Here is a 72089-nt window from a genome sequence, read left to right as displayed (position 1 = left end):
CAGGTAAGGAGTTGGTTCCACCCCTGGTATTCAAATGCTAGTGGGGGATCAAACACATACAAGTGCTGATAGCAACCCTTCTAAAAAGGCTTCTCAACCCACATCTGTAGGTAATAAACCTGCAGCAACTAAGGTTGAGGAATACAAAGCCAAAATACCTTATCCTCAGAAACTCCACCAAGTGGAACAGGATAAGCAATTTGCCCACTATGCAGACTATCTCAGGACTCTTGAAATAAAGATTCTGTTTGCAGTGGCACTTGAGCAAATACCCTCTTATGCTAAGTTCATGAAAGAGATCTTAAGTCATTAGAAGGATTGGAGAGAAACTGAAAAAGTTTACCTCACTGAGGAATGCAGTGCAGTCATTCTGAAAAGCTTACCAGAAAAGCTTAAAGATCCCGGATGCTTTATGATACCATGCACATTAGAGGGTACTTGTACCAAGCAAGCTCTATGTGATCTTGGGACAAGTATCAACCTAATACCTGCGTCCACTATCAAAAAGCTTGGTTTGACTGAAGAAGTCAAATCAACCCGGATATGTCTCCAACTTGCTGATGGCTCCATTAAATACCCATCAGGCATGATTGAAGACATGATTGTCAAGGTTGGGCCATTTGCCTTTCCCACTGACTTTGTGGTGCTGGAAATGGAAGAGCACAAGAGTGCAACTTTCATTCTAGGAAGACCTTTCCTAGCAACTGGACGAACCCTCATTGACGTCCAAAAAGGGGAAGTAACCCTGAGAGTCAATGAGGACAAGTTTATGTTGAATGTTGTCAAAGCTATGCAGTATCCAGACACCCCAAACGACTGCATGAGCATTGATATTATTGACTCTCTCGTAAAAGAGGTCAATATGACTGAGAGTCTCAAATCAGAGCTAGAGGATATCTTTAAAGATGCTCAGCCTGATCTGGAGGAACCAGAGAGAATAATAGAACCTCTGAAAATCCCTCAGGAAGAGGAGAAACCTCCCAAACCTGAGCTCAAACCATTACCACCATCCCTGAAATATACATTTCTGGGAGAAGGTGATACCTTTCCTGTAATCATAAGCTCTACCTTAGAGCCACAGGAAGAGGAAGCACTAATTCAAGTGCTAAGGACACACAAGACAGCTCTTGGGTGGTCAATCAGTGATCTTAAGGGCATTAGCCCAGCCAAATGCATGCACAAGATCCTATTGGAGGGTGACGCTAAGCCAGTGGTTCAACCACAGAGGCGGCTGAATCCAGCCATGAAGGAGGTGGTGTAGAAGGAGGTCACTAAATTACTAGAGGCTGGGATTATTTATCCTATTTTTGATAGCCCCTGGGTAAGCCCTGTCCAAGTCGTCCCTAAGAAGGGTGGCATGACAATGGTTCATAATGAAAAAAATGAACTGGTCCCTACAAGAACAGTTACAGGGTGGCATATGTGTATTGATTACAGAAGGCTCAATACAGCTACCAGAAAGGATCATTTTCCTTTATCATTCATAGACCAAATGCTAGAAAGACTAGCAGGTCATGAATACTACTGCTTCCTGGATGGATATTCAGGTTATAATCAAATTGCAGTAGATCCCCAGGATCAAGAGAAAATAGCATTCACATATCCATCTGGAGTATTTGCATACAGAAGGATGCCATTTGGTCTGTGCAATGCACCTGCAACCTTTCAAAGGTGCATGCTCTCTATTTTCTCTGAATAGGTGGAAAATTTTTTGGTAGTCTTCATGGATGACTTTTCAGTATTTGGAGACTCATTTAGCTCCTGTCTTGACCATCTAGCACTTGTTTTAAAGAGGTGCCAAGAGACTAACCTAGTTTTAAACTGGGAGAAATGTCACTTTATGGTGACCGAAGGAATTGTCCTTGGGCACAAAATTTCGAACAAAGGAATAGAGGTGGATCAAGCTAAGGTAGAGGTAATTGAAAAATTACCACCACTTGCCAATGTTAAGGCAATCAGAAGCTTTCTGGGGCATGCAGGATTCTATAGGAGGTTTATAAAAGATTTTTCAAAAATCGCCAAACCTCTGAGTAATCTGCTAGCTGCTGACATGCCATTTATCTTTGATAAGGAGTGTCTGCAGGCGTTTGAGACTCTGAAAGCTAAGCTGGTCACAGCACTAGTCATCTCTGCACCAGACTGGACATTACCATTTGAACTAATGTGTGATGCCAGTGACCATTCCATTGGTGCAGTGTTGGGACAAAAGCATGACAAGCTTCTGCACGTCATTTACTATGCCAGTCGTATTTTAAATGATGCACAGAAGAACTATACAACCACAGAAAAAGAGTTACTTGCAGTGGTTTACACCATTGACAAGTTCAAATCTTATTTAGTAGGATCAAAAGTAATTGTGTATACTAACCATGCTGCTCTTAAATATCTACTCACAAAGCAGGATTCAAAACCCAGACTCATCAGATGGGTATTGCTTCTGCAAGAGTTTGATATAGAAATAAGAGACAGAAAAGGGACAGAGAACCAAGTAGCAGATCACCTATCCCGAATAGAACCAGTAGAAGGGGCGTCCCTCCCTCTTACTGAGATCTCTGAAAACTTTCTAGATGAGCAACTCTTTGCCATCCAGAAAGTACCATGGTTTGCAGATATTGCAAACTATAAGGCTGTGAGAGTCATACCCAAAGAGTATAGTAGGCAGCAATCAAAGAAATTGATCACAGATGTAAAGTACTATCTTTGGGATGAACCATATCTCTTCAAGAGATGTGCAGACGGCATAATCCATAGATGTGTGCCTAAAGAAGAAGCACAGAAGATCCTATGGCATTGTCATGGATCGCAATATGGAGGACATTTTGGAAGTGAGCGAACAGCCACAAGAGTCCTCCAAAGTGGCTTCTACTGGCCTACTCTCTATAAAGACTCCCGAGTGTTTGTACTTAATTGTGACAGTTGCCAAAGATCCGACAATCTGCCTCACAGTTATGCCATGCCTCAACAAGGGATCTTGGAGATTGAGTTGTTTGATGTATGGGATATTGACTTCATGGGACCTTTCCCACCATCATACTCAAACACTTACATTCTGGTGGCAGTGGATTATGTATCCAAGTATGTGGAAGCTATTGCAACACCCACTAATGATACTAAGACAGTGTTGAAATTCTTCCAGAAACACATCTTCAGCAGATTTGGTGTCCCGAGAGTACTAATTAGTGACGGGGGCACTCATTTTTGCAATAAACAGCTTTACTCGGCTATGGTCCGATATGGAGTTAGCCACAGGGTGGCAACTCCATATCATCCACAGACAAATGGGCAAGCTAAAGTCTCTAATAGAGAACTTAAAAGAATCTTGGAACGGACTGTGATTAACCGGAGAAAGGATTGGGCAAGAAGCTTGGATGATACTCTGTGGGCATACAGAACAGCATTCAAGACTCCTATAGGGACCTCTCCATACCAGCTGGTGTATGGAAAAGCCTGTCACTTGCCAGTGGAACTGGAACATAAGGCCTACTGGACAACCAGATTCCTAAACCTTGATACCAAGTTAGCTGTAGAAAAATGATTGCTCCAGTTAAATGAGCTAGAGGAATTCAGACTCAATGCTTTCGAAAATGCAAAAATTTAAAAAGAGAAAGCAAAAAGATGGCGTGATAAGAAGTTGTCCTCTAGAGTCTTTGAGCCAGGGCAGAAAGTTCTGCTGTTTAATTCTAGGCACAGATTATTTCGCGAGAAATTAAAATCCCGGTGGAGAGGTCCATATGTGATTACAAGTGTGTCACCATATGGATACGTAGAGCTTCAGGATAATGACTCTGACAAAAAGTTCACTGTTAATGGACAAAGAGTCAAACATTATCTTGAAAGCAATTTTGAGCAAGAATGCTCAAAACTGAGGCTTGATTAAAGCTCAGTAATAGTCCAGCTAAAGACAATAAAGAAGCACTTATTGGGAGGCAACCCAATTTTTATTTATCTATATTTCTATTGTTCTCTTATGTTTTTATTAGGTTTATGATCATGTGGAGTCATAAAACAATTGCAAAAATTAAAAACAGAATCAAAAACAGCAGAAGAAAAAGCACACCCTAGAGGAAGAGCTGTCTGGCATTTAAACGCCAGAAACGTGCATCTGTCTGGCGTTTAACACCAGAAACAAGCACTAAGCTGGCGTTTAACGTCAGAAACAAGCATCAGGCTGGCGTTAAATGCCAGAAACAAGATATATTTGGGCGTTTAACGCCAAAAACAAGCAGCAGTCTGGCGTTAAACGCCAGGATTGCACTAAAAGAGCGTTCTACACGCCTAAATGGGGCAGGGATGAGAATCCTTGACACCTCAGGATCTGTGGACGCCATAGAATCCCCACCTACGTCACCATTCAAATTCAAACCATTCCCTTCCCAAACCCACCCATTCACACACCTCCATCTCTTCCACTTCTCCTTCTACTCCCTTCTTTCTTTTTTTGCTTGAGGGCGAGCAATATTCTAAGTTTAGTGTGGTAAAAGCATAGCTTTTTTTATTTTTCCATAACCATTGATGGCACCTAAGGCCAGAGAAACCTCAAGAAAGAGGAAAGGGAAGGCAATTGCTTCCACTTCTGAGTCATGGGAGATGGAGAGATTCATCTCAAAGGTCCATAGCTCAGTAGTAGAGTATTTGACTGCACATCAAGAGAGCCCACTCATGGACCTCAACAAGAGCATGAGAAATTCCCTCATCAAGAAATTCTTGAGATACCTCAGGGGATACATTTTCCTCCATACGATTATTGGGAGCAACTAAGGATAGGAGCACCAAAATCACTAAGGATCAAGCAACAGAGGCAAGAAAGGGACATAGAGGAGCTCAAGAGAACCTTTGGTTCTTCAAGAGGAAGACGCTACCCTCACTAAGGTGGACTCATTCCTTAATCTCCTTGCTCTTATTTTTCTGTTTTTCGATTTTATGCTATATGTTTGTCTATGTTGAGTCTTTACTACATGATCATTAGTATTTAGTAACTATGTCTTAAGGCTATGAATAATTCCGTGAATCCTTCACCTTTCTTAAATGAAAAATGTTTTTAATACAAAAGAACAAGAAGTACATGAGTTTCGAATTCATCCTTGAAATTAGTTTAATTATATTGATGTGGTGGCAATACTTTTTATTTTCTGAATGAATGCTTGAACAGTGCATATTTTTTATCTTGTTGTTTATGAATGTTAAAATGTTTGGCTCTTGAAAGAATGAGGAACAAAGAGAAATGTTATTGATAATCTGAAAAATCATGAAATTGATTCTTGAAGCAAGAAAAAGCAGTGAAAAAAATGGCAAAAAAAAGAGAGAGAAAAAGCAAACAAAAAAAGCCAATAGCCCTTAAAACCAAAAGGCAAGGGTGAAAAGGATCCAAGGCTTTGAGCATTAATGGATAGGAGGGTCCAAGGAAATAAATCCAGGCCTAAGCGACTAAATCAAGCTGTCCCTAACCATGTGCTTGTGGCATGCAGGTCCAAGTGAAAAGCTTGAGACTGAGTGGTTAAAGTTGTGATCCAAAGCAAAAGAGTGTGCTTAAGAACTCTGGACACCTCTAATTGGGGACTTTAGCAAAGCTGAGTCACAATCTGAAAAGTTTCACCCAGTTATGTGTCTGTGGCATTTATGTATCCGGTGGTAATACTGGAAAACAAAGTGCTTAGGGCCACGGCCAAGACTCATAAATTAGTTGTGTTCAAGAATCAACATACTAAACTAGGAAAATCAATAACACTATCTGAATTCTGAGTTCCTATAGATGCCAATCATTCTAAACTTCAAAGGATAAAGTGAGATGCCAAAACTATTCAGAAGCAAAAAGCTACTAGTCCCGCTCATCTAATTAGAACTAAGCTTCATTGATATTTTGGAATTTATAGTATATTCTCTTCTTTTTATCCTATTTGATTTTCAGTTGCTTGGGGACAAGCAACAATTTAAGTTTGGTGTTGTGATGAGCGGATAATTTATACGCTTTTGACATTATTTCTAGATAGTTTTTAGTAGGTTCTAGCTACTTTTTAGTATGTTTTTATTAGTTTTTAGGCAAAATTCATATTTCTGGACTTTACTATGAGTTTGTGTGTTTTTCTGTGATTTTAGGTATTTTCTGGCTGAAATTAGGGAGCTGAGCGAAAATCTAATTCAGGTTGAAAAAGGACTGCGGATGCTGTTGGATTCTGACCTCCCTGCACTCGGAATGGATTTTTTGGAGTTTCAGAAGTCCAATTGGTGCGCTCTCAATTGGGTTGGAAAGTAGACAGCCAGGGCTTTCCAGCAATATATAATAATACATACTTTGCTTGAAGATAAACGACGTAAATGGTTAACGCCAGTTTCATGTTGCATTCTGGCGTTAAACGCCAGAAACAGGTTGCAAATTGGAGTTAAACGCCCAAAACAGGTTACAACCTGATGTTTAACTCCAGAAACAGCCCAGGCACGCGAAAAGGTCAAGTCTCAGCCCCAGCACACACCAAGTGGGCCCCAGAAGTGGATTTCTGCACTATCTATCTTAGTTAATCATTTTCTGTAAACCTAGGTTACTAGTTTAGTATTTAAACAACTTTTAGAGATTTATTCTATATCTCATGACATTTTAGATCTGAACTTTGTACTCTTTGACGGCATGAGTCTCTAAACTTCATTGTTGGGGGTGAGGAGCTCTGCAGTGTCTCAATGAATTAATGCAATTATTTCTGTTTTCTATTCAAACACGCTTGTTTCTCTTTAAGATGTTCATTCGTACTTAACCATGATGAAGGTGATGATCCATGACACTCATCACCGTTCTCAATCTATGAATGCGTGCCTGACAACTACCTCTGTTCTACATTTGATTGAATGAATATCTCTTGGATTTCTTAATCAGAATCTTCGTGGTATAAGTTAGAATTCATTGGCAGCATTCTTGAGAATCCAGAAAGTCTAAACCTTGTCTGTGGTATTCCGAGTAGGATTCAGGGATTGGATGACTGTGACGAGCTTCAACTCACGAGTGTTGGGCGTAGTGACAGACACAAAAAGATCAATGGATCCTATTCCGACATGATCGAGAACCGACAGATGATTAGCCGTGCGGTGACAGCGCATTTGGACCATTTTCACTGAGAGGACGGATGGTAGCCATAAAAAGAACCTTGCGTGCGTGAAGAAGATGACAGTAGGAAAGCAGAGATTCAAAAGATAAAGCATCTCCAAAACTCCAACATATTCTCCATTACTGCATAACAATTACTAATTTTTATGCTCTTTTACTTTTTACAACTGAAATTAAAGAACCCTATCGGTATCCTGACTAAGAATAATAAGATAACCATAGCTTGCTTCAAGCCAACAATCTCTGTGGGATCGACCCTTACTCATGTAAGGTATTACTTGGACGACCCAATGCACTTGCTGGTTAGTTGTGCGGAATTACATAGTGTGAGTGTAATTTTCGTGCACCAGAAATATAATCTACAGCTAACAGTATATAAAGGTAACCATTGGAGTTTGGAAATAGACCCATAAAGTCAATGCCCCAAACATAAAAAATTTCACAGAAAAGAATAATCGGTTGAGGTATCTCATCCCTCTTGGATATATTACCAAACCTTTGGCATGGGGAACAAGATTTACAAAAGGTAACAGCATCTTTAAAAAGAGTTGGCCACCTGAATCCACAGTCTAAAATTTTTTTAGCGGTTCGTTGAGAGCCAAAATGTCCTCCACTCTCAGAAGAGTGGCAAGCCTCTAAAATGGACTGGAAATCTGATTGGGGTACACACCTTCTAATTACCTGGTCAGCACCACACCTCCATAAATATGGATCACCATATATAATATGTGGACTCACTTTTCATGTTGTCTCTTTGATGCTTAGTAAAATTGGGAGGGAAAGTATGGCTAACTAGATAATTAGCTACGGGTGCATACCAAGGAGCTACTTCAGATAATACATGCAAGTTATCAAAATGGAAAAGCATCATTGATAGGGGTGGAGTCATCCTTAATGTGCTCAAGGTGACTCAAGTGGTCTGCCACTAAATTTTGGTTACCACTCCTATCCTTAATTTCTAAGTCAAATTCTTGCAGCAATAGTATCCAACGTATCAACCTTGGTTTGGACTCTTTTTTAGCTAATAAATATTTTAGAGCTGCATGGTCTGAGTACACTACTACCTTAGTACCAAGTAAATAGGCTCGGAATTTATCCAGAACAAAAACAATAGCAAGAAGCTCCTTTTCAGTAGTTATGTTATTAGACTGAGCAGCGTCTAAGGTCTTAGATGCATAAGCTATTACGAAAGGATCCTTACCTTCGTGCTGAGCCAGTGCCGCTTCTACTTCATGGTTGAAGATATCACACATAATCTCAAAATGCTGGCTCCAGTTTGGTCCTCTTACAATTGGAGCTTGAGTCAGGGTGATATTCAGCTTATCAAATGCTTGCATGCAATCCTCACTGAACTCAAACTCAATATCTATCTGCAGTAGACTGGATAAAGGTAATGCTACCTTACTGAAGTCCTTAATGAATCTCCTGGAGAAACCTGCATGGCCAAGGAACAAATGGACTTCCCTCACAGAGGATGGGTAAGGCAAACTAGAAATGACATTTACCTTTGCTGGGTCTACAGAAATACCAGTATGAGAGACAACATGTCCTAGAACAATCTCTTGTTTTACCATAAAATGATACTTTTCAAAATGCAATACAAGGTTTGAACTAACATACCTGTCTAATACTTTGTCTAAATTATCCAAGCAAAGGCTAAAGGAATCACCATATATTCTAAAATCATCCATAAAAGCCTCCATACAGCTCTCAATGAGATCAGAGAAAAGACTTATCATGCACCTTTGGAAAGTGGCTGGTGCATTGCACAAGCCAAAGGGCAATCTCTTATAAGCATAAGTCCTAAATGGACATGTAAAAGTAGTCTTTTCCTAATCTTCAAGAGCTATATGAATTTGAAAATAGCCTGTATAACCATCTAAAAAGCAATAATGGGATTTACCTGACAGGTGATCAAGCATTTGATCAATGAATGGTAGGGGATAATGATCCTTACGAGTGGCTTGGTTGAGACGCCTGTAATCAATACAAACTCTCCATGAATTCTGTACTCTAGTTGTCAGGAGCTCTCCATGCTCATTCTTTACTGTTGTGACTCTAGACTTTTTGGGCACCACTTGTATTGGACTGACCCATTCACTATCTGAGATGGGGTAAATAATATCTGCTTCAAGTAGCCTGGTCACTTCTTTCTTGACAACTTCTAAGATGGTGGGATTTAATCTTCTTTGGGGTTGACGGACAGGCTTTGATCCTTCTTCTAAGAATATTCTGTGCTCACAAACTTGAGGGCTGATGCCTACTATATCCGCCAAACTCCACCCAATTGCTTTCTTGTGTTGTCGCAGCACACTGAGCAGCTGCTCCTCCTATTGGGAAGTGAGTTCCCTTGCAATGATAACTGGAAACTTATGATTATCCTCAAGATACGCATACTTGAGGTGTGGAGGGAGGGGCTTCAATTCCGATCTCTGCTCATGGGTAGGCTCTGGATCATCTGGGGTTATTGATAATGGAAAAGTGTCCTTATTATGTTCAGAAGGTGTCCCCACACTTGGAATTTGCTCCAAGTGCTTCTCTTCTACTTCTTCTTGGTGAACTTCAACTACAGTTTCATCAATGATGTCGTATTGGACGATCGAATGATCTTCTAGAGGGTGCTTCATAGCTTCATTCAAACTAAAACTCACTACTCTGCTATCTATCTCAAAGGAATAAGTTCCTGAGAATGCATCCAGCTTGAACTTTGAAGTCTTCAGGAATGGTCTTCCAAGCAGGATTGATGACGGTCTTCCTAAGTCATTAGGGGGCATTTCCAGGATGTAGAAGTCGATGGGAAATGTGAGCCCATTAATGCTCACTAATACATCTTCAGCAGTTCTAACTACTGTAATAATGTTTTTATCTGCTAACACAAAACGAGCTGCCGACCTTTTTAAGGGAGGGAACCTTAAAGCGCATATATAAATAATGGCATTATACTAACACACGCTCCTAAATCACACATGTAGTCAGAAAACAATACACCTCTAATGGTACAGTTGACCATGCATGGACCTGGATCACTACATTTTTCAGGTATACCTCCCATTAAGGCAGATATAGAACTACCCAAAGAAATAGTTTCTAATTCATTAATTTTATCTTTGTGTATGCATAAATCTTTCAAAAACTATGCATATTTAGGTACTTGTTGAATAACATCAAAAAGGGGAACAGTTACCTCAACTTTTTTGAAAATTTCTACCATTTTGGGATCCAGTTCCATCTGCTTTCTGGATTTCTGTGCAAGGTGTGGAAATGGGATAGGAATGGCACCATTTGCAGCTTCTGCTTCCTTTGGTGCTTCATCCCTGGGGTGAGGTATTTCTTCTTCAACCAAGTCTTGCACTTCATCTTCTTCTTCAACTTCCTCCACTTCAACCATGTCTTCCATTGGGGCATGTTCTAGTGAGCTTGGCTCTTCTGGATTCCTCTCTTACAGTGTGGTTCCAGACCTCAAAGTGATGGCATTGATACCTCTCTTGGGGTTGGGTAAAGGTTGAAAGGGAATTCTACTGGAGTTTGAAGGCTGGTTGTTGGAGTTATTCAGTGATCCAATCTATGAGATAAGAACTTGCAAGGTAGAGTTCAGACTGTTCAAGGTAGAAGTGAGGTTATTCTCCATGGTCTTCTGCCTTTGATCAATAGAGTGTAGCAACTCGTCATTGGAAGAGGAAGAGGGGTAATTAATCTGAAGGGTCTGCTGTTGGTTGTTCTGTGGTGCTTGGGACTGCCTTTGGTGAGGTGCTCTATAAGGCTGGTTCTGATTTTGCTGTCTGTTGTTATTATTCCACCTCTGATTTTCATTATTTTCTCTGCCTCCTCTACTATAGTTGTCCCTCCATCCCTGGTTGGAATTATCTTTCCAACCTTGGTTGGAGTTGTCCTGCCAACCTTGGTTAAAGTTTCCACCTTGGTTATAGTTGCTGCCTTGTTGATAGTATCCTTGATTCGGACAGTCATAGAAATTGTGAGTAGCTGCCAAGGTGTTGTCCTCATGTTGGAGCTGTAGACATTCATCAGTGTTATGACTATAATCAGCTCATATTCCACATACTCTCTGAGGAACCAGTTATTGACTACCTTGGGGTGAAGGAATTTGAAACTGTTGTTGGCCCAGATGTATCTGCTTCAATAGGTTGGTCATCTCACATATTGATTGTGTGAGAGCAGTATTCTTGCTGCTAGAGGAAACTTCTGCCACAGCTTTGGGGTGGTTGTTCCTGTTGCGCTTGTGAGTCCGAGCAGACTCAACCAGGTCGGCAATCAGTTGCCATGCTTCATTTGTGGTCTTGTACTTTTTTAGAGAACCATTTCTCACTCCATCTAATGTAGTCTTATCCTGAGGCTTCATGCCTTGTGTGAAGTAGCCGATCAACACCAACTTGTCAATCATGTGGTGGGGGCATACATCTAGGATATTAGTGAAGCGCTCCCAGTACTTGTAGAGAGTCTCGGATTCGCCTTGGATGATCATTGAGATCTCTTTCCTTAGTCTATCCATAACTTTAGCCGGAAAGTATTTTTCTAGGAATTCTCTCCTGAGTGTATCCCAGTTAGTAACAACTACTTCAGGTTGAGTGTAGTACCATTCCCTTGCCTTTTCCTCAAGAGAAAATGGAAAAGCGGCTAGCAAAATAGAAGTCTCAGACGCACCATTACGCCTAACAGTAGAACAGGCTGTCTGAAAATCTATGAGGTGTTTGAGAGGCGCTTGAGCAGGTAAGCCGTGAAACTTTGGCAGTAGATTAATTAGTGCAGTCTTCAGTTCAATATCAGCACCCAGATTTAGATTACGCGCTTGGAAAGGTGGTAAAGTAAAATTTGGAGCTCCTGCCTCCTGAAGAGTAATCCTCCTGGGAGCTGCCATGTCCTATGCGTTCAAATCAATAGAATTAGTAGAAAGGGAGCATGTTTCTTCCTTAAATGACGTTTCAGATTCGTCCTCAGAAAGGACTAACCGACGCCGAGCCCGCCTTATACGTGAGATAGTTCTTTCAATTTTAGGATCAAATACGGGTAGGCTCGAATCAAGTAGCGAACGCGTCATTCAATGAAAGAAGCATACAGCTCATGGTAATAAAGTAAAATAAAATAAAGTGCAAAATAAAATAAAAATCCAACTAATAAATTAGCACACTGTTGCAACTCCCCGGCAACGGCGCCAAAAATTGACGTGGCAGAAAATCACCGTTCAAGAGTTTATAGAGAAGACGGCGTTGCAAGTATAGCTCTTAACCAATGAAGATTCCACGTATCAATTTAAAAGAGTTGTCACAAAATTTTAGAAATAAAATACTGAGAGTATGGGTCCCAGGTCGTCTCCCAACGGATTGCAGAGAGAATGCTAATTTATTAATCAGGGGTTTTCAAGAGAGTTGAGTTGAATAATGAGCAATTAAATAGTTGTAAAATAAAACCTAAGAATGATTATTAATATTCTAAATAAAAGGCCTTGACTAGGGAAATGATTAATTGGAAGTTCTATCCTTGTTGGGATCTCTTAGGTGTAGTATTAAAAAGGTTGTTGTTTTCACTTGGTCAATATTTACTAAATAAAGGAAAGTCAAGTGATTGAGCTAACTCTTATTCACAAATCCTAGTCCTCTCCCTTGGGAAGGTTTAGCGTTAGTAAATACAAAACTAGCCAACAACATCCAGTTTAATCTTCTCTTAAGCCTTCCAACTCAAGTGTCTCCTCTTAATCAACCCCCATGTCAAGTAGGGAATCTACTCCATTGACATGAATATAATACGCAGAAAAATATAAGAAGAAGACATGATAAAATAAATAAAATAGAGACTGAAAAATTAATTAAAAATAAAAGTAATCCTCTATATCAACAATCCATGAAAATAATCCAACTACCACTTTAAACAAGAATTAAGAATATGGAATAAATAAAAGAGAAAGAAAGGAAACAAACTAGAATAGTATCTTCAACGGAGGTGATGACTCTTCAATATCCAAAGCAAAAAGCAATAAACTACGAATGTAAAGAGGACCTAGAGGAAGAGTAGTTCCTCTCTAGATTCAGATCTAAAATCCTAAAACTATCCTAATGAGAATGTGTTGATGTGTGTTGAGTCTCTCCATGTTCCCTGGCTTTATTCTGTATTTTTGGGCCGAAAACTGGGTCAAAACTCGGCCCAAAATCGCCCCCAGCATTTTCAGTTATTTCTGCATATCGCGCATGTCACGCGTACGCATCGATCACGCGTGCACGTCATTCGGCGATTTTCCTTGTCGCGCGTGCGCGTCATTTGTGCAGACTCCAATCCGCGCGTACGCATTAGGCACGCGCACGCGTCGCTGTGATTTTCTCCATTCCGCGCACTCGCGTGAGCCATGTGCACATGTCGATGCTCGCTGGTCATCTCCTTAGTTTCTTATGTTCTTTCCATTTTTACAAGCTTCCTCTACATTCTCTAAGTCATTCCTGCCCTGTGAAGCCTGAAACAATTAACACACGGATCACGGCATCGAATGGTATAAAGGAGAATTGAAATACACAAATTAAAGATCTCTAGGAAGCAAGTTTTCAACCATAGAACAAACTTAGGAAGGGATTGTAATATCATGCAGTTCATATGAATAAGTGGGTAAAGACTTGATGAAACCACCCAATTAAACACAAGATAAACCATAAAATAGTGGTTTATAAATGGCTATCCAACACTAAACTTAGAATTCATGTCTGGGGGCTCTGTAATGCTCTGCACAGAAAGAGAAGATTGGAACACTAGGTGTTGCACATTTATCTCTCTTTTATTTGAGGGAGAATTGGGATAAGGCATCTTGAACAAGATGTAGTCCTCCCCTAGTTATAAAGTCAGTTCTTCCTTAGCCACATCAATGATAGCATTGGCAGTGGCTAGAAAAGGTCTTCCAAAGATGACAGAGTCATCCTCATCCTCTCCAATGTCCAACACAATGAAGTTTGTAAGGATGTAGTGGTTTTCAACATTCACCAAGACATCCTCTACTAAGCCATATGGCTTCTTCATTGTCTTTTCAGCTATTTCTAATGAGATGTGTGCAGCTTGCACCTCAAGGATTCCCAGCTTCTCCATTACAGAGAGTGGCATGAGGTTGATGCTTGACCCTAGGTCACATAGAGCCTTCTCAAAGGTAATGGTGCCTTTGGTACAAGGGATCAGGAAGCGTCCAGGATATGAAAGCTTCTTTGGTGAGTAGTGGAGGTTCTTCCTCCAAGGACTTTGTACCAAATAACTTGGCATTCAGCTTCATAAGAGCCCCTAGGTAGCGAGCAACTTGCTCTTCCCTAGTGTCTTCATCCTCATCAGAGGATGAGTAGTCGTCAGAACTCATGCACTGCAGAAGTGCATTCAAAAGAACCTATATCATTTTTACATGAGCATTGGTTTCCTTTGGTTCTGGGATAGAGGGTTCTTGAGTGGGTTTTGAGCACTCATAGAGTATGCTTTCATTGGCGTTTAACGCCAGCTATGGGAGCTCTTTGGGCGTTAAATGCCCTTGCTGTCCACCTTTACTGGCATTAAACGCCAGACCCTCTATGCTCTTAGGCGTTGAACGCCCAACAGGGATGTCCTTGCTGGTGTTCAACGCTAGCTTCCCTGGGTGTGTGGGCGTTGAACGCCCAGTGAGGGGTTTCTCACTGGCATTCAGCGCCAGAAAGCCTGCATATTTGGGCATTGAATGCCCAGCCAGTGCCCCCTAACTGGCGATCAACGCCAGCTTTGCTGTCAGGATGGGCGTTGAATGCCCAGTGAGGGGTTCCTCACTAGCGTTTAGCACCAGGCTTGCTGCCATTGTGGGTGTTGCACGCCCAGTGAAGACTTCTTCACTGGCATTCAACGCCTTCCCATTTTCCTCTGATTTGGCCTCCACCTCCATGGTTATAGCCTTGCACTCTTCTCTTAGATTCACTTTAATGTTACTGGGAAGAGTGTCAAGAGGAGTCTCAGGGATCCTTTTGCTCAGTTGACCAACCTGTACTTCCAACTTTCTAATAGAAGACCTTGTTTCATTTATGAAACTATGAGTGGTCTTAGAGAGGTTGGAAACCAGAGTGACTAAGTCAGAAAGGTTCTGCTTAGAGGTTTCTATATTCCCTTGAGAAAATGGAAATGGTGGTTTGTTGTTAAACCTATTCTGGTTCCTACTACCTTGATTGTCATTGAAACCTTGTTGAGGTTTCTATTGATCCTTCCATAAGAGGTTAGGATGATTCCTCCATGAAGGGTTGTAGGTGTTTCCATAGGGTTTTCCAATGTGATTCACCTCTTCCATGGTAGGTTGATCAGGATCATAAGCTTCTATTTCAGAAGAAGCTTCCTGACTACTACCAGCGGTAGTTTGCATTTCAGTTAGATGCTGGGAGATCATATTGACCTGTTGGGTCAAGATCTTATTCTGAGCTAATATGGCATTCAGAGTATCAACTTCAAGAACTCTTTTCTTTTGAGGGATTCCATGATTTACAAGATTTCTCTCAGAGGTGTACATGAATTAGTTGTTTGCAGCCATTTCAATGAATTATCTTGCTTCTGCAGGTGTTTTCTTCAAGTGGAGTGATCCACCTACAGAGCTGTCCAATAAAATTTTGGACATCTCAGACAGACCAGCATAGAACACGCCTATGATAGACCATTCTGAAAGCATGTCAGGAGGATATCTCCTAATCAGTTACTTGTATCTTTCCCAAACTTCACAGAGGGATTCACTTTCTCTTTGTCTGAAGGTTTAAACTTCCACTCTAATTTTGCTCATCTTTTGAGGGGAAAAGAACTTAGCCAAAAAAGCATTAACCAGCTTTTCCCAAAAGTCAAAACTCTCTCTAGGTTGGGAATCCAACCAGAGCTTAGCTCTGTCTCTTACAACAAAGGGAAAGAGCATAAGCTTGTAGACTTTAGGATCTACTCCATTAGTCTTTACAGTATCACAGATCTGTAAGAATTCAGCTAAAAAATGATGTGGATCTTCCATTGGAAGTCCATGGAATTTACAGTTCTGCTGCAGAAGAGAGACTAACTGAGGCTTAAGCTCAAAATTGTTAGCTCCAATGGCATGTACAGAGATACTTTTGCCATAAAAGTCAGGTGTAGGCATGGTGAAGTCACCAAGAACCTTTCTGGCATCACCTTCAGGTTCGGCCATGTCTCCTATTTCTTGTTCAAAACTTTCTGAAAGGTCTCTTCCAGAGTGTTGTGCTTTAGCTTGTTGTAAATGTCTCCTTAGAGTTTTCTCGGATTCAGGATCAGGAGTCAAAAGGGGTTCTTTATCCCTGTTCCTAGTCATAAATAAAAAAAGAAGAAAGAAAAAAAAAGAAGAAAGCTTTTTGTGCTACTTGGATAAAAGAGCTTCCGTTGAGATGTGAAGAAAGAAGAAGAAGATAGAAAAGTGAAGATGAAGGATGGGAGACAAGAAGAGTTCGAATAATATAAATAGAAAAGAGAAGAAAGAGATAAATAAGAATTAAAATATTTTTGTTTATATTTTATTTAATAATTAAATTCGAAAATTAAGTTAATAATTTAAAAAGAATTAAAAATTAGTTAGTGTATTTTCGAAAAAGAGAAGAGAGAAATAGGAGGGAGTTTTCGAAAATTAAGAGAGATAAGAGTTAGTTAGGAAGTTTTGAAAAAGAGGAGAGAGAAAATGAATAATTAATTAAGAAAAGATTTGAATTTAAAATAAGATAAGAGATAAGATAAGAAAAGAATTGAAATTAAAAGAATTTGAAATTAGAAAAGATAAGATTGAAATTAAAAAGATTTGAAAAAGATTTTAAAAAGATAAGATTTGAAATTTGATTTTGAAAAATATTTAATTTTAAAGTTTGAAATTTGAATTCTTAAATTTTAATTTTGAAAAAGATAGGATAAGATTTTGAATTTTGAAAAAGATATGATAAGATTTTGAAAAAGATAAGATTTTTGAAAAAGATAAGATTTTTAATTTTGAAAAGATTTGATTTTTGAAAACTTGAGGACTAAGATAAGATAAGATAAAAATTTTGAAATTGAAATTTGAATTTTTATTTTAAAATTTTCGAAAATGAAGGTTAAATAAAAATAGAAAAGATTATTTTTTTATTTTTGATTTTAATGATGAAAGAGAAAAACAAGTAAAAGACACGAAACATAAAATTTTTAGATCTAGTGCACCTTATTTTTGAAAATTTTGGAGGAAAACATAAAGGGGCACCAGATTTAAAAATTTTAAGATTAAGACACAAAAAAAAAACACAATAACACTTTGAAAACTAATAAGAACACAAAGAACAAAACTCAAAGACTCAAAGAACACAAGAACATTAAAAAGAAAACCAAACTTAAAATTTTTAGAAAACCAAACATAAATTTTCGAAAATTAAAAGAAAAATAACAAGAAAACACTAAACTTAAAGATTTGATACAAAATTTGAGCAAAGAAAAACTATTTTTGAAAGGAAGATTCCGAAAAATCGAAAATTGCAATAAGAACAAAAACAAAGACTCAAACACCAAACTTAAAAAATTGAAACAAGACTCAAACAAAAAGACACTAATTTTGAAAGATTTTTAGAAAAAGGACTCAAGATTTTCAAAAATTACCAAGAACAAAAACAAAAAGACTCAAACTAAGAACAAAGATTAAACAAAGAAAAGAAAATATTTTTGAAAAGTTTTTTGATTTTTTTTAAAAAAATAGAGAAGAAGAAAATAAAAATAAAAGACTCAACAAAATGAAATAAATTACCTGATCTATTGAGCAAGACAATCCGTCAATTTGTCCAAACTCAACAATCTCCGATAACGGCGCCAAAAACTTGGTGCACAAATTCCCACACCTTCGTACAGCTATACCAGCAAGTGCACTGTGTCGTCCAAGTAATACCTGAGTGAGTCAAGGTCGATCCCACGAGGATTGTGGTTTGAAGCAAGCTATGGTTATCTTTCAGATCTTAGTCAGGCGAAATCAAAAGTTTGTTGGATACGGAATCGTATTAGGATTGTTGGAATCAGTAATAGGAATATAGTTGAGGATTGGAGTTGCTTTGTCTTTTTGAATTAACTTAGGTAGCACTGTCTTCTCTGCTTGTGAGTGATATCTTCTATGGCAAGCTGTATGTGATCAACACCATGGGCCGTGGTCATTGATCTCCTCTGCTACAGATTGAACGCCATTAGCCATGGTCATCCAATCTGACAAAGGGTGAAGCTCTAGCAGTTCATTCCATGGAGACCCTAATCTCCCTGAAAATTGGCTAAACTGGTGTCTCGAGAAGTCCCCAACGAAGTCGTGGATTAACCGTCTAAGAGATGTATAAACATAGCTGGTGGTTTGTGCTTTCCAGTCACGTATTCACACGAACCCAAGTAGACGCGGGTGTTTGTCAGGCATGTTTTTCTTAGTATGATGAACAGAGCTGATTTTCACTGATCATCCTATTCACCATGTTGAAGAGCGAGTATACATCTTAGAAATAAATCAAACAAGGATCGAAGAAGAAACAGTAATACTTTTATTAATTCATAGGACTCAGCAGGGCTCCTCCCCTCAACCTAGGAGGTTTAGAACTCATACTGATAAGAAATATAAAGTGGTAAATGAAAGTAATGTGTATGATAGGCGTCTCCTCCTTAGAGAGATGTAAAATAAGTCTTAAATATTGAACAAATGACTAGTAAGGATAAAACAGTCTATCTAGTGCTAAAATCCACTTCTGGGGTCCACTTGGTGAGTGTTTGAGTTGAGCTTTGATGAGATCTATGTGCCATGATGTCTCTAGGGCATGGAACATTGGCTAGGGGGTCCTCTCTAGGTATTTGGACGCTGGTCTCTGCTCTTTGGGCCCTGTACGCCTGGAAGGGGGCAGAAAGCTGGCGTTGGACGCCAGTTTTGAGCCTTCTAGAAGTCAGATTTCTATAGCCATTGAGAATGCTTCATTTGGACTTCTGTAGCTCTTGAAAAGCTCTTCCGAGTGCAAACAGGTCAGATTCAGACAGCATCTGCAGTGCTTTCTCTGTCTCTGAATCAAGCTTTTGCTCCAACTCCTCAATTTTAGCCAGAAAATACCTGAAATTGTATAAAAACACAAAAACTCATAGTAAAATCCAAAAATGTGAATTTCATACTAAAACCTATAAAAAATTAATAAAAACTAAACAAAACACACTAAAACCTATATGAAATTGATGCCAAAAAGCGTATAAAATATCCGCTCATCAGAGCCTTAGAAATTAATTTTTGAAGTTAGTTTCGTTTTGGCGTATGATTGTTATTCGTGCTTGGTGTTATCTCTTTCTCTATCAATTGCATTGGAATTCCTTGTTCTTTATTTCCTTCATGAAATATGATTGATTTAATTGCCATCCTTATCTTACCACTCATACATTGCCTTTGCTTGGTTCTGTATCCATTTTTGCTTGGAACTTTTGAGACATTTACCCTTATCACTGTTAATAGCCATATTTATGAATTCTATACTCCTTGACTTGATCTTGGATTTGTTCTAGTGTAACAAATGATACACAGATCTCTGGAAACATTAACCATTGACTTTAGCTACCTCACTTGTGAGTTTCGTATTCCTTTCTAACTGGTTGGTGTCAATGGATGTGCTATGAATCGTGCCATGTTATCTGACGTATCATTTATTTTTCTTTTTTCATCTTGGAATTACTTGCTTCACTACTTCTTGAAAGGAAATTTGAATTTTCTTACGCATAATCTAGTTGATCATGTTCTTAGTTTTCCCTTTTAATTTATGCAATATGGTAATTGATTTCGCAGTATTCTACATGAGCTAGGAAAACCTTGAGGTGACTTGAACCTGCACTACTGTGATGCATAACAATTTATTTAATCCTCTCAGAATTTTTGTTTTAGACCTTTCTAAAGAAGTTTTGATTTGATTCGTTTCTTTCTTGATTGTGTTCTTGGACATTTGCTTGAACCTTTTCGAATACCCATCTTAAGAGGCAGGACGCACAATCCTTTAATCTTAAGTGGTTTTGAACCTTAAGAGTTACTATCCGTATTGAACTAATTATGCAGTTTGAGTCTTTTTCTCCATGTTCTATACCTTATTTGTATCTTGATCTGTTGTGACACTTTGTATCTTATAATATTTTCTTTGAATTCTTACTTAGGATCTTTTAAAGGAGTTTCATTTTTATTCCTCCCTGCTTAGTTGTCCCCACAACTATTCTTTGAAATTCTCAACAAGATCGCCCTTACCTTTGCGCGCACTTTCTTATATGGATTTTGAAAATTTTTATGCGGTTTGAATACAACTTAAATTTTTCCAACCATACTACAGCTTTCTATGCATACCCATACTTGATTATGTACTTAAGCATCTTCCAAAGTTCTCGAAGAAAGGTTTTGCACTTGTCCTAGTTAATTTTCGTTTTACAAGCTTTTCATATTTTATTTTGACTTAAACTTGTCTTGGCATGACGCAACATTTATGCTTTCAAGACTTCTTTTGAAAAATGTTTGTCTCATATCTTTCTTTGAGAAGGTGGAATGATTTTCATAGTTTTGTCCTTTTTTAATGGATGTCCTAATTAGGTATGTTCCATATCATCCTCTTAAAAATCTTGTGAACATTATCTTGATTTTAGTGATCTTTTTTGTGAACTTGTATGTCCTTTATTCAGCCTAAATCTATTTCAACTAGATATATTAAGTTTTCTTATGGTTCCTATCAAAGTTCTTTGATTCAAATCTCCTAGGAAAGATGTAAATTGACTCTCCTTCTGGAATATTTCATTTTTATTGCACATCCCTGTTTAATTGCGACTCTACTCATCCTTTCGACTTCATGAGAACGATGTCCCTGTCGTTTGACTTTCTCTTCCTAGGTGTTGTATCCCTTTAAGTAAACTCGAGCTTTTTTCAGTGTCACATGCGACTCCTAGATAAGGGTAACGGTATGTTAGTTCGTTAGTACACAACTTGTTGACACAGGAGGTGAATTTGGCGAGTTTGAAAATGCTGCAGGTTATGACATTTGATTTTGACGAAGGAATATGGTTGAGAGGATGTTCAAGTTTTCAGTAGCTCAATGCATATAGGATGATGGCTCGTGATAAGTAGTTAAGTGATCGAGCAATGTGAGATAGTGATATTGCATTGACGTGTTTGAGCGCATGTCAGATTAGTAAGTTTTTGAAATAATAAGATCGATTATTTAGACTGCCGCTTGATGACAAGTGAGACCTCGAGTGAGTTAGCTGGAAGACAGAGTTGATGGTTGGACATGAATCAAGAGTTAAATTATGCGAACTATTGTTGATAGATGTAACGAGATTGCCAGCATACATATTTGAGAATTTTAGAGTTGCAGGGATAGTCATTTATTTGGAACTCACCGGAGGGTTGTGAGAGAAAAGACAGATTATAGAGTTAGACGTATTCAAATGATTGAAGGGTCAAGAATCCAAAAGGAATGGAAGTTGAGGAACTTTTTCATATAAGATATAATTGGGAATGACGTTGGATATTCGAGTGAACTTGAAACAGAGTGATAAGCAAGTTGGGAAGCAATGAAGTTTTTGATTTGTTAAACGAATAAGAGCGAGTGAACGCCACCTATATTACCTTAACATGAACCCATCAAGCTTATTTTGAGATTTTGTACCTTGTTATGCCCTTTTTCTCCTGTTTTACAAGTAGTTAAAACTATGAGATTCTTTATATCTAAGTAATTTTCGAGGACGAAAATTTTTCTAAAGTGGGTAGAATGTAAGACCCAGAACTTTTGAAAAATCTTATTATTAGCCGATTTTAAATTTATTTATTTATTTATTAAAGACTTTATTTTCAAAAATTATTTTATTAAAAGTAATTAAATTAAGTTTTGATAATTAAACTAGAAATTAATTTAATTTTATAATTATTGGATGATTTTCTATATTTAAATTATAAAGCTTAATAGTTATAAAATAACAAGAATTTTATATGATTTGATTTAAATAGTTGAGATTTTGGACTTTAATACTTTAATTTTTATAAATAAAGAAAATTAATTATATTATCTTATATTTTAAATTAGAGTATTAGATTGAAAGCCAATTAGTAATTTGGTAAAAAATAGTATCCTTAAATGTAATTTTTAAGATTAATTTAGGATTCAAATAAATATTCTATTCCCTAATTTTATTAAAATTACCAAACTTCAATTAACCTAAATTTACCAAACCAAACCCTAACCTTAACTAAACAAAATCCTAATTTTTATCTAATCCTAACCCTAAAACACAAACACATTTTCCCCTTCACCCAAAAGAAACCCTAGCCGTCAACACAACCCCCTCACCCCCAAGTCACACACACAGACGGAAGAAACAAAGAAAGAAAGAGAGAGTGAAGGCTACAAAGAGAAGGAGAAGAAGAGGAAAAGGGGATGGCGCCGGCGGGGCTGGGAGCCGCCGCCACCATCATGAGACCGAACAAAGGAGAGAGAGATTTTGTGTTGGCGAAAGAGAGCCAAAAGAGAGGAAGAACAGCGTTGTCCCCTCGTTCCTCATCGCGGCTAAGGTTGCCTCGCCGCCAAGCTACAACTGACGAGGATCCATCCACGTAGCCACCGCCGAGGAGCTCCAGTGCTGTTGAACACGAAGAGAGACAGAGATGATGCAATGTGATGAAGGAAAAGAAGTCGTTTGCGTCACCGTCGCCGAGTCTCGTCGCTGTCATCGTCTCAAATGGCGTCGCCGTTGCTGGAGATGCGTTGCCGAGCCTCTGTAGCTGAAAAACGATGCTGCCATCACCGAGATCCACCGTTGGTAAAGGTCTTGCTTCTAGTTTTCGTTCTTTTCAATTCTTGGAACATTGTTGTCACTGCATTGTTGTTTCAGCCACCGTTGTTGAGTTGCATGAAGTTGTTGGATCTATTCCTTACCGCCACCACTACTACCGAACCACTAGAGCTTCTGGTAGCCGCCGTCACTAGAGGTAGTTGCCGGAGCTACCGCCAAATCGGTTCAGAGGTCGATGTTGCTTCGTTCTTTTGTTGCAGTAAATTTTCCTGCTTGAGAATCTCACTGTTAGTGTTCTATTATGTGTTATTAAGAATTTCGCAATATTTATGTTTTAGTATTGAGTTATCAAGGTTGCGTGTTGAAATAAAAGATTTTGCGGTTATTGCGAAAGTACGCAAAACTGTGGATGCAGCCACCGCTGTTGCGGGTCGATGGGAAAAGGGATTTATCGCGTTAAAAAATCGTTGCAGGCTTGATTTCTCGAGGTAAGGGATTGTTTTAAAATTAAAATATTTTAGGCTTTGAATATCTGACAAGTTTAGTACGTTAATAAAAATATATGAATGTCCGTGATGTAAATGATTTTTTGTTGAGATTTGCCATATTGTATTTGTTGGTAAATTGGTTGATTTCTGAATTTCTGGTAAAATTGATTGAATATGTTAATTTTGGTTTTTCTTGATTAAAATCGATAATAATTGTTCTTGAATGACAAATTTGGGAATGTTGATTTGAAATGCTGATTTCGTTGGGTTGGGGTTGAATTGAGGAAACCCGTGATGGATGGTAAACTCCGATTTTTAGGGGAGGTGCTACCGAAATTTTTCTAAGAATTTGAAAAATTTTTGAAAGTTTTGGTTATGGCTTTGAAAATGAGTTTGGTTTGAATAAATTATCAAAAGAGATAAGTCTTGAATACTTTTAAGGATTTTAAAGAGGATCGAATTTTTATTATTTGGTTGATTTGTGATTTTAACTTATTTTATTTTTAATAACAATAAAAAGAGATTTAATTAACTTGTTAAAGATTTTAAAGAGTAAATTAATTATAAATTCAAGGGTTTGGAGATAGGAGAGTGAGTTTGAGATTTTAATGGAATTAAACCTAAGAGTTGAGAGAAAGATAGTTATTTTAAGGAATATGATGAAAATTTTGTGGTGTTTGATTTGGAGGTAATTTTGGTAAGTCATTTGAAGGTTATGTTTGAAATTGAGATGTGATTAGTGGCAATTGGTTTTGATTGAGTCCTGATGATTATTTCAAAATTTAGAGAGAGGATAATGATTAAGTATGATCGAGGTATGGTGATAACTAATGATGATTATGAATAAGAATGGAGTGAAATGTGTGAATTGAGTAGGTTTGAATTTGGTTGATTGTAAATGAGTGAGTTGGGATGGTTTGGAGTCATTTCATTGAGTAGAGATTGAGGTGGCTTGTGAATCTTTGAAAAAATTGATAAATTCTATTTTTAGGAAAAAATTGGTTTTTGACCAACTTCGGAACATCATAATTCGGTCCTCGGAGTCAGAAATTTTACAAAATTATATTTTTATAAAAAAAAATTTATCGATCTTTCCAACGATTAATGAATGATTAAAAGGTTAATTTTGTAGAAAAAGTTATGAAAGTTTGAAATTTGGGCTGAAAAACTTATTTCTGCAGCATATAAGCTTTTTAAAGTTTTGATATGCATGCGTACGTCGAAACATTCTATGTACACGACATTTTCATTTTTACGCTCATGCGTACGCGAGCTAAAGCCACTGCCCAAATTTCTTGCGCATGCGAAGGGGGCCGTGTACGTGGCTGCTGCAAATTCACCCTCGTGGGTAAGCGAGGGGTGGCATGTGTACGCATGACCACCCAATTTCGCAGAAAAATGTGTTTTTGAGTTTTTAACCATTCTTCAAACTTTCTAAACCTCAGTAAACCCTGTTATTATTCTAGAGCCGATGAACTAGAGGGTAAAGGAGTAGAGTTCTAGCGTTGAGTTATTGATGAGTATGATGAGAATTGTGATTTAAGTTGAGACATATGCGAGAGATCACGATTGATGTTGATTATGTTATTGATGAATTGATTAGTAATGATTAAGAATGATGATGATTGATTTTGATTGAGAATGATAAGAATGATTATGATAATGAAGGATGATGATGATTGAGTTTTGTTACGATTTTGGATGAAATGAAATGAGATTGAGGATGAATATGATAATGAAATTGATTCTGAATGAGATATACCTGCTTGGGTAGATGCAGTGGCGTTGATCCACTTGCTCCAGGTTATCGTTTGAGTCTCCTAGGGTAGATGCAGTGGTTCGCCCCCACTTGCTCCTGGTTGAGAATGATATGTGATTTAAAACTTTAACTAATTCACAAATTTCCCTGGGTGTAGATGTAGTGGGTCGGCTCCACTTGCTCCAGGTTGAGATTTAAGATTCTGTTGACCCTCCGTCGCAAGATGTGGCCGGACACTGATACCTTTCTGGATGTTCTCCCAATGCATTTGATATATGAATATGAATTTTTGAGCTTGGGGATGCACGCACACAGGGACTGTTCAAGGTTAGCTACTAGGACATGTCGGATTTGGTTGTATAACTGATAGATGAGGTCATTAGCCATAGGACAGACATGCATCATTTGTATTTGTGTGTATTGTTTGGGTGTGAATCTTGTTATGATTTTTTTAATTGATTAATTGCATCTACTTGCTATTTGATCTAATTGCTCTATCTGCACTCTCTGTTTGTATATGTCTTGAATTGTTTTGTCTGTGTTTAAAAACTGAGAAATCCCTCATGCTGGCGGTGGTGACGCTAAGGGTTATTTCTGATGTGTGGTGATGGAGGTTGAGGCAAGATGGACTAGGTGTTGCCTTATTACTCTAATTTATGTATTAGTTTGATAGAAGCGAGCAATATAAGTTGGGTAGGAAGCCCTTAGGCATGTCTATGGTCCTTTTCATTTCTTTAAATTATTCGTCCTATTGATTTGTAAACTAAAGGAGTTACTTTACGACCTTTCAAAGTAAGTTTTTGCACAAAGCTTTTCCAAAAGGTTATTTCAAGGATAAACTATTTTTTAATAAAATTATTTCTATTTGCAAGTATCTCTTTGCTTTGATGGTATTCCCTTTCCTGCTGAGAACCTGCGAGAAAGATGTTCTCACCCCCTACAGAATTTTATTTTTAGTGACAGGTTCAGGAAGCTTTGGCGTGAAGCCGTGATTGAACTACAGAGCTTTACGTATATATGTGTTTTCATTTTCAATATTTGGTTTAGTCTTAGATTTTGTCTTTTCCTCGTCGTTTATTGTTGGAGTAGAACTTATATTTGAGGAATTTTGAATAAGTCTATGTATTTAATATTATGTGGATATAATTATGTGATTAAGTGGTCTAAAGTAAAGACTTTTTTGATTCCTTAATTAAAAATTTGGTTTGTACTTCGCGAAGGCTCAATATTAAATAAATATAGTATGAAAATTTAAAGGAGTAGAGGTAGGTGATGCCTGGACTTTTAGTGTGATCATGAGGTGCTAAAAGTTAGGGTGTTACACCTTCCAAATCATTCACTAATCTCTCTAAATTTCAAGCACTTGATTGGATGATTAAAGCTTAAGCACAAGCCCATGATATCTAGCATTGATTGCCAATTATGAAGGGAATCATCTAGAGCTCAACTTGAAGGGAAAACTCTATGAGAAGCATTAATTAGATTAGATTAGATTTGATTCTAATTTAATCTAATTTTGAATTTTGAATTCTAGGTTTAAGGTTATCATTTACATAGGAAGAGAAATGCACACGTGACCTCTCTTCCTTCAGTTGTTTTGAATTTCAAGCTTTTATTTTCTTTGCACCATAAGCAACTAATCTTTTCTATTAAGGTTAGGAACTATGTTTGTTCTAATTAATTAATGTTATAGCTTTTCTACTTTTGATTGATGCATTGATATTTTCTTAAGAGAAAAGTTTTTGTTCTTCATCACAAGGTTTGAATGTATTGGAAAATAGTTCTAATCCTAATTGAATTCTGTTATTAACTTGGAAAAGTTGGTTATTGGAATTAAGTTTGAAAACTTCTTCTCATAATTCTTTAAGTTTTAAAACTAGTTTGATAAGTGATATTGAATCAACTAGGGTTAGTTCTTGAGAACTATGTGGCATAAATCAGTGAACATACCTCACCTCTTATTATAATTAATTGATCAAGAAAATTGTCAATTTATTAGATAAAGAGAAATTAAATCAACAAGGAATTAGGGTTTGATTAACTATGATTTTGCCATGGGTACATCTTTGTATGATCAAAATATATTGTGAAAAGCATTCTTCCTGAAGTTTAAACATCTCTGAAACCTTAATACTTTTATTCCTATTACTCCAATCATTTACAATTTTCTTTCATTAAATTTTTTGTTTTTGATATTGAATACCTCAAAACCCTAATTTTCAATTGTATGACTAGATTAATTAGTTAACCATTACTTAGTCTATTAATCCTTGTGAGAATGATAACCCACTCACCGTGGTTACCTAATACGATTCGGTGCACTTGTCAAGTTGTGGTTTTGAAAAATTTCGCATCAGCAAGGAATGGTGCCCTTTATATTGTTTAAGGTCTTCAACTTTGTTGCTCTACATCTAAAATAGTACCAATTATAAAATTAATTATTGTTGATTTTTTGTTGTGCACACAATTATTTCACTTGTGGTTTTTATTCGAGTGCTACTTGAAAAAATCAAAGACGAGTGGCACTTGGGGCTCATGGGTGAGATTAGGTGGATTTTTTTTTATAACAATAGAAGAGCTAAAGACAAAGACCATGAGAAACAAATAGGAAATAAGAAGAAGAAGATGAATTTCCAGATGGCTAGTCAAAGAAATATGTACAGTGTCCTAATGTTAGAAATGAGTTAATGCTAGAATCCTTTCTAAGTGACTATATTGTTCTTTTCGTATGAAGATTTTAGGAGTAGTTAATCTTAAATTGTATGAAGTGATATTTTATGGGATCTAAGAAATTGTTTCTCATGATTTGTACTTATTGTAACATAAAAAACTTATGATTCATAATCTATGTTTATATTATTAATTGTGTTAATATATTTTATTTTAGTTATTTTAAATTAAATAGTAAATTCATATGGATAACATACTCTTTTCTATAATATAAAGACAAAAATGTCATTTAATACTATTCACTTTTCTTTCTCTCTGATTTTCTTTCTTAACCAAAGAAAGAAAATTATTTTTTCTTTCCTTTTCTTTTTTCCTATTTTCCCTTCATCCAAACAATTTGAGAGAAAATAAAAATACATTTAAATTCTTTCTTTTCCTTCTTATTTTCTTTTTTTATTTTCATCATTCCATCCAAATAAATCCTAAGTGTTTTCTAAAAGAAATAACTGAAATCCCTACAATGACCTAAGACTATTTATAAACTTCCTATGTTAACTCACAGTTGCACTTTAGTGTGTCATTTTCAGCATTTTTGAATTATACTCACAACCTTTCCCGCACTCTTTGTTGATAGTCAATTAGAAACTTTAAAATTAATCGGCCTATCAAATAAATAAATAAATAACACCTTAAGCCTAAATATACAGAAACACTTATTTCTTTATATTATTTTTTCTAAAAATAATAATATCTTTTGCCTTATAATACTTATTAAATAAATAAATAAATCCTAACTCTAAAATTTATATTTAAGGTGTTTTGTTATTTTAATTTTTAATAATAAATTAATTTTTAAAAATATTTTACTTTTTATTTTCCTCAAAACATATTATTTGTAGTCTCATACATTTTCCTAAAAAGGCTTATTTTTCAATAAATAATTTTCCAAAAGAATAGTATAAAAATCATTAGCTTACATAAAAAAACTCAACTATTAAATTTGTTATTTGTTCCAAGAGTTTTTGAAACGTTGATTTGGGTCTCAACGTAAGGTCTAGGTCCCTGGATGTGGTGACGTCTGATCTCTTTAATGCCGTCCAAGTTCCTCGTGAGGAGGTGGGGGTGGTACCTGCAAAAGACTCTGATACTTAAGTTAGCAAGGGTTTTAGGCAGATTTCTAGTAGATTGGAGCGTGAGTTATACCTGGGAATGCTAGTGTATTTATAGTAGAGTAGATAACCACCTTCGTTGGAGTAGTTCTATCTTTTCTGATAGATAAGCGTTTCCTTTATCTTGGGAGTTTGTTGGGATCTACCTTCTAGATGAGGTAGAGATAGTAGGAGAAACTTACGGAGGCATTTACTTGTTAGGTCAAGTAGAGTTGGACCTTTATGTCGTTGTCCGACCTCTTTAAAGAGGTCGAGCTTATCATGAAGTCTACCTTTATTGGTGGGCCTTTTTGTGTTATTGAGCCTGGTTTCATTCTGTTGGACCATGGTATGAACAATGTCCCTGCTTGAGTCTGTTCTTTTTATGGGTATGGGTCAGGCTCAAGCATTCCATGACTTCTGTTATGGACGTCGGGTTTTAACCATGTCGGTACTGCCCGACGTATTTTAGCTCTTGTAATCTTGCTCCTACCCAATTACACCCGAACTCTTGGGTTTTTGTGAAGATGTACGAGCTCCTATGTTGGGAGTTAAGTGTCGAACCCTCTTTAAACATTTTCTTTTATCTTTTCGTTGCGACGAAGCCTTACAGTTCTTCAAATAAGTCGGAATAAATATCCCTCCAAGTTGTACAAGGTCGGAAGATATTTTCTACTTTTGACGAGTCTTTCCATGATTTCAAGAACCACTTTTTTAAGATCCGAGCTACTGACAATACCTGACCTTTCTTTCTTCCTGAAAACCAAGAATCCCCTTTTCCTCTATACTGACAAGACAACCTCATAATTGATAAAGTTGACTTATCCAAGTTAGATGACGTAGAGAGGGGTGTGGTAGATTTTTGGTTGGATACTTGGGGTCAAGCTCCCCATTTGGATACAAAAAGAATTTTGGGAGATCCCAGCCTTCTGAAGTCCGAGCTTGGTAGCTCCCTCTCCTTTTCTTGTAAATCTTATTTTTTTGTAGTTTGTTGTTTCTGATTGTGTTCTGCTTTGTTTTGTAGAAAGTATAGCTCTCAAGTATGCTACAAAACTTCTCCGCAACACCAAGAAGGCGGTTGTAGCTCAGAACCTCCAGCGGCAGAAAGAAGCTGGAGCGGGCTCTTCGCAGCAGGAGGTCGTGAAGACCGTCCGATCTTCTCCTAGGAAGCGATCGGAGTTGGATCCTTCTGATCCGAAAGCTGTTATTCCTACTCCCCTCTCTCACCTTATTCTCTTTAATATTTTATAAATTTCCTTATGTGGGGCTGACTTCGAGTAATCGGTCCTTATTAAGTTACTTCTACAACTCTGCTTTTGTTCCGACCTATTTTGAGATCGCTTTGTACATAACTTCTTACATTAAATTGTACATCGTCACTTTATCTTGCCGACAACTTTAGGTCGGGCAATAATTTTTGCGGTTTGTCGAGGTTAAATTAGTACGTTTGAAATAGAAAACTTTTAAAAGGAAATAGACCAGGAATCTTTTATTAATGCTTAATAAATTCCTTTACAGGGCTATTTACTAAAGTCTTGGGTGCCCCTAGCCCTTGCACTGGTGCCTTATTAAAAAACCCTTTTTATTGGAAAAAAGAGTGCACCTAGGTATAAGGCTTTTAGCTACAATATCTTTTTAGGTTACAAGCATGCCAAGACCTCGGGAGCTCCCCCCCTTGGAGGTCGGACATCTTATAAGAACCTTTGCCTAGGACCTCTACTACCTTGTAAGGTCCTTTCTAGTTTGCAGCTAGATTTTCTTCACCTGACTTTTGTATTCCAATGTCATTTCGAATTAGGACGAGGTCATTGGTGGTGAAGTTTCTCTTGATCACCTTTCTGTTATATCTTAGAGCCATCCTTTGCTTTAGATATTTCTCCTTAATCTGAGCTCTTTTTCGGACTTCATAAAGGAGGTCTAGCTCTTCTTTCTGAGCCTGGATTTTAGCTCTTTCGTTGTAAAACAAAACTCTAGGTGATTCTTCAGCTACTTCTATGGAATCATTGCTTTCATTCCAGATGCAAGTTAGAAGGTGATTCTTCCGTTATACAATGTGGAGTGGTTCGATAAGCGCATAACACTTGAATAAGCTTATCCACCCAAGCTCCTTTCACATCTTGCAATCAGCGTTTTAATCAGGCCAATATGAATTTGTTGGCAGTTTCGACTTGTCCATTGGCAAGGGTGTTCCACGGATGTTAACTGGTATTTTATTTTCAGGTCGGACACCAAGTTTCTGAAGGTCAAGTCGATAAATTGAGTTTCATTGTTCGTAGTGATGGAGTGAGGAACCCCAAACCTTGTGACAATATTCTTATACAAGAATTTCTGACTTTTTTTAGCAGTGATGGTTGCCAAGGGCTCTGCCTCAATCTATTTAGTGAAGTAGTCAATTCCTACTATGAGGTATTTGATTCGACCTGGTGCTTGGGATAATGGTCCAAGAAGATCAAGACCCCATTTTGTAAATGGCCATGGTGAGGTAATACTGATAAGCTTTTCAGGGGCACCACATGGAAATTAGCATGTTTCTGGCAAGGCGGACACATTTTGACAAACTCAGCCACCTCTTTCTGTAAATTTGGCTAGAAAAAGCCAGCTCAGATCACTTTTTTTGCTAGTGATCGAGTTCCTTGGTGGTTTTCACATATGCTATTATGTACGTCCTCCAAGACTTCCTTTGTACTGGATGTCGGAACGCATTTTAAGAGGGGTATTGAGATCCCTCTTTTGTATAGGATATTGTGAACCAGTGTATAGTTTTGCGCCTCTTTTACGAGCCTTTTGGCCTTCTTTTCATTCTTGGGGAGCATGTTAAATTTGAGGTAGTTGCCTATGGGGGTCATCTACCCTAAATGTTGATTGTATACAGTCAGTACTTCCTCTTCCTTTGATATGGATGGTGTTTGTAGAGTCTTTTGGATGAGACTTTGATTGTTGCCTCCTGATTTGGTGCTGGCTAACTTTGATAGAGCATCAGCTCGGGCATTGGACTCCCAAGTTATATGTTGGACCTCACTTTTTGAAAAGTGTGTTAGTCGTTCTCGTGTCTCATCCAAGTATTTCTTCATAGTGGGGTCTTTAACTTGGTAGGTGCCGTTAATTTGTAAAGTTATTACTTGCGAATCGCTGAACACTACCACCTTTTCTGCCTCCACTTCTTTAGTCAGCTTCAAGCCAGCAGGTAAAGCATCATATTCTGTTTGGTTATTAGAAGCAGAAAACTCGAACCTTAAGGATAGTTCTATCCGAGTTCCTTGATCGCTTTCTAAAATGATAGCATCTCTGCTTTTAGATTTGTTTGATGACCCATCTACGTACAGACTCCATGTAGTAGGGTTTCCAAGACTTTTGGTGTATTCAACGATGAAGTCGGCAAGATATTATGATTTGATGGATGTCCGAGTTTCGTATCTTAAATCGAACTCAGACAGTTCTATAGCCCATTGTAAAATTCTCCCAGCTAAATTCGTTTTTTATAGGATATTTTTCATTAGTTGATTAGTGCAGACTTTAATGGTATGGGCTTGGAAGTAGGTTTGAAGCCTTCGGAATGTAAGAACAAGGGCATAAGCAAACTTCTTTATCTTTTGATAATTCAGCTCTGCTCCTTGTAAGGCTTTATTGATGAAGAAGATAGGTTACTGCCCCTTTTCGTCATCTCAGACCAGGGCTGAGGCTGTGGCCCGACCTTCAACTGATTGGTATAACACGAGTTCTTCCCCTTTTTCAGGTCGGGTAAGTATGGGTGATTGCCCCAAGAATGCCTTGAAGTCTTGGAAGGCCTGTTCGCATTCTGGAGTCCATTCAAATTGCTTCCTTTTCCTTAGGATTGAGTAGAGAGGAAGTGATTTCAAGACTGAACCTGCTAAGAATTTGGATAGAGCCACTAACCTTCTATTCAACTGTTGGACTTCTTTGATACAAGTCGTAGCCTGACATTTGTCAGGGTTTGCTTCTATGCCTCTTTGAGTCAATATGAACCCTAAAAATTCCCCATCTTCCACTGCAAATGTGCATTTTTAGGGATTTAATCTCATTTCATGCTTCCTTATAGTGGAGAATACTTTTGTGAGGCCGGACAATAGTGTTCCATCATCTTTAGTCTTAACGAGCATGTCATCCATGTATAGTTCCATGAGTTTTTCTATGTGAGAGAAAAACAGTTTATTCATCAATCATTGGTAGGTAGCTCCTGCATACTTCAATCCAAAAGGCATATGTGGCAATAGTTTGCCTTTGGAGTTATGAATGGGGTCTTTTCCTGATCTTCCTTGTACATTGGGATTTGATTGTATCCTGAGTAGGCGTTCATAAAGGACAGGTATGTGTAGCCTGACGCTAAGTTGACCAAGGCATCTATGCTGGGGAATGGATAAGGTTCCTTAGGACAGGCTTTGTTGAGGTCGATAAAATCAACACACATTCTCCACTTTTCATTTTGCTTTTTTACCAATACCACATTGGCTAGCCAAAGCGGATACTTCACCTTTCTTATAAATCATGCTTCTAGCAAAGACTGTACTTGCTCTTTTACGACTTGTGTTCGCTCTAGTCCGAGCTTTCTTCGCTTTTGATGAACAGTTCAAAAACCTGGGTATACAGAAAGGCTATGGCACATCAGGTCGGGATTGATACCGGACATGTCAGAGACTTTTCAGACAAAGAGACAGAAGTTTTTCCTCAGTAATTCAACGAGTTTTTCCTCAGTAATTCGACACTTAGTGTCCTTGACCTAGCACCCTTTCTGAAGGTGGTGTATAATGAAATGTAATCTAGAGGTCGGATTGGTGCGTCTCCCAGTCCAAAAAAAACTATCCGAATATACCCTTAGATCCTTTTGCTCTAACCCGAGTTTGTTAAAGGCGGATTTTAATAGGATATCCGTCGAGCTACCTAAATCTACCAAGGTTTGGTGGAGGTTAGCATTTGTTAGGATCACAGTTATCACCAGTGGGTCGTCGTGCTCGGGTACTATTCCTTGAACATCCTCTTTAGTGAAGGAGATAGTGGGTAAGTCGGGCGATTGACTGTCCTCCCCGACTTGATATACTTCCTTTAGGTGTCTTTTTTGTGAGAATTTTGATATTCCTCCTCCTGCAAATCCACCATTAATCATGTGTATATATCGCTCGGGGGTGTGAAGAGGGTGTTCTGGTCATCTTCCTTCTTCATCCCTTCTTTTCTTTCTTGGGTTGTCCGACATGTCTGCCAGGTATCTATCAAGTTGGCCTTCTCTGGCCAACTTTTCGATGAATTTTTTTAGGTTGTAACATTCATTAGTGGAATACCCGTACAACTTATGGTTCTCACAATATTCAGTCCGGCTTCCAGCTTTCTTATTCTTAATCGGACGGGGAGGCGGGAGTTTCTCTGTGTGGCATATTTCACTGTAAACATCGACCAAGAAAACCCTTAGAGGGGTGTAATTGTGATACTTTCTAAGCTTTTCTACATTTTGCTCCCCTTTCTTCTTGGATTCCCTTTCTTTGTCCCGAGTTTGATAGTAGGACAAGTTAGATCGCGAAGAAGGTTCCCTAAGTCAGGAGTTTTTCTCCATGTTGATGTACTTTTCTGCCCTTTGTTGAATTTCGTTCAGAGAAGTTGGGTATCTCTTGGATATTGACTGAGAAAATGACCATTCTCTAAGGCCATTGACCAGACCCATAATTATAGCTTCGGTTGGTAGACTCTGAATTTTCAAGCAAGCTTTATTGAACCTTTTCATATAGGCACGAAGGATTTCTCTGACTTCTTGCATTACTCCTAGTAGGCTCGGGGCGTGCTTCATTTTGTCTTTTTAGATGGAGAATATGGTAAAAAAATTTCTGGCCAGGTCGTCAAGCTAGTGACCGACCTGGGGGACAGACTATCAAACCATTTCGTTGCAGCCTTGGTTAAAGTAGTCGGGAAGGCTTTGTAATGAGTGGTGTCAGAAGCGTCGTCCAAGTACATTCTACTTCTGAAGTTACTAAGATGGTGGCTTGGATCGGACATTCCTTCATAGATATCGATGTCGGACGATTCGAAGTTCCTAGGGATTTTAGCCTTCATGATCTCTTCTGTAAACGGATCTTGCCATCCCAAGGAACTTTCCTCACGCTTCACCCGATTATTCCTCCTTTGTACATTAGATTCCAGTTTTCGTAACTTGTCTTCGAATTCCTTTCGTCGCCTTACTTCTTTTCGCAACTCACGTTCTACTTCCTATTGTCGTTCAGCCTCGTGTTCAAGCTGTTGTAGCCGATCCCCTTGGCCATGGACGAGATCTAGGATCTCGGCCGCATGAGATTAATCCTCAACTGGGATGGTGGACCTCGGATTGGATCCTCGTTGTTTGAGGTTTCCTGAGGTCCCTTTTTCCGTGGAGGCCATGGTGTAGCAATGAAGGCGGAAGCAAAAAGGCTTGGTCTTTTGGCTGATCTTCTGGCTCAGACTCACATACCGTATAGCCATTTCTGAACTCATAATCCGTTATTTGTCAGAGGGTAAATTTCAGATCCCCGGTAATGGTGCCAATGTTCCAAGGGCTCCCTTTCAACCCTAATTTGGGCCTGAACGTGAGGTCCAAGTCCTTAGATGTAGTGGCGTCCGACCTCTTTAGTGTCGAGGTGCCGCCTATCTGAGTTCCTCGTGAGGAAGTCTGGGGTGGTATCTCCAAAAGACTCCGATGTTTAAGTTAGCAAAGACTTTAGACAGATTTTTAGTAAATTGGAATGTGAGTTATACTTAGAAGATGCCATTGTATTTATAGTAGAGTAGATAACTACCTTTGTTAGAGTAGTTCTATATTTTCTGATAGATATACATTTCATTTATCATGAGAGTTTGTTGGAATCCACTTTCTAAATGAAATAGAAATAGTATGAAAAACTTAAAGAGGCAGTTACTTGTTAGATCAAGTAGAACTAGACCTTTATGTCGTTGTCCAACCTCTTTAAAGAAGTCGGACTTATCATAAAATCCACCTTTATTGATGGACCTTTTTGCATTATTAGACCTGACTTTCATTCTGCTGAGCCAAGATTTAAACATTATTTATATAAAATATATATTAAAACATAAAATATAATTAATTTTAATAAATTAAATAATATATATTTATCCATAAATACATAATAATTGATTTTGTAATTAAATTTTAATATACATAGAATTTTTTAATAAAAATACATATCATCGGACGCGTTGCCACTGCAAACGCTAGTAACTGATAAAAATTGTAATCAAACCAATCCCGTCATATCTAAGAACATATCAGAGGCATAGATAAAGAATACTTTGGCGACTTATTCCAAAGGTATGATGTATGGTTTTTGATAATTTCTGAAACAAAATCAGAACCGGCTCTGTTCAGACTGATAATTGCTTACAATCAAAAGCTTAGAGATGCACCGGAATAACAAAAAAGAACCAGGGCATTCCGCGAGCTTAAAATTGTCAGAGCTAGAGATCAAATGTAAGACAAATAATTTCTATCACAGATAAAGTATGGTACAAAGCTAGAAGAAAACAATGATAAACGCACCATACTAGCATTCCTAATAATAATAAAAAATAATCTCTTTTTTTTTCCTTTTTGTTTCAAATAAAAGTGCCTAATCTTCAAGTTAAATTAAGATCATTCCCTCTATGAGGGCGAAGGCAAACCCGGACTTCATGCTCTTCAGGTCCAACACGATGCTTAGGCACCAAGATCTCAAGAACTGATCCTGGCCCATCATAGTATGCTTCAATGTTGGCATCTTCAGGAATTCTCGTTGAGAGAGGGATCTCACGGATGAACTCACCAGGAGGACAGTGCTCCGATGCCGGGTCAGTGAGCTTGAATGTCCGGTCATGCCTCTTAATCAATGGCTTTCGTGAAGTGCTCATACAAGAAACCTTTATGATACCATTAGTCAGAGTGTTCCTCCAAGAAACTTTCACACTTGGAAGTTCTACAAAGGGCAAGCTTATGATAATCAGATAGCCTTGTTCATCTTCATAGATGGTTTTTGCAGCAGTAACAGGTCCATACACACCCTTTATCACCCCACTAAAATCATTCAACCAGTTTGGCTCATTTGGGAGGTGCATTTCTATATCCGGAATCCGATCAGCTGGAGGATTAACAGCCAAGTAACATTCTTCTTCGTTTCCATGTAGGAAAAAGTCCTTCCTCTTTTTGCCACTGACTGGAGATAGGTCCAGTCCATCTCCATTACTGTGGTTAGACAAATGGGTTGACAAATTCAGTCCAGATCCATTGAGCAGTTTCTTAGGGTGTGAATTCGGAGCACCCTTGATTGGGGCAGGCGGCCTCTCGAGCTCAAAGTCTGTGTTGGGAAGATTCCTCCATGAACTGAAATCACTTGCTTCAGGTGGGATTGTGAAGTTCAAATCCCGGCCAGTGAGTTCCATCCACCTCTTCTGATCCTCCTCATCAAGGACCATCAGATTGGGGGATGGAACAAGCTCAATGCCATGAACACACTGAGGGTTAGAAAGCCCTCTATAATGCTTCCGCTGCATCCTGTGGGATCGAACAAAACCCTTGTCAACACTGAATGGGAACGGGCGCTCCCCTTGGCGAGAATGCCCATTCATGAAACTCCTCAACTGCATCTTACCCAGCGCATTATCCGGCCTCTCCTTGAACACCCACATGTACATATTCTCCATGTCATGCTGAACCATGAAAACATCAAGCTTGAGATCAGACTTGTCAAACCCTGAAACACTGTTGCTGTCCCTAACAATTTTGGCCTTAGACTTATCACTCAAAGAGGGCTTAAAGTAGAAACTAAAGAAGAACCAAGCACCCCACATGCTGTCGACTCGCTTAGCACACTTTCTTCCGGCTGCTGCAGCTTTGGGCATGTTAAGAAAGCTCTCAGTCTCATAGCCTTGTGTGCCAAGACCAACATCCAAGACATCACAGGGGTCGGAGTTCCAAGAGGGCGGGGGAGGGCTGCGCTCAGCAGAGAGGGGCAGGTTGATATCTGGTGGGCCTGAGAATATGATTTGGCGATTCATCTCCAGATCGAGTTCATCGTGAGAAGATGCACTTGAGTCCATTGACAAGAGCGTTGAAGGGTGGTGATTCTCCATTGACAAGGAAACAAGACAAGAAGAATCGCCCATGCTACCTCATCATTTCCCTCATGAGTTCTATTGCTGGTGTTGTGTTCATTTTTGCCATTCCCAAAAACAAATTCAACAAAACAACCTCATAAACACCTTCATCAGATCAATCACCACTATATATCCCCTCCATCAAACCCTAGATTTATAAAATTGCATTGACAGAAGGGGGAAAAAAATCAACAAATCCAACCTATACAACAAAACAAATAAAAAAAATTCTGTAATTTTTTTTCTTTTCTTTCTTCCCTAAGAATAAATTAATTTGAACATATATCTAATAGCACAAACAGAGTGAACACACATATATCTTCTATACTTATGTATCTCTTCAATCTCAGCGAGAGAGGAAGAGATTTTAGGAAAACGCTATAGGAGAATTAAATTATGTATCCCTAATATTCTATACATCTCCTTAAATCCTCCAAAATCAGGTGAAAAACACTGAATCAAAACCATCAAATCCATGAAAACTAGAAATTGATAAGGGGAGAGAGAGAGAGAGAGAGAGAGAGAAGACCGAAGAAGAAGAGATAGATCTTCAAAAGGGTTTACCTTTTGTGATAAGCATCGGAGAATCGAGAAGAAGAGTAGCCTCCATAGCCGACGATGATGCTATTAACCATATCATCGACAACCATGTTGCCTACGCTCTCTCCCGCAATATTTTCCCTATTTTTTTAATTAATCAAAATAATATTATTTTATTATTTGTTTTTTTGGGTGATAACTGATAAGAACCCTAATTCTTCTTCTTGGTTAGACTCATCAAAAGGGAACAGGAAAAAAATCTAAAAATCCAAAAATAAAACGAAAGAAAAGATAGAGTAATGGCTGGTTAGTGGTTATAACCGATAAGTATTAACTGATAAGCGAGTACACAGAGGGACAGAGGCGAGTGAGTCTGAGTACTGAGGACTGAGGAGTTTGCATTTATTTTTACTTTTTCTTCTCAAAGAAAAAGATATATTCATTAAAAATAATCAAATTAAGAAAAATAAAAATATAAAAATGTTTACCATATAAAAAATATATTTAATATTTATAAAAAAATAATTATAATGTTCCAATAACTTTTTTTATCTAAATTTGATTATTTTACTTTGAATTGTTTGATTATTTTATAGTTGCTTATTTTATTTAAAATATTTATAAAATAATATGTATAAATTACACAAATATGTGACAGACCTATTAGAATTTATTTTTGTATTCCTAAAATATTATTTTTTGAGTGTTTTTAAGAAAAAAAGTTATCTCAAAAAATCATGATGCATTTTTCTTTTTCGACATTTTATTTGCTCCCTGAAAGTTCTCATATCCAATTTTGAGATCTCTTATGTCAAAAGTTTAGACTTTTAAATTTTCTTTAGCTAGAAAGATTAATTTCAAACATCATTATCTCCTAGTTTGACTCGTAGTTAGCTATAAAACATATGTTAGCTATGCCATCTAGATCTCTATTGTTTTTAACCAACTTGGGACACTCAAATTTGATGTGATTTTATCTACACAGTTTTAGTAAAAAACATCCACTTTTGATTTATGCTTCTTATCGTCTCTAAGGTGGCTTCTACATTGTTTAAGCCAAGTTTTTTGTTTGCTTTCTTTACGAAGGAGGCACATTCGTCCTTCTCCTTTTGATCCTTAGTACGAGAAACCATATTCAGATTCAATATCAGATTCATCTTTTATTAGCAAAGCTTTTTTCCTTTTGATTGTAGGGTCAAAGACTTTGTCTTTGGAGTGATCTATCCCAAGCTAACATCAAGCTCATATTGATGACTTTTGAATGAACCAAACAATTCAAAAAACTCAAAATTTTTAGATATATGGCTCTCTTGATGATGGTAAGTATAAAACATAGAAATTTAAAAAATTTTGTTATGAGTTAATTTTAATTTATTTTATTCATTAAAAATTTTAATTTTAAAAATTATTTTATTAATTATAATTAAATCAAAATTTGATAAATTGAATTTGAATTAAATTATAATTTTTATTTAATTTTATAATTATTGAATAATTTTTATATTTAAAAGTTAATTTTTTTAGTAGTAGTAAAATAATAAAAATTTTATATAATTTAATTTGAATAATTGAGAGTTTTAGTTAATTTTACGAACAAAAAAAAAATTAATTATATTATCATTAATTTTAAATTTTTTTGGTGATTCACTAATTTTAAAATAGAGTACTTATTTAAATATCAATTAATAAATTAATAAATAAATAATATTTTTTAAATAATTTTATTAGATTAAATTTAATTTTAAATTACTATTCTATTTTTTAATTTTATCAAAATACTTAAATTAACCCTAATTTCCAAATCAAACCAACATTAACTCTAATTTCAAACTCAGTCATTCTTCTCAAAACCTTAACACACACCACACAGAAGAAAAAGGAGGCTGTGAGGAAGAAGAGAAAGAAGAGAGGGAAAGGGAGAAGGGACGGTGCCGATAGAGTTGGGAGTCGTCGCCGTCGAGCACGAAGAGGAGAGAGAGAGTGTTTCGCAGAGCAGAGGCATTGAGAGAGATAGAACCGTTGATATTCACATTCTAAGATTGTGTAATCAAATTATTAATCCCCTCATTGTCGCACCGTCTTTCTTGAAATCTAAATCTCCTTTTAACCCTCTTACCCTCCTGTTTTAAACAAAGCATCAGCGGACGATGATCCAAACCAGAATAATCTAAGTGTAAAAGAAAAATTTTGGGAACACTAATCTCCATGCCATGATTGTCAATGTTCTTTTCAACCTCTCCTTAATAAAGTTTCTGCCGAATTGCATGTTATTCCATGTGAATTTTTCACCTTTAAAACTAATGTCCACCAGATTCCCAGCATTTATAAAGTTGCTAGATAAATGTTATGGATTTCGGCCTTTTCCCCGCTTTCCATGATGAGCCCGAATAGCATTAAAATTTCCAATAACTACCTTCTCCTCACCACTTGCCTCCAAATTCTGCAATATCTTAATATACTGCGTCTCCCTAGCTGCCTCTTTCGTTTGCATATGAACTCCAATTATCTCCCACTTTGATTTAGAGTTATGATTTTCAATCACGAAGTGAATAAAGAAAGTGTCATGTTCTACTATCCGCACAATGTCTTCATCTCTCCATGTCACCAATAACCCTGCTGCTTGTCCAATAGAATCAACAATAAACATTGAGTTAAAACCCACTCTCCTCAATACTCCCTCAACAGTTGGGGTATTAGTCTTTGTCTCATACCTCAGAAGAATGGGATTTACAAATTCCTTTTATGTTATAAACTGAATGAAATTTTCTTAAACCCCGACAGTTTCACATTGTCATCTTCATTCCTCTCTGGATGCCAATTGTTGGGTGACACCCTCCCCCTCCACTTCTTCTTGACATAGTTTGTTAATACTGAAACTCTTCCTTAATCCTCCTGACCTCCTTTTAACTCAGAGTATCAGTTTATTTGCTTGCTTTTTCTAGCAAACCTTTTAAGATTCTACCTTGTTGATTCCATCATACCCGTCACTCCTCCAATTTCTTCAAAGATAAAAACACTCCACACACTATTAGGGTAGTTTGTGTCAATCTGCTTTCCTAGTTCTCTTTCTTTAATCTCCTGTGCATCACTCTTACTCTATCCCTCTCCCTTATTTTTTTCAATCAGTCTCAGTGAGCTTTGAACTTTCTCTCCATCCCCCGTGTTCTACAAATTCTTCTCCTGCATCAATAGACTCGCAAATTCCTTCAACAAACTTACTGGAGTTATTTTTTTTATTGCGCTGTTCTCCTACTTTAGTTGGGTTAGGACAGTTCGGATGGTTGTTCTCTTTCTTGTCATCAACACATCTCTTGAATTGACCTTTTTGAGCCATGCTCTCCACCCTTCTTCATCCATTCCTCCTTCGACCAAATTTTATAAATATTTTCCACAAGTCCTGAGTTCATGACTAATATGATCACACCAATAGCAGAAATTACCAATCCTTCATATTTCGAATGGAGATCAATAATTCTGTTATTGGTCCCTGAGATTCTCAGTTTCCTTCTCAAGGGTTTTGCGATGTCCAGCATTACCTGCACTTTCAGTACCTTGTCCTCCTTACCCTCATTGAGAATATATCCACATCCATCACCTTCCCTATCGTCTCTCCAACCCTTCTACCCAACCTTTTAGTTTTACAATATTTAGGCAGTCCCCACAATTGTATCCATATAGGAAGATTGCATAATTCCAATTTATTGACAGTTGAATCTTTCCTCCACCTTCTCAAAATTATATATAACTTTTGAACGGCTAAAGAGTCCCTTTTTCCACCTTAAGCATATCAATCTCAATAAAACTGAAACATATTACCTCCAACTTCTACCACTTTAAGCTCCTCCGGTTGTCTCCAAATAGCGTTAAGGGCGCCTTTTAGCATCTCTACATTAATAGATCGATTTGCCAAAAGCCGTCCTATCAAGCTTTTTGAGTATTTATTAGACCTTTCTTTATATCCTCATCACCAAATGTGATAATTTGATTGTTTTCATCCCCAATAGGAGGATTCTCTCGTTCACGAGAAGCAGCTGATGCTGCCATGATCACTCTCAAGGCATTCAATGTGTTTGACTGGCAAAATAAGGACTACTCTAAAAAATCCTAGCAGAGCAGAAAAAATTCTAACAGAGCAACATAATCTTACTTCATCTATGCTTCACATATTTGATATGTAATATCTAATCTTTTGGATAGTATAAACTACTGTTATATATATTGAAGTAAAACTAATATACAACAAACAACAATAACAAAGCCTTGTCCCATAAAGTAAAACTAAATATATTGGAACTAATATTTGAAGTAAACACTTTTTCAATAATCAAACTGATATTAGCTTATACGCACTTATTTACGTTATTTTTAAAACATGTTATTGCTCGCCAATCTTACCGTTCTTCCATTTTAGTTAGTTAGTCACTATAGTACTATGTGTAATGTACTATAGTTCTTCGTGTGGTTTGTTTTAGTTGGGAAGATGAACACGAAGGATAGATTGAGTTATTTCAATATAGCTGCAGATAAACCAATTTAGATTGGTTTAGTAGTTAATTCATTAGTCCACATAAACAAGTGTATGGAGTTCGAATATGGCATATGCATGTAGCAACCCATTGGCCAGCATAGCAAACCCTAAAATTGAGCTCCGATTCACGACGAATTAGTCCTTGTCCTGTCAAGTTAGAGAGTATCGGAGAAAACAAAAAAAAAAGTATAGTTGCAGATGATAATGCTAATGTGTGCGTTTTGCAATTCACAGCTGGAGAGCGTTGAGCACCTCTTTATTGGCTGCAAGTTTTTCTAGAAGCTCTGGTGTGTAGTGTGTATCGATGCAACAAGTAGGTAGGCTTTGGGTTATGCCAGAGGTGTGGCAAAATTGGATTGTTACTTTCTTCTCTATATTATGGTTAACATGGACTTCTACGAGGTGATTTTTGCCAATAGAAGATTTGATTTTGGGAGCTTGTGATAAGATGCAAAAGGAATTGTGAGCAGTGGAATAGTTGAGACTCTTTTTAGCTACTGCAACAGATGTTAAAGTGACAATTAGGAGTGAAGGGGGCTGGCTAGAGGGATCCAACTTGAAGAGATGACATATGAAGATGATGTTAAGCATTGGCAGGTGCTGGTAATTAGTATTAGAAAGGCTAAGGCTTGGTTTCTTAAAATTTTTATTTTTCATGCCTGCGCTCCAATGTCATCTACCATCAAGAATTGTTATTTATTTGTTTATGTCATGTATTAGTGTATCCTTAGTGGTAGTGGTAGCCTTGTAGGTGTTAGAGAGTATGTGTGGTTCGTTTCTTCCCCACTCCCCTTCTGTTCTATGATTGTTGGTGTGGGTTGGGCTTTTCCAATCTTAGCCAATCCCAAAGGAAAAAAAAAATCTTTTGAAAGATATCTTTTTTTTTTTAAATTGTAGTGTAGTATTTATGTTTGATAAATTAAATTAAGAATAATTTTTAATAAATACAAATAGTAATAATTGTATTTGATAAAATATTTTTTATAATTAAAAAAATTATAATAAATATAAATATAAGAATAAATTTAAATATTTATTAATAAATAAAATTACATTAAATTTTTTATTTTCATAAATACAAGCTAATTTTAAAAAAATTATTCCTTAAAGTGCTTTTAAAGATACTCTTATCTTTTAAAAACGGTAAACACAAAAATACAAAATATATATTATTTTGATAGAATTACTATTATCTTTTTTATTTACCATACATAAAATGCAACCCTTATACTTTTCGCAACGCTTATACTTTTGAAAAGTACAAGTACATTTTTGAAAAATTTTACCAAACTAAATATTTCCTAAACAAGAGCATTTGTCTTTGGCAGCCTTGTTTGTTTGGTTATTTTTTACTCTACTTTTGAGTGTTGAGTCTGTTGCCAGTTTTCAAAATATAAAATAAATTAATTGTAGCTTAGCCGACTGATGTAATATCATCTCATCACAGTTCTGCATTGCAATAATTCTGCTAAGCATTTAAATTTGGGAACCTAGAATTAAAATACTTTACCACCACATGTTCACAAAAGAATACATAGTAAAAAAGTACAAGGTTGAAAAAAAATTTCAAAAAATGGGGAAAAGGCTTAATAATATAATAACCTCAACAGAATAGCTTATATTTGGATCACATACATAATGTATATAGTAGTATCTCTCTGCTCGGCCTGCATGTCATCAGCCCTAATGCTACCAAATCTTCTTTTTTTCCAATTTTTGGAAAATGCTCGATGTGGCAATAACAACGGATCAAACCTGGTCCAAGAAGTGTGACAAATGATGAATATTTTACCTTATGCATTTAAATCAAGGGTAGAAGATTAAAAAATGCATAACAAATCATCATAATGAAACGATGAGTTTCTAATTCCAAGATGCTTATTATGGTTGCATAACCAAGGGAGGAGAAATGTATAGAATCTGAATAGTATAGAAAGGTGGAAATCGTTATTCAATGGCTCACAATGGAGTATGTATATGTCCGAGCAAATATAGGGTTTAATACGATTTAGTTAAAACCAGCAATCTAACATAGAAGCTTACATGCATTTTCATTTTTTAGTATCTGTCGTCGGGATTTGGAAAACCAAAAAGAGAAAATGGCAAAAACAATAAAATCCTAAATACTTAAAATGAAAACACAAACTAACAACCTAAATTCTCTCAAATTTTGGAAGGGAGAAAAACATGGAGGAATGAAATGAAAAATTCATTAAGAAAAGGCGAATGCATTGGTCGTCTCCTATGTACATCAACTATCCATTTTATACGAAGACACCAAAAAAAAATCCACTTTATACGAAACTATTAATTGTCATTCTTTTTCAAATAATTAGAGACAAGTTATCTTTTAAAATTTTTTCAAAAAAGGAAAGTTTACCCAAACAAAAATGTCTTGGATAGGGTTGCATTATCACAAACCTTGTCTTAGGCAAAGCCTGCCCCTGTCCAGCCACCATCGGATTTCCCATAGTTAGTAACACCTTTCTTATCTTTAGATCCACCTTCATAATAAGAATGATCAAATCCATCATCTTTGTCATCATCCCAGCCAGCCCATCCATCGTCGTTATTTGCCGCCGATCCTCTCGCTGGTTCTTCCTTCCTGGAACCTTTGTGCCCCCAATCATCCCAAGAGCTTGAATTTTGAGTTGTTGATCCATTTGCTGGTTTTCCATTCCTACTACCTTTATTGTTCCAATCATCCCAAGAACTTGAGCTGTGGGTGTTAAATTGCTTAGAAGAGGATTGTTCAGTTCTGGTAGAAGAATTCCATCCCTGGTTCTGTTGATTGAAATCCTGATGGTAACCATTCCTGCCACTCTCATTTTGTTGCCAATTATTGTTCATTCCATTTGAGCCATCTCTGGTGTACTCTTCTACCTTCTCTGAAGCCATAGCTATGACACCTTTCATTATACCCCATGTCTTCTGAGTGACATCATTGACTTTTTGATCATAACCACCTTCTTTGACCTGAATCAAAGAATAAAGAATTTAGGCAAAGGGCATAATCAAATTTTATACTTGAATATATATGACTCCCTCCCCTAGTAGATGCACCTAATATCTTCTGAAAGGAGTAGACATATGCAGAGTAGCTAAGACGAAAAGCATGACGAGCGAACCTATTTACCAACATACTGATTTAACTAAAAACTTGAAAGAAAAAATTTGTATGATTTTCAGCTGCATTTTGCAAGCTTTTCACACCGGTTGACTTAAAATTCTTTCAGAAGTTAAAACAAGTGGTACTGATGGCATGTTTGATTCATGTAGTCTACTTTACCAGTGCACTAGTGCAGGACATGCTTTAATTTCTATTCGTTATATAGCATAATAAACACGGAAAGAATTATAGTCCAAATTTGTAAGGAGTATTATTTCGTAATGTCAAGAAAAAACAAAAAAAAACTATAGTCGTTTTTGTTAAGGTGGCTACTTCCATCGAGACAAATGATTTGGTCAAATATGTTCAATCAAATATATCAAACCATCTAACATATCACAATGTCTTCACCGGAGAAACAACCTTTTGTTAATGAGGCGGTTCATTAAACTCTAGAGGAAGCAATACACCCAAAGCAATTCATGTAACAAAAAAAGCAGAGCAAAAGAAAACGCCTTGCTTCTAATAAAATCATTTTCCTCAGCTATGGAAATGGAACAAGTAGCTAAAAATAATGGCTTGAAGGAACAGAGTTAGTGTAAATACCTTAGAAGCAGCAGTCTGAGCCGCCAACGATAATTTACCAAACCCCTGAACACAAGAACAAAATCAACCGAAGAAAGAGGCCACAAATTAAAATCAATTCAAAACAGGATCTTCTAACGTGGAAATTGCACACAACAGACCGAATAAAATGGTGAATCTTTAATTTATTATTAAAAAATTTATAAAATATGAAAAATTCAACGTTGACGATATGCAGATGACTGAAGACTCGGTCGCTTGCAACGTCTACTTGAGAGACTGTTTTAAATTCAACTAAGAAACAAAGTCACCTGCGAAACGACGGAGAAATAGTCGTTTTGCTGATTGATCCTCTGCGCCGCCATGGGCGCAGGACTCGATCCAAAACCGACGTATTTCCCTCCCTTCGACGGCGGAAGCCCCTCCGGCCGCGACTCATTCTCCGCCATCTTCCTCGCGAAGAAGCTCTCCTTGTTAGCCGCCGAAGCCTCAAGCTGCGACCGCGTGTAAATATCCTCACTCGACTTAGACCTCCCCGCCACAGCACCGCCACCGCCAACACTTCTCACATCGCCAGCAGACTGATTCCGTCGCAAATCCCCGCCGAAACCATCATCGGTTCCCCAATCCTCCCAATCGCCGTCATTCCGCTTGTTCCCTCCTCCCCCGCCGTTCATCGGAGGCTTTCCCTTTCCAGCAGCGAATCCTCCAGCGAGATCCTCCCTCTGAACAGGCGGATCGCGCCACGGCCGCCCTTCGGCAATTGCGGCGATGCGATCACGGTAGATAGCGGCGGCTTTGGTGTTGTACTTCTTAACTATATCAGTTTCCTTGGGAACAGAATAAGAGGCGAGGAAGGAGTTGAGGTTATTGTTGCCCCCAGCTTCCATCTTCTTGAGCTGGATTTCGGACCATGCGTCCATGGTGACGGATCGGACGAAGGAGATGTGCACGCCGAGGCCGCGGTGCTTGCCGGAGCACTCGAGGCACATGAAGACGCCGTAGGAGACGGAGGCCCACTGCGGGTTCTTCTGGGAGCAGTCTACGCAGATCTTGTTTGCTGGTTGGGACTGCAGATCCCGAAGCCGCCGTGACGCCGCTGCCGTCGCCATCGATGGCTGCTGGTGGGAATGGAAGGGTGGGAGTGGGCTGGGTTCGGTTGGATTGGGTTGGTGGCGAACAGAGAAAAGCTGAAAAGGGTGTGTTTTTATATGTTGTGTTAAAACGTTAGTGATTGGGGTATTTTTGGGATTAGAGAAGGGTGAAAGATGTTTATAGTACGTAATTACGTTACTGATTCGGATATTTGGGTTGTCAGATGGAAAATATAGTAGTAACCTGTGGTAAAAGTCTAACGACAATTGCTAGCTACCTAGGATCACCTTCAATCATTATCTTTGATCCAGTATCTCCAGGCCCTTTTTCTATTATTTAAATAAAAAATAATTATATATTCATAAATTAAACTATACAAATTTGGTTAATTTTTTAGATATTAATAAAAATTGGTGTAATCTTTTAATATTAAAAGTTATTGTGTTTTACAAAATTTTTGGAACTATAGAATTTACAGAACGTGAATTGTTAGATTAAATTTTTTAATTTATAAAGATAATACACAGACAACAACGTATTGTATTATTTAAGTATTATTCTGATATTAAATAATACAATATGCAGCTTGTGTATTGTAATTTAATATTAAATTATAATACACAGTCATTGAATTGTAAAAACATAGATTGCAAATTGTCAGTACAATACGTATGCTGTGTATTATGCTTAGAACAGTAATCCTAAAATATTGTAAAACTCTATTTTTTGTAACATTAATGTAAAACTCTCTTCGCTCTTCCATATTAAAATAAAAAATCCTACAAATTTTACCGATATAAACATTTAGTTATATTTTTTCCTACTGGAACAACAAAAATTAAAAATAGGACAAGTTATCAAAATAAATTATTTATAAATTAATATTATGAATTATAACTTTTAAACATTATATAAGAAAATGTAATTTTTATTGATTTATAAAAGTCATAAGGGAGATAGAGTGAATTAGTTATTACACGTAAACCATAAAAAAAGTATAGCGGTTTTCGTTATAGAATACCAAAAAAAAATTGCAGCACACCTCCAGCGGTTTCTTCATAAACGCCTAAACTACATGAACTGCGAGAGGGGTATAGCGGTTTATACTTACCTATAAATCCGCCGAACCCAATTGCAGATTTTTCATTTTGACTGAGTACCAACTATTTTAGGGAGAGTTGTTTGTTTAGAGAGAGAACTGTGGATTGAAAGGGAAGGAAGAAAAGGATTGGAGAAGATTTGGGTACCTAAAATTCTTAAGGCGTGGAACCATGGCGAACGAAGGCAGGTTATACCGATTCAACGGTGTTGCGCATGTTACCAGCGGCATCAATGAAGAGGTCATTTTGTTTTCTTTTAGTTATTAAGTTTTATAACATAATATGTAATATTTAGGATGCAGTAATTAGAATACAAAATTTAAGATATGTAGCTTAGTATTTGAAAGTTAAGATTTAAAATTTAAAATTAAGGATATAGTATTTAAGTAGTATGTTTATCTTAAAGTAATTGAGATTTAGGGTTTAAATATTAAATATAATTTTTAAGGTTTGTAGGGTTATTTTTTAAATATGGTATTTGAAAACTAAGATTTAAAAGTTTAAATTTTAAATTTTAAATTTTAAAATTAGTTTTGTAGTTTAGTATTTAAAATTTAAGAAATTTTAGAAATAGAACTTAAGGTTTGTATTTTATTATTTGAAATTTAAGATTTAAGTCTTAAACTTTAAATTTTAAACTTTAAATTTGATAATATAGGACTTATAAATTTAAAAGTTGGAGATTTTTACTTGTTCTAAAATACATTTAGATCTATGAAACAAAATTTGATGAAAAAGTTCATAAGTATTGTTTTTCTATTTTAATAAAATTAGCTTGAAAAATAATGTTAAATGAAGTATATCTAAAATTTTAGTTAAGATTGGTTAAACAGAAAACTTGTAGTTTTTGTGTCCGATTATAATTTATGGTTTAAACTTGTAAGTATTGAAATTTCATTTGGTGTGGTTATTTTTCTCACATAATGCAACCAATTAAGTGTATTTACAGTGTTCGAAGATAACAGAATATACCTTTGTATGATAGGATCATACCCTATTTGGAGAGGGCTGGTTTGTACCACCTGGCTAGGCTGAACACACGTTGGTTCTGGTTGGATGAGTCCCTAGTCAGTGCATTCATTGAGAGGTGGCGTCCTGAGAATACCGTACACATATACGCACGTGCGTACATTATGATGCTGCTATCCACTCAATTGTTTGGTGACAAGAGTGGAAGTCGGATACATATACGATGGTTGCCGATTGTGGCAAGGCTTGACGAGATGTGGCACTTACAATTGGGATTCGGCTACGCTGGCATAGCTATATCAATGCATGTGTCGAGTGGCCAACAGAAATGTCACGAACTTGCCAGGCCCCCTCCAGCTATTACAATCTTGGATATTCTGGCGGTTTCCGACTCTCAGGCCCCATGAATTTGACGACTTTTCTTTTCCGTTGGCATCAAGGTTCGAGAAATGCACTTAGACTTTCATTATTTGTTTCCAGTTATCAATTTTTGAGATCCCAGATTATTTATTCATATGACATTGTCATCCTTCATATGTTCCTCCCACTTCAACCTTTCATCATCCATTGCATTCACATGCTCTGGTTCAGTTTTCGATCTAGCCTCCTAAATATCACGACCTTTGCCATTTGCACCCTGTTCATACAAGCCATTTGTATCACTAGTATCACGATTCTTGATTCGCCCACCTCTCCTACCAAATTAGAACATCCTTTTTTGGTATGATTCAATGGCACATGAGCTTTGCCATGGCTTTCTTCTTCACCCATTCCCAACTGCGGTGTTTCTATCACATGGCTTGCCAGCGCTTTTGCCTATTCTGCAATGTCATTCCCATGACCAAAGCTGTCGTGGTTAAGGGCATGGACCTCCGATGGCGCTGCTAGTGATCCTCGGTGGTTAAGGGCTCATGATCCTCGATGGCCAACACTCGTCGTCTCTTGTGCACACGGATCATGCATCGCTACACCCTACCAATCCTCAACCACCAACAACGCATAGGGAACGCTCCTCGAAGGAGACCTAGTGCTGCAACCTGCGGGTATAGCAACAACCTGATTTGCAATGGTTTGACCCGCTTTATCACCTCCAGGCCACCGCCCATCACCAATCCTTCCCTCACTTGGCCCATCTTATCTACGAGTATTTGTTGGCCTAATATCATAATGGCCCAAAACAGCACAATCCCTCATTACTTTTTGTTATATTTATCTCCTTATTAAAATATTGGCACATCCAATATGTTTTCCAATTCATTATGTCACCCGCGGAAAATCCAATACACTAATTTGTATTTTTCTGAGAAACCATTCTTTCTGAATCATCATCCCCATAATCCTCACCTCCATTAATCTCTTTCAATTCATTTGGGTCAGTTTCTTTTTTTTTTTTTGAAGAATTTTAAATACTCTTGATTTCATTCATTTAAAAACATGTCGTGAATTATTGTTCTACCCTTCTCTTTATTGTAGTCCTTCATCCCTGCCACCATTAATTCAGCCACGGGATCCCACACCACCGTCAGCATTTTCATTCTTCTGTTGCCTAAATCATGGTTTGTCTTCATTGTTCGTGAATTTTTACCATCCAGAAAACTCTCCGCTCCATATATCTCATGCCTCACCTCCTTTACAAAAATATCAAACCCACTAGTGCCAACTATGATGTGAATCTGTTCACTAATAACATCAAACACACATGTATTGTTTTAAACTCTTCCAAAGTTGAATGATAAGTCTGACTCTGTCACTTCATCACACTGTACTACTTTTTTCCGTTGTCCACCTATCGTTTTAAACATTTCTACAGGCCATACATGCAGCGGCACTCCAAAGCATTCTAGCTAAACTCTTCTTATCTAACTAGGTTCTGATTCTTTCCATCTCCAAACACTATAAAAAAAATTGCAGGAGACTATTCATTTTGAAAGTAAAATACAACTCCGCATGCTTCACAGATCAAAAGTTAATAGTGCCTTATATGCTCCGAGCTCTCAGACTTGAACAACCTGAGACAGATCCTTGCTAACTGCCTTCTTTAACACATTAAATTCTATGACCATGGTTGTTCCCTCAACTAGACTCCTTGATAGTCAACCCATATTCGCTTTTGCAACTGTCACCTTCAATCTTCTTTGTCCATCCATTCCCGTTTGGATCGTTAATCGCTACATTCTTCATCTCCCTTTCCCCATTTGGGTCTTTAACCACTGCATTCCTCGTTACCACTTTTTCATCTGCATGAGTAACCATATTGTTCCTACGTTGAGTCTCCCTATTCTCAACAGCATTCTTTCCTCTTTCTTCATCATGCACCCTTTGTTCCTTCTCTCCCATTGTCCTTCTACACTCAGCCTCTCTCATTGAGATTGTCTTGCCTCTTAATCGCATGTGATCCATGTCCGCTATAGCCTTCAGGGTCTCCTTTCATCGCATACCGTATAAAGGCAAAAAGATATAGCATGCCATTCTTTCTCTTCCAAGAAAGATATATATCGTTGATTCTTCGTATCCAATTAAATAAGTGAAATAACTCTCATTTCGAGATATCTTCTGATAAATTGTTGACAAAAATTGAGGACTTATTTTTCAAAAAATGATACTCTTCTCAATTCCAAACTCTAGAATCCTTTAAATGTTGATATAATTTTCTAATTCTACCTCACTCTGTGATTTTTCCCTCTCTCTCACACACTCTCTCATTTTTTCATTGTTAAATTTTTAAATTAAAAATAATCTATTAATCTAATTGACTAGTAATAAATGATACTAAACTTTTCATCAGTCATTAAAATATCTAAGAAAAAAAATAAGTGGTGAAAAATTCGATACTCACCGAGTCATGGTTTTTGCTGTGGTCTGTTGTTTTCTTAATATTTAGAATATATCACACTTTAAAAACTTGACGTTTCCCTCACATTTAATGCCATAGGAAAAAAAAGGAGAACATTATAATAATTAGTGGCTCTTTCCACATTATAATCTCTCATAAAAATGGGCTAAGTTGTTCATGTTTTTACATGAATTCAATAATTTCAATTTTATTTTTTTATGGAATGTAATGAAAGAGCTGGTAAAAAAGTTATTATAGCATCATATATTTATCATCCTAAAAATGGAAGGTCTATTGTTAGTATATGCCAAACTTCGTTCGGTTATTCTTATTGTGTGCAGATCCTATGATTTCTCTGTTTATGTCCTGCCGTGTGACTACAACTTAGGCTAAATACTTGATGGCATAATTACATAAATTCACTTGTTAGGTAAGGTATAACATATCAATTCGTGCATATTAAATAACAATTTATTTGCATATTAGAATGTCATGAGTATACTTTTCACATAATATATTTGTGTGTGATATGGTGTCATACTGTCATGTACCGTCCTAGTACCAAAACGTATTGTATTCCGTTCAGTTTATCTCCTCGGTCATAATCAAACTGCTTGTGGAGGTATTCTCCGTAATCATCATGGAATTTTATTAGTAGAAATTGATTCTTAAATAGCTATTTTGTTCTGCACTAATAGGCAATAGTATCCCCGGGACACATTCCTCTATCTTCTACTTTTAGTTGCTGTCTTCCTAGAATTCACTCTTAACCTGCAAAGAACTTGATGGTTAGCATCTCTCATATCTTTTACATTTTACTACCCTACTAACATTATTGTGAACATCAAAGAGGAATTAAAAATTATGGATGATTTAATAATATAAGATATGTTAAAATAAATAAAAGCTAAGTAAAAAATAAAATATAATTACATTAAAATGTATATTTAAATTCATCATAATAATATAAGAGGTTATCGAAACTATGTCTTATATATATTACTACATTAACCAAATTTATAGTTAATTATTAATTTATTTATTTTATAATATTTAACTCCACATATACTACATATGCGGTACATAGTCAATCTCAAACCCGGATAAAGGAGGAGGGCTGTGTTAGGTCTTTGACAGCCAACATAAAAATTTAGTCGAATCTTCACGACATGGATCAAAGACGTTATTGTGCTAAAGCTAGGTCGTTGCCCGAAAGCAACGCGCTGTATGGCTCGCATACAATGTCAAATGAGCAAGAGTCGCTGCATTGGTGTTCAGGTATAGTGTTAAATGAGCAAGGATTCCTGCGTTTTCATGAACGGATGATGGTAAATAAGCTAGTTTACAAAAAAAGGGGTAAAGATAAAGATCAGAGTGACAAAATGTTGAGATTTGGAACATGGAACAGAGGCACTCTAACAGGAAAATTCATGAAAGTGATGGATACTATGACAAGAAGAAAGATTAACATCATGTGCCTTTGATGAGCGGATAATTTGTATGCTTTTTGGCATTATTTTTAGTATGTTTTAGTTAGTTTTTACTATATTTTTATTAGTTTTTAGTTAAAATTCACTTTTCTGGACTTTACTATAAGTTTGTGCATTTTTCTGTGATTTCAGATATTTTCTGGCTGAAATTGAGGGACCTGAGCAAAAATCTTATTCAGAGGCTAAAAAGGACTGCAGATGCTGTTGGATTCTGACCTCTCTGCACTCGAAGTAGATTTTTTGGAGCTACAGAAACCCAATTGGCGCGCTCTTAACTGCGTTGGAAAGTAGACATACTGGGCTTTCCAGCAATATATAATAGTCCATACTTTGTCCGAGATTTGATGGCCCAAACTGGCGTTCCAAATCAGCTCAAAACTGCCCGGCGTTAAACACCGGAACTGGCACAAGAATGGGAGTTAAACGCCCAAACTGGCACAAAAGCTGGCGTTTAACTCCAAGAAGAGTCTCTACACGAAAATGCTTCAATGCTCAGCCTAAGCACACACCAAGTGGGCCCGGAAGTGGATTTTTATGTCATTTACTCATTTCTGTAAACCCTAGGCTACTAGTTCTCTACAAATAGGACCTTTTGCTATTGTATTTTCATCTTTGAATCACTTTAGATCTTTTGATCATCTTTGGATGTCTAGTTCTTAGATCATGGGGGCTGGCCTCTCGGCCATGCCTAGACCTTGTTCTTATGTATTTTCAACGGTGGAGTTTCTACACACCATAGATTAAGGTGTGGAGCTCTGCTGTACCTCGAGTATTAATGCAATTACTATTGTTCTTCTATTCAATTCAGCTTATTCTTATTCTAAGATATTCATTCCACCCAAGAACATGATGAATGTGATGATTATGTGACGCTCATCATCATTCTCACTTATGAATGCGTGCCTGACAACCACTCCCGTTCTATAAGCAAACAAGGCTTGAATGTTTATCTCTTGGATTCCTTAATCGGAATCTTCGTGGTATAAGCTAGAATTGATGGTGGCATTCAAGAGAATCCGGAAGGTCTAAACCTTGTCTGTGGTATTCTGAGTAGGATTCAAGGATTGAATGACTGTGACGAGCTTCAAACTCGCGATTGTGGGGCGTTAGTGACAGACGCAAAAGAATCACTGGATTCTATTCCGACATGATCGAGAACCGACAGCTGAATAGCCGTGCTGTGACAGCGCGCGTTGAACATTTTCACTGAGAGGACGGGACTGTAGCCATTGACAACGGTGATGCCCAACATACAGCTTGCCATGGAAAGGAGTAAGAAGGATTGGATGAAGACAGTAGGAAAGTAGAGAGACATAAGGGACAAAGCATCTCCATACGCTTATCTGAAATTCTCACCAATGAATTGCATAAGTATCTCTATCTTTATTTTATGCTTTATTCATAAATCATCTATAACCATTTGAATCTGCCTGACTGAGATTTACAAGATGACCATAGCTTGCTTCATACCAACAATCTCTGTGGGATCGACCCTTACTCGCGTAAGGTTTATTACTTGGACGACCCAGTGCACTTGCTGGTTAGTTGTGCGAAGTTGTGATAAAGAGTTGAGATTGCAATTGAGCGTACCATGTTGATTGCGCCATTGATAATCACAATTTTGTGCACCAAGTTTTTGGCGCCGTTGCCGGGGATTGTTTGAGTTTGGACAACTGTGGGTTCATCTTGTTGCTTAGATTAGGTATTTTTCAGAATTTTTAAGAATGAATTCTAGTGTTTCAAGGTGATGTTCTTATCATCACCAAAGCTGATTGATCTTCATCAATTTAGCTCTTGAATGCAATGTCCTGCTGAAGCTTGGCTAGCCATGTCTAATTCCTTTAGACTAAAGCTTTAGACTAGCATTGCATGATTCATGGAATTCTTATTAAAAATTTTGAATCTCTTTATTTTCTTTTTCCACATAATTTTCGAAAAATCCAAAAAAATTACAAAATCATAAAAAACCAAAAATATTTCTTGTTTGAGTCTAGTGTCTCATTTTAAGTTTGGTGTCAATTGCATGTTTTTGTTCTTCTTGCATTTATCATGTGTCTTCATTGATCTTCAAGTTGTTCTTGATGATTTACTTGCTCTGATCTTTAAATTCTCTTGTTTTGTGTGTTTTGTTGTTTCTCATATGCATTCTCAATTTGTTAGTGTCAGTAGTATACAAACTTCTAAGTTTGGTGTCTTGTATGCATTGTTATTTGATTTTAGTTGCATTTTGATTTTTCCTCATCATTAAAAATCCAAATTTTTTTTTAATTTGTGTCTTTTCAAGTCAATAATACAGAGAATTAAAGATTCAAAACATACAACGGAGGAATTACACAGAAAAAGCTGGGCGTTCAAAACGCCCAGTGAAGAAGGAAAACTGGCGTTTAAACGCCAGCCAGGGCACCTGGCTGGGCGTTTAACGCCCAAAAGGGTAGCATTTTGGGCGTTAAACGCCAGAATGTATACCATTCTGGGCGTTTAACGCCAGGATGGCACAAGAGGGAAGATTTTGTTTTCAATTCAAATTTTTTTTCAAGTTTTCAAAATTTTTCAAAATCAAATCTTTTTCAAATCATATCTTTTCAATCATATATTTTCAAAATCAATTTCTTTCCTTTTTCAAAAATACTTGCTAACAATTAATGATTTGATTCAACATTTCAAGTATGTTGCCTTTTCTGTTGAGAAAGGTTTAATGTTTGAATCATATCTTTTCTTGTTAGCCAAGTCATTGATTTTAAAAATCAAATCTTTTTAAATTGTTTTTCAAATCATGTCTTCTTAATCATATCTTTTTAAAACTATATCTTTTCAATCATATCTTCTTAATCACATCTTTTTCAAAAATAGCTTTCAATCATATCTTTTTGATTTATAATTTCAAAATCTTTTTCAAAAATTACTTTACTTCTTTCTCAATCTTAGTTTTCGAAAATCATCAATCAATTTTCAAAATGTTTTTAAAATCTTTTTAATTTATTTTCGAAAATTTCTTCCCCTTTTCTCACATCCTTCTATTTATGGACTAACATGTACAATTTGAACTCTATCTTTCTAAGTTCGAATTCTTCTACCTCTTCCTTCTATTTTTCTTTTCCTCTGACATCTCAAGGAATCTCTATACTGTGACATAGAGGATTCTATATTTTCTTGTTCTCTTCTTTTTCATATGAGCAGGAGCAAAGACAAAAGCATTCTTGTTGAGGCTGACCCTGAACCTGAAAGGACCTTGAAGCGAAAGCTAAGAGAAGCTAAAGCACAACTCTCTGTAGAGGACCTAACAGAAATCTTCAAAGAAGAAGACATGGCAGCCGAAAACAACAACAATGCCAAAAATGCAAGGAAGGTGCTAGGTGACTTTACTGCACCTACTCCCGACTTCTATGGGAGAAGCATCTCTATCCCTGCCATTGGAGCAAAGAACTTTGAGCTTAAGCCTCAATTAGTTTCTCTAATACAATAGAATTTCAAGTTCCATGCACTTCCATTGGAAGATCATCATCAGTTTTTATCTGAGTTCTTGCAAATCTGTGACACTGTCAAGACTAATGGGGTTGACCCTGAGGTCTACAGACTTATGCTATTCCCTTTTGCTGTAAAAGACAGAGCTAGGATATGGTTGGACTCACAACCTAAAGAAAGCCTAAACTCTTGGGAAAAGCTAGTCAATGCCTTCTTGGCAAAGTTCTTTCTACCTCAAAAATTGAGTAAGCTTAGAGTGGAAGTCCAAACCTTCAGACAGAAGAAAGGTGAATCCCTCTATGAAGCTTGGGAAAGATATAAACAATTGATCAGAAAGTGTCCCTCTGACATGCTTTCTGAATGGAGCATCATAGGTATCTTCTATGATGGTCTGTCTGAACTGTCCAAGATGTCATTGGATAGCTCTGCTGGAGGATCTCTTCATCTGAAGAAGATGCCTGTAGAAGCTCAAGAACTCATTGAAATGGTTGCAAATAACCAATTCATGTACACTTCTGAAAGGAATCCTGTGAACAATGGGACGAATCAGAAGAAAGGAGTTCTTGAGATTGATACTCTGAATGCTATATTGGCTCAGAACAAAATATTGACTCAGCAAGTCAATATGATTTCTCAAAGTCTGTCTGGAATGCAAGCTGCACCAGGCAGTACTAAGGATGCTTCATCTGAGAAAGAAGCTTATGATCCTGAGAACCCTTCAATGGAAGAGGTGAATTACATGGGAGAATCCTATGGAAACACCTATAATCCTTCATGGAGAAATCATCCAAATCTCGCATGAAAGGATCAACAGAGACCTCAACAAGGTTTCAACAAACAATAATGGTGGAAGAAATAGGTTTAGCAATAGCAAGCCTTTTCCATCATCTTCTCAGCAACAGACAGAGAATTCTAAGCAGAGCCACTCTGACTTAGCAACCATGGTCTCTGATCTAATCAAAACCATTCAAAGTTTCATGACTAAAACAAGGTCCTCCATTAGAAACTTGGAGGCACAAGTGGGTCAGCTGAGTAAGAAAGTTACTGAACTCCCTCCTAGTACTCTTTCAAGCAATACAGAAGAGAATCTAAAAGGAGAGTGTAAGGCCATAAACATGGCCGAATTTGGAAAGGAGGAAGAGGCAGTGAGCGCCACTGAGGAAGACCTCAATGGACGTCCACTGGCCCCCAATGAGTTCTCTAATGAGGAACCATGGGAATTTGAGGCTCACACTGAGACCATAGAGATTCCATTGGATTTACTTCTGCCATTCATGAGCTTTGATGAGTATTCTTCCTCTGAAGAGGATGAAGATGTCACTGAAGAGCAAGTTGCTAAATACCTTGGAGCAATCATGAAACTAAATGACAAGTTATTTGGTAATGAGACTTGGGAAGATGAACCCCCTTTGCTCACCAAAGAACTGGATAACTTGACTAGGCAGAGATTACCTCAAAAGAGACAGGACCCTGGAAAATTCTTAATACCTTGTATAGTAGGCACCATGACCTTCAAGAAGGCTTTGTGTGACATAGGGTCCAGCATAAACCCTATGCCTCTCTCTGTAATGGAGAAGCTAGGGATCTTTGAGGTACAAGCTGCAAGAATCTCACTAGAGATAGCAGACAATTCAAGAAAACAAGCTTATGGACTTGTAAAGGATGTTCTGGTAAAGATTGAAGACCATTACATCTCTGCTGATTTCATAGTCCTAGAGACTGGGAAGTGCATGGATGAATCCATCATCCTTGGCAGACCCTTCCTAGCCACAGCAAATGCTGTGATTGATGTTGACAGAGGAGAATTGATCATTCAAGTGAATGAAGAATCCTTTGTGTTTAAGGCTCAAGGATATCCCTCTGTAACCATGGAGAGGAAGCATGAAGAGTTTCTCTCAAAACAGAGTCAAACAAAGTCCCCACAGTCAAACTCTAAGTTTGGTGTTGGGAGGCCACAACCAAATTCTAAGTTTGGTGTTGAACCCCCACATTCAAACTCTAAGTTTGGTGTTGGGAGGTTCCAACATTGCTCTGAGTATCTGTGAGGCTCCATGAGAGTCCACTGTCAAGCTATTGACATTAAAGAAGCGCTTGTTGGGAGGCAACCCAATGTTATATTTATCTAATTTCCATTGTTATTTGATGTTTTCTATAGGTTGATGATCATGAGAAGCCACGAAATCAATTGAAAAAGCAAAACAGAATGAAAAATAGAAAGAAAAACAGCACACCCTGGAGGAGAATCTTGCTGGCGTTTAAACGCCAGTAAGGGCAACAAATGGGCGTTTAACGCCAGAAAGGGGCACCAGACTGGCGTTAAACGCCAGGAAAGGGCAAGAAGTTGGTGTTAAACGCCAGAAATGGGCACCAGCCCGGCGTTTAACGCCAGAATTGGCATAAAGAGCATTTTTGCTTGCCACTTGGTGCAGGGATGAATTTTCTTTGACACCTCAGGATCTGTGGACCCCACAGGATCCCCACCTACCCCACCACTCTCTCTCTTCTTCACCCATTCACCAATCACCTCAACACCTCTTCCCCAAAAACCCCTCACCTATCAAATCCCACTATTCTCCTCACCACTCACATCCATCCTTCATAAAACCTCACCTACCTCACCATTCAAATTCAAACCACTTTCCCTCCTAACCCACCCTCACATGACCGAACCCTACCCCTCTCTCCACCCCTATATAAATCCATCTTCACTCCTTCATTTTCACACAACCAAAACACTACTTCTCCCCCTTGGCCGAAAAACCAAGCCACTTCCATCTCCTCTATTTCTTCTTCTTCTACTCTCTTCTTTCTTCTTTTGCTCGAGGACGAGCAAACCTTTTAAGTTTGGTGTGGTAAAAGCATTGCTTTTTTTTTCCATAACCATTTATGGCATCTAAGGCCGGAGAAACCTCTAGAAAGAGGAAAGAGAAGGCAAAAGCTTCCACCTCCGAGTCATGGGAGATGGAGAGATTCATCTCAAGGGTGCATCAAGACCACTTCTATGAAGTTGTGGCCATGAAGAAGGTGATCCCCGAGGTCCCTTTCAAACTCAAAAAAAGGTCAACTTTAATCAAAGGTTGGACCAAGTCCTCATGGACATGAGAAAATTCTTCATCATGAAATCCCTGAGATGCCTCAAGGGATGCACTTTCCTCCACAAAACTATTGGGAGCAAATCAACACCTCCCTAGGAGAATTGAGTTCCAACATGGGACAACTAAGGGTGGAGCACCATGAATATTCCATTCTCCTCCATGAAATTAGAGAAAATCAAAGAGTCATGAGAAAGGAGCAACAAATGCAAGGAAGAGACATTGATGAGCTCAAGCACTCCATAAGATCTTCAAGAGGAAGAACAAGCCGCCATCACTAAGGTGGACCCATTCTTTAATCTCCTTGTTCTTTATTTTCCTGTTTTTCAAATTTTTATGCTTATGTTCATCATCTATGTTTGTGTCCTGTGATCATTAGTGTCTTAGTGTCTATGCCTTAAAGTTATGAATGTCCTATGAATCCATCACCTTTCTTAAATGAAAAATGTTCTTAATTGAAAAAGAGAAGAATTGCATGAGTTTTGAATTTTATAATAGATTAATTATTTTGATGTGGTGGCAATACTTTGGTTTCTGAATGTATGCTTGAACAGTGCATATGTCTTTTGAATTTGTTGTTCATGAATGTTGGCTCTTGAAAGAATGATGAAAAAGGAGACATGTTACTGAGGATCTGAAAAATCATAAAAATGATTCTTGAAGCAAGAAAAAGTAGTGAATTAAAAAAAAGAAAAAAGGAGATTATGTGCGAAAAAAAGAGAGGAAAAAGAAAAAGAAAGAAAAAAATAATAAAGTCGTGATCCAAGGCAAAAAGAGTGTGCTTAAGAACCCTGGACACCTCTAATTGGAGACTCTAGCAAAGCTGAGTCACAATCTGAAAAGGTTCACCCAGTTATGTGTCTGTGGCATGTATATATCTGGTGGTAATACTGGAAGACAGAGTGCTTTGGGCCACGGCCAAGACTCATAAAGTAGCTGTGTTCAAGAATCAACATACTTAACTAGGAGAATCAATAACACTATCTGGATTCTGAGTTCCTATAGAAGCCAATCATTTTGAATTTCAAAAGATAAAGTGAGATGCCAAAACTGTTCAGAGGCAAAAAGCTAAAGCCCCGCTCATCTAATTAATACTGATCTTCATAGATATTTTTGGAATTCATTTCATATTCTCTTCTTTTTATCTTATTTGATTTTCAGTTGCTTGGGGACAAGCAACAATTTAAGTTTGGTGATGTGATAAGCGGATAATTTGTACGCTTTTTGGCATTGTTTTTAGTATGTTTTTAGTATGTTTTAGTTAGTTTTTACTATATTTTTATTAGTTTTTAGTTAAAATTCACTTTTCTGGACTTTACTATGAGTTTGTGTATTTTTCTGTGATTTCAGGTATTTTCTGGCTGAAATTGAGGGACCTGAACAAAAATCTGATTCAGAGGCTAAAAAGGATTGCAGATGCTGTTGGATTCTGACCTCCCTGCACTCGAAGTGGATTTTCTGAAGCTACAGAAGCCCAATTGGCGCGCTCTTAACTGCGTTCGAAAGTAGACATCCTGAGCTTTCCAGCAATATATAATAGTTCATACTTTGTCCGAGATTTGATGGCCCAAACTGGCGTTCCAAATCAGCTCAAAACTGCCCGGCGTTAAACGCCGGAACTGGCACAAGAATGGGAGTTAAACGCCCAAACTGGCACAAAAGCTGGCGTTTAACTCCAAGAAGAGTCTCTACACGAAAATGCTTCAATGTTCAGCCCAAGCACACACCAAGTGGGCCCGAAAGTGGATTTTTATGTCATATACTCATTTCTGTAAACCCTAGGCTACTAGTTCTCTACAAATAGGACCTTTTGCTATTGTATTTTCATCTTTGGATCACTTTAGATCTTTTGATCATCTTTGGACGTCTAGTTCTTAGATCATGGGGGCTGGCCTCTCGGCCATGCCTAGACCTTGTTCTTATGTATTTTCAACGGTGGAGTTTCTACACACCATAGATTAAGGTGTGGAGCTCTGCTGTACCTCGAGTATTAATGCAATTACTATTGTTCTTCTATTCAATTCAGCTTATTCTTGTTCTAAGATATTCATTCGCACCCAAGAACATGATGAATGTGATGATTATGTGACGCTCATCATCATTCTCACTTATGAACGCATGCCTGACAACCACTCCCGTTCTACAAGCAAACAAGGCTTGAATGTTTATCTCTTGGATTCCTTAATCGGAATCTTCGTGGTATAAGCTAGAATTGATGGCGGCATTCAAGAGAATCCGGAAGGTCTAAACCTTGTCTGTGGTATTCTGAGTAGGATTCAAGGATTGAATGACTGTGACGAGCTTCAAACTCGTGATTGTGGGGCGTTAGTGACAGACGCAAAAGAATCACTGGATTCTATTCCGACATGATCGAGAACCGACAGCTGAATAGCCATGCTGTGACAGAGCGCGTTGAACATTTTCACTGAGAGGACGAGACTGTAGCCATTGACAACGGTGATGCCCAACATACAGCTTACCATGGAAAGGAGTAAGAAGGATTGGATGAAAACAGTAGGAAAGCAGAGAGACGGAAGGGACAAAGCATCTCCATACGCTTATCTGAAATTCTCACCAATGAATTGCATAAGTATCTCTATCTTTATTTTATGCTTTATTCATAAATCATCTATAACCATTTGAATCTGCCTGACTGAGATTTACAAGATGACCATAGCTTGCTTCATACCAACAATCTCCGTGGGATCGACCCTTACTCGCGTAAGGTTTATTACTTGGACGACCCAGTGCACTTGCTGGTTAGTTGTGCGAAGTTGTGATAAAGAGTTGAGATTGCAATTGAGCGTACCATGTTGATGGCGCCATTGATGATCACAATTTCGTGCACCAGCCTTCAATAAACAAAATCGGTCGATGTGAAGACTAGGGAGTTAGATACCTTTGGGTTCAAACTTTGGTATACAAAAAATGTGAGGAATAGAAATGGGTTAGGTATTATCGTGGATAAGCAGTGGAAGAAGGATATAGTGGATGTCAAGAGGGTAGATGATTGGATCATCTCTACCAAACTTGTGGTGGAAGTAGGTACTTTTCTTGTGATTAGTGCCTATGCACTGCAAGTAAGTTCGGATGAGCAACACCAGATAAGGTTTTGGGAGGATCTAGAGAGTTTGGTCCAAGACATTCCTTCGCGATATAAGATTTTCTTAGGAAGAGACTTAAAAAGAGAAATGACTAGGTATGGAAATATTTACGGAGGCCATGGTTTCGGGGTGGTCAATACCGAAAGTAAAACTATTTTGGACTTTACACTACAAAAAAAGGGTTTATGCTCACGATAAAAAATCGTGACCATAGCTAGTGAAAATGGTGACCATAGGTCTATTGTAACGGTTTTTGACCTATGGTCACGGTTTTTCCACCATGGCCTATTTTGTCATGGTCATAAACCTATGGTCACGGTTTTTTTATCTATGGTCACAGTTTCTATTGTCACAATTGTATTGTTCAAATTCTGGCACTTTAGGCCACGGTTTTTTACCGTGACCAAAGGTTAATCTTTGATCACGCATAAAAACCATGACCATAGCCTAATCCATGGTCACCCCACCTTAAAACAGTGACCATAGCCTTATCTATGGTCACGGCTTTTACTGTGACCATAGCCTCTATGGTCACCCGACTTAAAACCGTGACCATAGCCTTATCTATGGTCATGGACCATAGCCTCTATGGTCACCCCACCTTAAAATCGTGACCATAGCCTTATCTATGGTCACGGATTTTACCGTGATCATAGACTCTATGGTCACCCACCTTAAAACCGTGACCATAGCCTATATGGTCACCCACCTTAAAATCGTGACCATAGCCTTATCTATGGTCACGGTTTGGCCTCTATGGTCACTCCACTTAAAACCGTGACCATAGTCTTATCTATGTCCACGGTTTTTCACCGTGACTATAGCCTTTCGCCGTAACCATAGTCTTATCTATGGTCACCCTATTTTAAAACTGTGACCATATCATACTCTGTTTTATGAGATTTATTTTTTTAAAGCATATTATGATAATCACAATTTAAGTCTAAAAATGAGAAATTCAAGAAATCTAGATCATAAAATTTTTATTATAAGCTAGATATATGTTTTGTCCAAACAATACAAATCAAAATACGGTATAATTTATCCATTACATGTAATACCGAGTAAAGTTTGTTTACAAAAAGTATATAACACATCAAAATATTACATATATATATATATATATATATATATATATATATATATATATATGACCCATCCCATCTCATATTGCTATGGAAAATATTTTCTTCATATCATGTCCTCTGGTAGCAAAAGAAATAAACATGTTAGAACAGAGAACATTGTACACCTGAAAACAACACTAAAGAACATAATAACAAATAAATAAATGCACAAAACATTGTACACTATTGGTTTCTATTTACATTTCCTCTTTTTTGCTATTTCCAAATTTTTCTAAAATAAAAGAGAACGAATTCACAAAAGAAACAAGCTTTAGATTCTGTTTCCAGAAGAAATACATTACCCTACCTCATAACATAAATCCAAAACATAAACATACGAAAGAAATTAATTTCATCCCTATCCAAAGGTGAAATAGAATATACTTAACATGAAACAACTACCTGGGTGCACATTTTTCAGAATTAGTATACATGTCTTAAACTCAATAAATGTTTGGCTGAGTTAAATCTGCTCCCCCTAATAAATTCTCTCTCTTCAATTTCAATTTTGATTAAGTCATAGTTTTTGTATGATAATTAAGTATTCAATTCAAGAAGAGTTTAGCTATGAATATGTATAGATTAAAAGTTGTATCTAAAGCAAAAATTGGTTGCATTATTTTGAGAAAGAACAATTACCAATCGCCAAAGCATGTAAACTTATATTTTTTCATTTAAAGCTCTAAACGACACAAGAATAAATTCAGAAATAGATTATTTTTCCGAACATCTGACTAGATGAAAATATGTATGCTCGCCATCTATCAATTGTATTTTACATGTGTATATAGAACCAGTTACTGTCTCATATATAATCACAACCAACAAGTTTATAGCAGTTAGTATATCAGATAAAGTAAATCTAAATACTATATTTTACTAAGTTGTGTCAAATATGCCATACATGACCTGACAGTAGCTGGCTACTACATCTCCTCAGCACATTTTGCAGTGCATCAAATAGCTTAAAGAACCTATTACATTTTCCAGGCCATCAACTGATAAAGCTGTTATCACAACTGTTAGATCTTGATCATCAAACTGTCATCAAACTGTCTCAATATGGCATCTTCAATGTCTACAAGACTCTGTTCAACATGACAGAAATAGGGAGTGGAAAACGGACATAAGCCTTCAAGATTTAAAGTACATTATCAAAATCATTTACTTTAGCAAACCATTCATAAAAGAAGGGATTTCTACGGTGACAGACACAAAATGATCTGCATTATTAAATTAAATCAATTAAGCCCCACCAATTACATACAACACAACATCAGTGTCCATATAAATTAAATTTGTGTAAGGAATCATTATTTTAGAATGTCATACGAAATATAATCGAGATGTGCTGTATGCAAAGGATAGGAGATTATTTAATTTTAGTGATATAGGAACCTCTATATATTGCCTATTATGTGACATTTGAGAGAAAAATAGAACTATTTTCACCGTAAAATGGTTGATGAGTAGTTTGGGTAAAAGAACTTATGAATATCTTACTAATGGTGCGTACTTAGCTGCTTAATTGATCTCAAGAACCTTATAGAACACCAGGTACATTTATTTCGGTGGAGCAGATGAAGATATGACCCAAATAGTGACATGGACATGACACATTGACACTTAAATTCACTCAAGATTAGTGTGGTGAGATCGAACGGCTTCAGGGGTTTGATCCAACGCCTCTCGAAGCTTGTAAACAAGCATCTCGAACAACACAAACGGAGCCCCTTCGTAAAAACTCCCAATCAGAAGCAACTCATTCCCCTCACCTTCTTCATCATCAGCCATCGTCTGCACTGCCACGTAAGCCACCGCATTCGCGTGTCACACGCACGACCCCATAAGATGACTGATGAGTCGAATTGTCTTATTAAGTCAAATATAGCACTAAAATGATGCCGAGATGGATAAATATGATGACCTCCTAATATCTGGAGACAAAAATATTCATGTGAACAAGCTAAGCTAAACCTGATGCCAAAATTCATTCATCAAAGCAATTTACCTCATTCTTTACTTCTTAAAGAAGCCAATTGAAGTCTGCCGATCAACTAAATAATACCTTAAAGAAATCTTGTTGCAATAATGCTTCCTAGTGAGTCATACAGGAGTATGTACGGACCATGCAATTTTAGTCTTTAGATAAATAATAGTGTGTAGTGATCCCACAAAAAGAAAAATAAAGAAAACACAATATCAGCATGTGGAAAAGAATGAACTATTTACACACAAAGGACACAAGGAATACATAATTGAGATTTAATGACACAAGAAACATTTCAAAGCAAACCCCAATAATATAAAATAATTGAGCCAAACAGCAATAGTAACGATACATAATTGAGCTAGAGTAGTGACAACAATACCTCCGGCAGCAAGAGAACAAATGGGTTCATCTCCAATGGCGGCGGCAGAGACAAACTTCGACGGCAGCGACGTTGAGCAGAAACGGTGGAGGAGCGATGCTCATTCTCTTCGGGCCTTGTTTATCTCTCTCTCTCTCTAGGTTTCTTCTACTACGACGGCGGCACCTTCAATTGATGATGACGGCGGCTCTGACCACACCAGCGGTAATGGCGACGGTCCCTCTCATCTCTGTCGTGAGCTTCCTTCTCGATCGTGCCTGTCTCTCTCTCCCTCTCACTCCACTGCGAACCTCTCTCTTTCCCTCGTGCTCAATGGCGACGGCAACGACTTCCTCCTCCATCGCGTGACAGCGACGGCAACGCAATGGCGGTGCGGGACGGCTCCTCCTCTTCGCGTCTTCTTACTCTCTGCTTCTTCTTAGTTCGATCGCCCTCACTCTCCCACTCTTCCTTGTGAGCATCGACAATGACGGCGGCTGCCAGCCCCGTCGGCGCCGTCTCCTTCCTCCTCCCTCTCTTTCCTTCTCTGTTTTCCCTTTCTCTTTCTGCGTTTCCGTGGGTATGTGTGTGTGTGTGTGTTACCGTGAAAAGGGGGGTTGAGGATTCGTATTTTGGGAAATTAGGGATTTGGGGGTTTAGAGTTAGGGTTTGTGATTTTTAATCTGGGAATTAGAGTTAGAAATTAAGAATTTTATAAAAAAATTTGGATAAAATAGATATTTTGATAAAATGGATGGATAGAATAATAATTTTAAATTAAATATACTCCACTAAAAATATTTTAATATTATTTATTAACATACTGTTGAGTAAAAATAATTATTTTTAACTTAAATTATAAAATAAATATATTAATTACGTTTTATCAAGTACTGTTTAAATCCAAAATATTAATTATTTAAATTAAATTATATAACTTTTTATTATTTTTTCATTACAAGAATTTTAATTTCAAAGTATATAAAATAATCAATTATAATAAAATTACACAAAAATATTAATTAACTTAAATTCGAAGTACTTATAAAATCAATTTAGTCATTCTTAATAGATTATTTTCTTATTAGAGGGGCTCGAGCACGACCAGTGGGTTATCTTCACCTTTTACTCCTAAGTGAAGAACGTCGAGTGAGGAAATAGGGATTTTGGAAAGGAATTGGGGATGGGTTTTTAAAAAAAATAAAAAACTGTATTCTATGGTCACCTTTTTTCGAAAAATTGTGATCATAGACTTCCATAGGTCACCCCTATAACCGTGATTACAAATACCTTTAAGTCACTCTAAAATCGTGACCATAGACCATTTTAGGTCACCCTTTCGTAAAACCGTGATCATAGACTCTTTTAAGTCATCCCTCAAAACCGTGATCATAGACCCTTTTAGGTCACCCCCAAAACCGCGACCATAGACCATTTTAGGTCACCCCTTTCTGAAAAATCATGACCATAAACCATTTAAGGTCACCCCCAAAACCGTGACCATAGACCCCTTTAGGTCATTCTAAAAAATCGTGACCATAGACCCTTTAAGGTCACCCTTTCGTAAAACCATGACCATAGACTCTTTTAGATCACCCCTCAAAACTGTGACTATAGATGTCTTTTGGTCACGGTGAAAAACTGTGACTATAGACCATTTTAGGTCACCCCCAAAACCGTGACCATAGACCCTTTTCAGATCACCCCCCAAAGCTGTGACCATAGACCCCTTTTAGGTCACCTTTTTTAAAAAATCGTGACCATAGACCATTTAACATCACCCCCCAAAATCGTGACCATTGACCTCTTTAGGTCACCCCAAAAAACTGTGACCATAGACCTCTTTAAGTCACCCTTTTTTAAAAAAACATGACCATAGACCCTTTTGGTCACCTCAAAAAATCGTGACCATAGACCCCTTTAGGTCACCCTCGTAAACTGTGACCTTTGACCCTTTTAGGCCACCCTATTTTTAAAACCGTGACCATAGGTACTCTATGGTCACTCTTTTTTAAAAAACCGTGACCATAGCTTTTTTATCACAGTAAAAAACTGTGACTATAGACCCCCTATGATCACGATTTTTTACCGTGACAAAAAAAATCGTGATCATAGACCCAAAATATTACAATATTTTATCAATCTTTGACCTTCTCATATAACCTATATGAGTGGCATAACAAGCTCTCAAATCGACTTCTTCTTGTTGAAAAGAGTCGACCAAAAATTTTGCATCAATTGTAAAATTATTTCGAGAGAGAGTTTAACAACACAACATAGGATGCTCGTCATGAATTTTCGCGTTGAGCAAAAGTTGAGGAAAAGACATCATATGAAGAACTCAAGGATGAGGTGGTAGCGGATGAAAGATGGGGAACAAAGAAACTTCCTAAGACGGGTAGGAGAAGAATTAAAATGAGAAGGGGATGGAAGCGCAGAGGAGATGTAGAGGGAGATGGCAGATGTTATTAGAAAAACATCAAAAGAAAGTTTTAGTGAATCTAGAAGGATAGGACCAAGAGACAAGAAGTCTTGGTGGCAGAATGCGAGTGTACAAGAAAAGATAAAGACAAAAAGAAGGTGCTTTAAAGAATGGTCTTTGTGTCGCAATTTAGATAATTAAAAAAATATAAGGCAGCTAAGAAAGAGACAAAGGTGGCTGTAAGTGAAGCAAGAAAAAGAGCATATGAGGGTCTCTACCAGTCTTTAGGCATGAAGGAAGGAGAAAAAGGTATATGTAGAATCGCAAAGAGCCATGAAAGAATAACAAGAGACTTGGATTAGGTTAAGTGCATAAAGGATAAAGAAGGAGAGAATTTGGCTCAAGATAAGAAGATCAATGAAAGGTGGAAGAGCTACGTCTATGAATTATTTAATGAATAATAGAAGACTCTTTTGAGCCTTGGTCGGTTATGCATGGGGAAAGAAGATCAAAACTTTGAATACTATCAAAGGAATCGAGACTTGAAGGTAAAAAAGACTCTAAAATGGATAACAATGGTAGGGCAGTAGAACTTGATAATAATATTTCGATTGAAGTTTGAAAGAGCCTTAGAGAAAAAGGCATCAGTTGGTTAAGCAAGCTTTCTAATGAGATTTTAAGATAAAAAAGATGCCAGATGAGTGGAGAAAGAGCACTTTAATACCTATTTACAAAAATAAGGGAGATATGTAGAGTTACAAAAACTATAGAGGGATCAACCTCATGAGCCATACCATGAAGTTATGGGAAAGAATGATAGAATAGAGGCTGAGACAAGAGGCACAAGTAATAAAGAACCAATTTAATTTTATGCCAGACAAACCCACCACTGAAGCTACATACCTATTAAGAAGGATGATGAAGAGGTATTAAAGTAATAAAATAGATATACATATAGTGTTTATTGATTTGAAAAAAAAAAACGTACAATAGGGTGTCAAGGGAGGTCTTATGGAAGGTTTTGGAAAGGAAGAGAGTAAGGATCGCATATATGTATGTAATTAAAGACATGTATGATGGGGCTACAACTAGTGTAAGGACTCAAGGTGGTCTGGCAGAGGAATTTTCTATTGGTGTAGGATTACACCAAGGATCATCCTTAGGTCCATACATTTTCACATTAGTCTTGGAAGTACTCACAAAGCATATCCAAGAGCCTGTGCCATGGTGCATGTTTATTGCCGACGATATCATCCTTATGAGAGAGTCAAAAGAAAACTTAAATAAGAAGTTGGATTTATGGAGAGAAGCTCTAGAAGTGTATGGTCTGCGTATAAGCCGTAGCAAGACAGAATATATGGACTGTAAGTTCGGTCGCCGAAGGAAAAACCCTAATATAGAGGTGAAAATTGGAGAAAACTTTCTACGAAAAATTAAAAATTTTAAGTATCTTGGGTGCATTATACAGGATAATGGAGAGATTAAATAGGATGTAAATCATAGGATTCAAGCAGGTTGGTCAAAATGGCGGAGTGCGTCTGATTTTATATGTGACAAAAAAGTGCCTTTAAAACTTAAAGGTAAATTCTATCGTACTGTTAGCAGACCAGCTATGCTTTATGATACAGAGTGTTGGGCTGCCAAAGAGTAGCACGAACATAAATTAAGTATAGCAGAGATAAAAATGTTAAGATGGATGAGTGGTCATATACGATTAGATAGAATAAGGAACAAAAATATAAGAGAGAGTTGGAGTAGTACCTATTGTGAAAAAAAATGGTAAAATTGCATCTAAGGTGATTTGGACATGTGAAAAGAAGATCAATAGAGTATCTAATCAGGAGGGTGGATGAGATGGAAGATGAACAATGAGTGAAAAGTAGAAAATAACTTAAAACGACTTAGGAAGACTATCATAATGGTAAAATGAAATTTACATGTAAACGATCTTTTTGTATCTTTTTGTAAACATATGTAATAAAATTTAATGATATCGTTTGATCCATATAATCAATTTCATCTAATGAGACAAGACTTCGTCATTATTACCATTATAATAAGTGGTTAAAATTTGGCGCAAACCGTTTCCTATCTATTAATCAATATTATTAGCAAAAATATTTTTTATATATAAAACATATGTTATATATAATATTCTGAAAAAGCAATTATTACAAGGTTTCAATACGTTTAATAATATATATATATATATATATATATATATATATAAGAATTTTATTAAATGATGTTAAAGTTATCTAATATGTTT

General features: G+C 37.2%; 2 protein-coding genes and 1 long non-coding RNA gene across 6 annotated transcripts; all 3 read right to left on the bottom strand.

The window, feature by feature from the left end:
• Positions 1-36166: 36166 nt before the first annotated feature.
• LOC112741731 (uncharacterized) lies at positions 36167-38963 on the bottom strand. 3 transcript variants are annotated; one of them, XM_025790824.3, is made up of 2 exons: positions 38578-38963; positions 36167-38215 (listed from the first exon to the last, which is right to left on the bottom strand). In XM_025790824.3, exon 2 carries the CDS (start codon positions 38020-38022, stop codon positions 36502-36504), a length of 1521 nt encoding a protein of 506 aa, XP_025646609.1. In that variant the 5' UTR covers positions 38023-38215; positions 38578-38963; the 3' UTR covers positions 36167-36501. The 3 variants fall into 3 exon arrangements, with proteins under 3 accessions (XP_025646609.1, XP_025646623.1, XP_025646618.1); XM_025790838.3 differs by having other exon boundaries at positions 36167-38055; positions 38578-38942; XM_025790833.3 differs by having other exon boundaries at positions 36167-38161; positions 38578-38928.
• Positions 38964-44550: 5587 nt separating this feature from the next.
• LOC112741723 (probable ADP-ribosylation factor GTPase-activating protein AGD6) lies at positions 44551-48225 on the bottom strand. The gene is made up of 4 exons (XM_025790812.3): positions 47087-48225; positions 46797-46841; positions 45503-46057; positions 44551-44836 (listed from the first exon to the last, which is right to left on the bottom strand). Exons 1-3 carry the CDS (start codon positions 47885-47887, stop codon positions 45509-45511), a joined length of 1395 nt encoding a protein of 464 aa, XP_025646597.1. The 5' UTR covers positions 47888-48225; the 3' UTR covers positions 44551-44836; positions 45503-45508.
• A 17522-nt stretch (positions 48226-65747) lies between these two features.
• Positions 65748-68087, bottom strand: LOC112741715 (uncharacterized). Of its 2 annotated transcripts, XR_003171581.2 has the most exons (4): positions 67420-68083; positions 67059-67189; positions 66564-66984; positions 65748-66135 (listed from the first exon to the last, which is right to left on the bottom strand). It is a non-coding gene; the product is annotated as an uncharacterized lncRNA (long non-coding RNA). The 2 variants fall into 2 exon arrangements; XR_011871916.1 differs by lacking the exons at positions 66564-66984; positions 67059-67189 and having other exon boundaries at positions 67420-68087.
• Between the last annotated feature and the right edge of the window lie 4002 nt (positions 68088-72089).

The sequence above is a fragment of the Arachis hypogaea genome, chromosome 2, assembly GCF_003086295.3.
Source record: "Arachis hypogaea cultivar Tifrunner chromosome 2, arahy.Tifrunner.gnm2.J5K5, whole genome shotgun sequence".
NCBI lineage: Eukaryota > Viridiplantae > Streptophyta > Magnoliopsida > Fabales > Fabaceae > Arachis > Arachis hypogaea.
This window is presented reverse-complemented; position numbering and strand designations above follow the sequence as displayed.

What these genes read in the sequence shown, in the direction of transcription:
- LOC112741731 (XM_025790824.3), bottom strand. Translation starts at nt 38,022, where the DNA reads ATGGGCGATTCTTCTTGTCTTGTTTCCTTGTCAATGGAGAATCACCAC.
- LOC112741723 (XM_025790812.3), bottom strand. Translation starts at nt 47,887, where the DNA reads ATGGCGACGGCAGCGGCGTCACGGCGGCTTCGGGATCTGCAGTCCCAA. An exon ending in ATTTCTCCGTCGTTTCGCAG is followed by an intron (nt 46,842 to 47,086) that starts GTGACTTTGTTT and finishes TCTTGTGTTCAG; the next exon opens with GGGTTTGGTAAATTATCGTT. An exon ending in CTCAGACTGCTGCTTCTAAG is followed by an intron (nt 46,058 to 46,796) that starts GTATTTACACTA and finishes TCTTTGATTCAG; the next exon opens with GTCAAAGAAGGTGGTTATGA.